The sequence below is a fragment of the Mirounga leonina genome, unplaced genomic scaffold (genome assembly GCF_011800145.1).
Source record: "Mirounga leonina isolate KUSES-001 unplaced genomic scaffold, KU_Mleo_1.0 Mir_170, whole genome shotgun sequence".
NCBI classification, from domain to species: Eukaryota; Metazoa; Chordata; class Mammalia; order Carnivora; family Phocidae; genus Mirounga; species Mirounga leonina.
In genome coordinates this window covers 19785539-19846486 of record NW_023270433.1, presented here as the reverse complement: position 1 = coordinate 19846486, position 60948 = coordinate 19785539, and the positions used below count along the sequence as shown (strand labels likewise).

At 54.9% G+C, this 60948-nt stretch overlaps 1 protein-coding gene across 4 annotated transcripts; it reads left to right on the top strand.

The window, feature by feature from the left end:
- Window positions 1-1979: 1979 nt before the first annotated feature.
- LOC118017781 (regulator of G-protein signaling 3-like) lies at window positions 1980-33511 on the top strand. Of its 4 annotated transcripts, XM_035015999.1 has the most exons (7): window positions 1980-2241; window positions 18027-18962; window positions 27055-27119; window positions 30431-30532; window positions 30879-30940; window positions 31563-31729; window positions 32548-33511. In XM_035015999.1, exons 2-7 carry the CDS (start codon window positions 18027-18029, stop codon window positions 32731-32733), a joined length of 1518 nt encoding a protein of 505 aa, XP_034871890.1. In that variant the 5' UTR covers window positions 1980-2241; the 3' UTR covers window positions 32734-33511. The 4 variants fall into 4 exon arrangements, with proteins under 4 accessions (XP_034871890.1, XP_034871889.1, XP_034871893.1 ...); XM_035015998.1 differs by lacking the exon at window positions 1980-2241 and having other exon boundaries at window positions 17806-18962; XM_035016002.1 differs by lacking the exons at window positions 1980-2241; window positions 18027-18962; window positions 27055-27119 and adding an exon at window positions 30121-30330.
- Window positions 33512-60948: the final 27437 nt, after the last annotated feature.

Below are 60948 nucleotides of genomic sequence, written 5' to 3'. Positions count from 1 at the left end.
CCACGCACCAGAAATGCCATCCTGGCAGTCAGCCCCACTGGAAATGGGTCAGCCCCATTAGAACTGAACTCTCTTGAGACTCACCTTCTTAGTTTCCCAGGATAAGGTGGACCCTGCTTCCCAGGAGCCTGCAGGATGACAGTCTTCCAGTCTGGTGCTGCCCCCAGCAACAAGACAAAGTATTGTTCGGAGTTTGTAAGTGACAGCTCAGATGAGGGCTGTTCCAGGTTGACCCTGATATAGGATGTTTTCTTCCACCTGCACACGAGCGTATGCTTGTACGTGTGAGATGAGACAGGCATGGAGTCAGAGACAGGGGCAGGGAGACGGGCAGCGAGAGGCCTCCAGAGACAGTGAGACTGACACAGGGAGAGTAAGAGGCAGAGGACAGCCCTTCAGCCCGAGGTGGGGTGAGGTGGGAAAGGGGCACGGGGGCTCCTTCTGCCCATAGTTTTTCCTATGTGACATCCCGGGGGGCCCACCACCCCGGTAGTAAGCAGTTTCAGGTTAGAGCTGCTGTCGGATGGGCACCCCTAGCCTGGGCCCCAGGCACAACCCAGGGCGCGTTGTCGATATCAGACAACCAACTGCAACAGCCCCAACATCAGACAGCTTGGCGGTGGCCAAGCAGTGTCCTGGTGGCAGGGCATGCAGGGGTAAGGAGCAGGCACCCTGGAGTTGGCCCCACTGGTCTTCAGTCCTGAAGCTAGCTGTGTGACTTTGGGCAACTTCCAAGCCCATTCTGTACCTGACATTCCCCATCTGTGAGTAGGGTGGTAATAGCCCCTGCCTCACAACGTGCTGGCGAGGATTAAGCGAATTAACGAAAGCCAAATTCTGGGAGTAATGCCTGGCATGGGATCATTGAATTCTCTGAATCCCACAGTTGGGCAGGTCAAGGGTTGTCAGCCCCATTTTACAGATGAGGAACCCAAGGCTCAGAGGTGGGCAGGGACTTGATCAGGGATACCCAGCCAACCAGTGCTGGAGCTGGAACTGGAACTGGGGGCTCCTGCCTCCCAGTGCAGGGCTCTTTCCTCTGAGCGCCCCCATCCCTCTGTTAGGGATGTCTCTTTCACTTGTGGCCCTAACTCTTGAGCTGTTGTACTGTGCTCCTCCCAGCCATCGCACTGTGGGGGAGGAAGCCCCACGCTCTCTGTCCATCGGATGCCCCGGAGTTTGACAACGCACGAGTGCTAAGCTCCGGCTACACTGGATGGTGCTGTTGTGCGCTGAGCATAGCCGGCCGCTGCCCCATCCCAGCTCCCCCATCCCGAGGCGGTGACATTCTCAGAGTCCGCCGCACGTTGGCTGCAGGACCCTGGGTTAAATTGCAGCCGCCCACAGGGATGTGAGCAGCGTGGGGGTGGGGGCGTGCCGGGAAGCCCGCGTGACGGGCTCCATCCTGCCGGGAACGGCAGCCAGTGGCTTTGCACTGCCCCTGCGGGGGGAGCCCTCAGCATGGCTGTGGGGTGCACCCGGCTCGGGGATCCCAGTGCCAGGGGCCGCCACCCTCAGCGATGGCTGCCTCTTCCTCCAGAGCGGCCCTTGGGGGGCCTGCCCAGGCCCCGGGGACGGGCACAGGGGAGCCAGGGCCAGTGCGTGCCTGCGTGTGAGTGTGAGCATGTAACCAAGCGGCCGAGAGAACCGGGGCTCCTTGCAGGCTGAAGGACTGGCTGCCGGCAGAGGACGAGGACGCTTCCTGAGACCTCCCGCTCTCCTCCTCCTCCCTGGATGAAAGTGACTTGGGAAATCAGAGTTTTCTTTGATGGAAGAAAGAAAGGCAGAGCAGCGGCTGCCAGCTGGACAGGGTGTGTGTTTGGAAAGGAGGAAGAGGAGGAGGAAGAGGAGGAGGGCAAGGAGGAGGAGGAGGAGGAAGAGGAGGAGGGGCGAGTGATGCAAGGGTTTTGAAAACGCTACCTAGATGTGGGAGGTGGAACCTGGTCATTTGGTTCTGCTTTTGCCAGCAGGTATCGCTGCCCTGGGGAACTTGGGTAAGTCCATAAATAGCTCTGCTGACACAAAGAAGCTCTGTCTGGGGCAGGCGGCCGCTTGACACGGGCGGCCGGGCGGCCAGGAGCTGCCACAGCCACGGCCACCCGCCCGCCCACCCGCCCTCCCACGGGAGGAGCCCAGCCGAGACTGAGACGGAGACCGAGACCGAGACCGGGACCAGGCTGGTGGGCTGGCTGGCAAGAGCAGCAGCCAGGAGTCTCCTGGGTCCCTGCTGGAGTGTGCTGGGTAGGTGCCTTGGTGGCAGGGTGGGTGTGCGGTAGGCGGGGGTGGGGGCACTTGTCCAGGCCACCCCAGGCCCCTGTCTCCATTGTTTCTTCCCCAGGGCAGCCATTGATAGGCATGTTGCAACTAAATCGTGTGTGTTATGCTCTGAGATAGCTCTGTATGTATGTGTGTGTGTGTGTGCGTCTGTCTGTCTGTCTGTCTGTCTTTCTCAGGGTGGGGACCCACAGGGCCGGGGGCATGTAAACCACTATGTGCTCTCCCCACTTCTAGGCTGGTCAGCTGGTTTTTCCTTCTGGGAGAAAGGAATGTTTGGTGACCACAAGTTGGGACACTGCATGGGGAGGGAGTGTCCAGCTAGCCGTGTTGGTGACCATGTCAGGGACGCTGACTGTACTCCAGCCACCAGGGATGGCCCCTCTTGCCTAGTTCGTGTCAGGGAAGGAGATGGTCTGGGGTGGGGGTGGGGTGGGGGGTGGGGAGGTGGGTCTCAGCGGGGGAGGGGGTTGCCTCTGATTCGAGAGACTTCTGCTGAAATGTCCGCAGAAAGCACAAGCGGGGATGCTCTGGCTCCTGAGCCCCTTGAGAAAGGTCCTCCTGCACCTGCTCCCCTGGCTCCAGCTGAGAACTGTAGGCAGGGGGGTAATTGTTAGGGACCTGCTCACCCCACAGAGCTAACCATGGTGAGGGGACAGAGGGCAATCCTTTTATCAACTTGGAAGCCCCACTTCTCTATTCTTGTCCTGAGGTGTCTGGGAAGAACCTTCGTGCCCTGGGACCTCAGCGTTGTGGAAGAGCCATGGTCCAGATTGGGAAGGGGCTGTGTCCACACGGCAGGCCTCTGGCCAGGACCAGGATGGAGGACTTCTGCTTCCTGGAGCAGTGAGGACAGGACACATGGGTGCCATTACCCTGCCTCAGCTCTGAATCTGGTACTCCTGGCTTGAGATGCCTGGTGGGGTACAGAGCCCCCAGGCCCCTCACTGAAAACTTTCCACATCTTGCTGCCCTCAGGCCTATGGCTGGGGGCTTCTATATGGCTCCTCCCTCGAGGTGGCTGGAGTGGGTATATCTCTTGGAAGGAAGGAGCTGTAGGGCCTGCCCACCGATACCTGTGGATCCCAGCCAACGTACTGAGGCCATAGTCAGAGTTTCCACCGGGGCCCCTTGAGTCCTCCGTCCCCAGCCAAGGGGCACCTCCCTTCTTCCCCAGCCCTAGCATGAGGCATGCCTTAGCCCAGGGCGGGCCCTTCAGGGAGCCAAGTTCCACAACAGGGCTTGCCTCAGGCCCAGCCTGGCATCTGAAGCAGCCAGGGGGATGGTGAAGATGGAGGCAGCTGAGGCAAGGGACCCCCTGTTGGGAAGTCTCCAGGGCCTTGAACCAGAAACGCTTGATGGGGCTGCTGATCCTAGGACTTGGTATCAGTGAGACCACCCCACCCCCCAGCGTACTTGCCTTTGCACACGTTTCCGCTGCCTGGAAAGCCCATTTCTTCTCTCCAGGTCTTCATCCTGGAGACCCTGAACTTCTACAGCTAGAGCAAATACTCCTGTGGGAACCTGTCTGTCCATTGGTGGTGGCACCCAGGGTGGTTACTTCATGTCTTATTTATGTGGGATCTGGGCCTTATTCATCTCTGGGTCCCAAAGGCCTAGCCTGGGATGCAGGGCATGGTGGGAAAGGGCTAGGATGGGCTTTCCTTGAGGACAAGCCCTGATGTCCAAGTCAGCTCTTTTCTGCCCATCTCCTAGCTCTACATGTCAGAGAGTGCTATTTTGCTCCCATAGGGCCAAGGGGTTGGGGGGTGGGATTTGACAGGAGGTGAAGCAAGGAGAATTTTAGCTTCAGCCTGTCTGAGGTCACGGGGGAGCCTACTTGGGTCATGTTGGGCTGGGTGGTGTTCACACCATGACCTGGGCCATCGAGGATGGAAGGGGCAGCCCTGGCTGCTTTGAATGCAGTGTGCATGGTCCTTTGCACAGACTGCAGTGGCTTAGAGCCCAGCTTGGGCCCCCTTGGGATACTGCCAACCATGGAGGTGGATCTGGGATTTTGTGGGAGGGTGGTCCTCAGCCAGTGGGCTGCCTGGCTTCCCCAGAAAAGGCACAGTTGAGGAGGGAGTACCTGTGCCCAGCTGGGTTCCTGGAGGCCCTTACAGCTTCTTCCCATTTACTTACCCAAGGCCCTGGAGATGGCTGAGTCCATTTGCCTTCTGGACAGATAGGGGAGTAAGGCAGGAGAGGAAGGACTTGCCTGAGGCTCAGTAGCCAAGTGGGGACGAGAACCCAGGTCTCCGGTTTCCCAGCCCAAATCTCTCTTTAACTGGATCACACCAACTGGATGACTCAGAATAAACCTAGCTTTCATCTTGATGTTCCCTCTTTTTTGGACTTCCCAGTGACATGTTCCTTTCTAGAACCCCCCGGCTTACCACCTAGAGCCTGTCTCTCCTCTGAAAAACTGTGTGCAGTACAGAAAGCCCTTGCTGGGCCAACAGGCCAGAGACTGAGGCACATTCTAGCTCCTACTCACTGGATGATCCCAGGCAAATATCCTTCCCCACCACCCCCCCACCCCCGGCTCAGTTTCCCCTTTGGAGCAACCAGGAACTGGACCAGGTCCCTTGTAGGGATCCAGTTCTTTGATTCTCTGTAGACTCTCTTCCTGGGTTCTGTGAGTCACAGGTCAGGGCGAGGGTCTGGCTCAGCAGGGAAGTAGCCCCTAACCTGTTACTCAGGCATTTTTGGCCAGAGGCCTTCTCCTGTAAGCTGGAGCCCAGGGCAGGGCTGGGAGCTTTGTTGTTGTTTGTGGAACCAGGCCGTTTCCAAGATGTCATTGCTCAGGGAAAACCGTCATTCCTCCCAGGGATAAACAAGGCTGCTTATGGCTCAGCCCGCTAAGCCCAGAGAGGCTGGTGCCACTCACAGCAGGCCAGGCTCAGCCCCAGGGAGCTGCCACCTTCCCCTGCACAGCCAGCTGCATCCAGGCATCTGGGATTGGGGTGGGGGTGGGGCAGGACTGGGGACAGGGGTGCTGGGGCTATGACCCGCCGGGGAGATCAGAGCCTCCAGGCACAGAGGAGAGGGCGGGGGGGGGGGGGTGTCCCAGGATTCCTTCTTTCTCTGGCAGTGGGCCTCCGTCACTGCTCCAGATGTGTGGATAGCTGCCAGGTGTGCTCTCTGTTCCAGATGGCCCAGGGCTTGTCCCCTCTCCCTGCCTGCCATGGGCCAGCCTGCTTGCACCTGGCACCGTAGATCAGGCTGCCGCCGAACTGTCAGCGGCTCCCAACTTAGAAAGGCCGGGGGTGTAGTAAGTTATTTTGAACTGGGCATGCTTTTCCCCATGTAGCCAGGGCTCTCTGTGGTGTCCTCAGTTACCTCTTGGTGGGGTTACCCTCGGGCTACTAGAACTCAGGCACTTGGGGCAGGGTGGCAGGGGGCGGGGCGGGGGTAGAGAAAGCCGGACAGAGCAAATGGCTGTCCACAACGTTGGGACAAAGGCTAGGGGCAGCCAGGGGGAGGGCCATGGAATGGAAGGGGGTGTGGCCGTGCAGCTCCTTAGGTCAGGGGTTGCAAGCGATGCTCATCCTGGACACGGAAACCTTCACTGCTCCGACCTCGATTCATGGTTTAAGAGCATCTCTGAACTTGCCCTCTCTGCCTGCCCCCCTCCCTCCCTTCCTTCCACAGGTGTAAAATACTGGCTGTGTACCACGCACTGGCCAGGTAGTGGAGGTATAGACATAAAGGGCCCGATCTTTAACCCGGGGCTAAAGACAGGCATGTGATGGATTGTAACAGCACAGCTCTGATGGGGAGACTCAGGGAGTGGCAACCCTGGGGAAGCTTCTAACCCAGCCTGGGAGATTAGAACGATACAGCTGATGAGTTTTCACAAAGTGAACAAACTCTCCAGGTCAAGAAATAGAACATTCGAGTACCCCGGAAATACCCCACACTCCCTTTGAGTCATCAGCGCCTTAGAAGTAACCCCTGTCCTGACTCCTCTCATTAATCAGTGTCTCCTGATTTTGAACTTGGTATACCTGGAATCACTGAGCATGTACTCCTTCACGCTGACTTCTCTGGGTCCACAGTTTGATGATGAGACTTGTCAACATTCCTGTATGAAGTGTTACTTTGTTCATTCTCACTACTGTCCTATTTCACTGTGTGAATATCCTGCAATTTACCCATTCTACTGTTGAACCTTTGGGTTGTTGCCAGCTGGAGGTTATCGTGGAGAGCACTGCTATGAATAGTCTCATGGAGTCTTTGCTGCACCGTATATACTTTTCTGTTGGGTAAATACGTAAGGTTTACAATTGCTGAGTCATAAAGTGGTATATAATTAGCTTTAGTAGATCCTATCATATAATTTTCCCAAGTGCGACACCAGGGCACTCTGTGCGAGCTGTGTATAAGAGCTTCTGTTACCCCACGTCCTCACCAACGTTATTGGTGTTAGATACTGCGATAACTAAATGTGGGTTTATTTTGCATTTCCTTGGTGACTAATAAGGTTCAGGACCTTTCCCTATGTTGATTGGCCACCTCTTAGTGAAGCGTCTCTTCCAGCTTCTTCCCTCCCAGCTTTCCCTTCGGTTGTCTGTCTTTTTCTTACTGGTTTGTGGGAGCTTAAGAAATATTCTGGATACGTTTTCACTGTGGAATATACACATTGCAAATATCTCCTCCCACCCTGTGTCTTGCCTTTTCCCTCTTTTGAGGAGGGTCTCTGAAGAATACAAGGTCTTAACGGAGCCCAACCTGTCAGTCTTTTTCGTTAAGGAGAGTGCTTACTGAATCCTGTTTCTTTGCCTGTTACAAAGTTGTGGATATGTTCTGTGTTATCTTCCAGAAGTTCCGTTGTTTTATGTTTCATATTTTGGTCTAAAATCCACTTGAAATAGATTCTTATGTATGGTGGATGTAGAAGTCAAGACTCATTTTCTCAGGGTGGTTATCCAATTAGTTTAAGAAAAAAACCCATCCTTTCTCACTGTTGGGGATCATCGTCTTTGTCAGAAATCAACGGGCAATACACATGGGGGTGATTTGAATTTGGAAGGATGAGTAGGAGTTTGCCCCATGGACAAGAGAGGGGAGGGTGTTCTAAGTAGGAAGTACAGTGAGCAGAGGTTTCGAGGTGCCTGAGAGTAGAGTGTGTTTGGGGAACTACAAATGATTTAGACCTGCTGGAGGGAAGGGAAGAGAAACGGCGTGGTGGGGAGATCAGTTGGCAGGGGCAGAACACACAGAGTAAGGAGGTGGAGCTATCCCAGAGGGAGAGAAGGGTTTTCAGTGGGAGAGGAATATAATCAGGTTCTTGTGAGGGAGATGAGACAAAGTCCCATGACAGGAGGAGGCAAGAGGATGGTTTTAGAGCAGACTGCAAACCCACATGACCCCAGCCTCAACATCACCCCCTAGCAGAGAGCATGTCTGCTTCAGGGGGGCAGTGGTGGATGTAGCAATGTGCCTGGGGCCTTGGAGGTGACCTTTGGCCACAGGGTGGTGGCTGAACCCAATGGCCAGATATCCATTCTAGTGTCCTGGAATGGAAGAGCCTCCCCCCTCAGCTCCCGACCCAGTGTCTCCAGCACTGCAGGCCCCGAAAGAAGAATATTTTAGGAACTGGGGCACACAGACAAAGGTTGGGGTCCCTGGAGAGGGGGTGCTTTCTGCTTCTCCTGCCCTCGATGTACCCACAAGGAGACCTGGCCATACCGTGGGCCTTGGTTCTTCCAGGCTGGCTGAGATTCAGAGCTGGGCAGACCCCCTCCAGAAGATGTGACCTAGAGAGGGAAGTAATTTGGCCCAGGCCACACAGGGAGCCAGACTGACCCAGCCTAGGGGAAACTGAGCACAAGCTCAGCTGCCTCTCCAGCCTCCGGGGCCTTTGGTATGGGCCTCAGTTTCCTCCCCTGAAATGTACAGATAATAGTACCCCCATCTTAAGGCTGTTGTCAGAATGTGCCAAGTAGCATCTCCCAGAGTGGGATGCAGGGAAGGGGACTGATGATGTTAACACTGTTGGTAGTAATAAGTATGATTACAGGAACTGGAAATGTTTATCGAGCACCCACTATGTGCCGGCCCCTTTATGTGGATTCTCTCCCAACAATGCTGTGATATAGGTACTAACTACTTATATCACCATTTACAGATGAGAGAATTGAACCTGGAACAGGGTAAGCAGCCTGCCCAGAGGTAAGGGCATCAGGCAAGAAAGTGGCAGAGGCAGGATTTGAACCTGAGTCTGTGTCTCCAGACCTCAGTTCTTCACCAGCATTCGGCTTCCCTCCACCACCCCTGGCTTTGAAGGCGCTCTCTGTTCTCTGAGCCTTAGATTTGGGGTTGGTCCCTGGTACCTGCTGTGAGAGAGAGGGGGAGCCAAGTGGTGAAGAGGAGGGGCACCCCAGCAGGCTGAGCACCACTGTGCACCAGGCCCTGCCTCCTGCCCTGTGGGGGGTGTCACATTGAGTCAGCCACAGGGTTAGGAAGTGAGATTCAACCCCAGGCCCTCCTGATTCCAAATCCTGGTCTCATGACCACCGTGCTATTTGTGCCCTTCCCTGGGGTCCTCCTAGCTTGGCAGAGCTTTTCTGTTCGATCAACCTGGCATAGGACATCACAGAGACATCACACGCTTCCGGCTTCTCCGCACATGAAGTGGGCCCTGGAGGGAGACAGGTTGGGAAGGTCACCAGCTGTATGGAATGCTGTACCACCCCACCCCCTCCAGGTGAGTCAGAGACCTGCCCCTCACTCTCCACCAGTTTGGGGTATGAGCAGGGCCCCTATGTCTGGAATGGCTCACCGTGCCTCACGGCGCCTGGCCCAGGTGGGTGCTGGGTGAGGTCTTTTGAAGGAAGGGAGGGAGGGGGGTGAGGAAAGGCAGTGAAGGGGCCGGAAAGGAGGTTGTGGGATAGTAGAAAGAGCAGGGCTTTGCAGCCAGGCCAACCATGTGACTCCTCTACTTACTTGCTTGGTGATCCTGCACGGCCCTGAACCTCCCTGAGTCCCAGTCCCAGCTTCCTTATTTGCCAACTGGGGCCGGTGGTACCGACCATACGGGGCTACAGGGGGTGAGCAAGTGTATGGAAAGCAACTGTCATGGTGCCTGGTATCTGGGAGACACTCAAGTCATGGTTTCTCTCTTCCTCTCTCCCCCCATCATTATCACTGCTCTCTGTTTCCATCATCTCTGGCTCCACCTTCCCTATATCTCTGCAGCATCACACAGACACGGCTCTCGGGGTAAAGTCCAAATTCCTGAACATACCCATGCTTCTGCTCGCGGAACCACCTGCACTTCCTTGAAGGTTCCATGCTGTCTCTGGCTTTGGCCTGGGTCCTCTCCCATCCCTGTCCCCATGACCTCCTCCAAGAGCCATCCCCTTCTTTCCTGCTGCCTCTGTAGCCCCCTAGGGAAGGGGGAGTGTAATGGGTGGTAGGAGAGTGACATGGGCCTCTCACCTGGTTCTCTGCCCCATAGGCCAGCACCTTCAGGGAAGGGAAGGTGTCTTGCCACTGTTTGCCCTGCACAGGCCCTGGCACGTGGCTGGGGCTCTGTCGGTATTCGCTGAGTAACTCTGGGGGTTGGCGGGGGAAGTAAGTGAGCCAGGGACACAATCCTGATGAGCCAAAGCAGGGCCTGCCCAGAGCCATGAGAGCAGGGCAGGCCGGACATTGGCAGGAGAGCAGAGAGCCCTCTAGCCAGGGCATCCCAGGGAGCGTTTAACTGGGCTCTGGGGGATGGGCAGGAGATGGACTTAAGAGGTAGAGACAATAGGGAAGTGAGACAGTGCGTGGATCAGGCAGAGAAAGGGGGTGCCAGGGGGGAAGGGGAATGGTGGCGGAGCCCGCAGGGGCTGGTTCTGAGCAGAGAGCCCAGAGGTGGGGCAGGAGAGGCTGCTGGGGCCTGGCATTCTCCTTCTGACGGAGGCTCCGGTCCCTATGGGGACAGGAAGCAGCTGGGACAGCCCTGCTCTCCACTTTCATGCTTTCAGAAGAGAAGAGAGCTGAGGTATGGAAGGGGTCTTGGGTTTGGGGGGCTCCCAATCCAGGTCCCCCCACCCACGCACATTGAAGCAGTGGCATCTGGGTCCCGAGAAGAGGGGCTTAGCCAGATGGTGATGGGGGAGCTTGGTCCTGGAAACTCTCACTTTGGGAGGTGCTTTCCCTGCCCGGTGAGAAGCTGGGCATCCAGTAAGCTCCAAAGGCCTGAGGACATGTCCTTCTGGCTTACCCAGGTGGCGATGCCAAGAGTAGGGAAGCCTCAAAGACGGGTGTCTTCACTTCTCCTTCCTTAAGCATTCTCCTTCCCTGTGTATTGGCTTTGTCCTGACGGTTTCTGACCTGGGAAAGCTACTTCTCTGTGTCTCAGTATTGCTTCCAGTCAGTGGGTCTGGTATGCTCCCTGTTGTGGTGCGTTGCCCTCCTGAGTCCCCGACAGACCCAGGAGGAGTCGTGGGATCTTTTAGGAATGGAGAATTTTCGGTCTGCGTTCAAATTCCTCTTTCCTTTCTCTCCTGCAGCTGGGCCTCTGTGAATAGGACGCATGAACGGGGAGCTGCCTCCAGTGAGCTTGCCTGCTCCTTGTCTGGGGACAAGGGGCTGCTGAGGTCAGGCCTCTTCTGCATGGGCTTCCCATGGTAGAGGGAGTGCTGTGTGTTGGAATTGGTCCTGCACTGGGTTCTGGTCTGCATGCATGTCCTGATTCTGTTGTATGACCTTGGGTACATCACCTCCCTTCTCTGGGCCTCACTCATCCTATCGGTTAACTGGGGCTGCTCCCCAGGATTATGTGGGGAGTTGGAAAAAAGTCAAGATGCCAGCCCTACTCTTAGGGAATCTTATCCAGTAAGGTCTGGAATTGGGCCTAGATATAGATATTTTTAAAATGCTCCACCGGTGATTCTGAAGTGTACCTCTCTTTTGAGAACCAATAGTCTGGATCAGTGATATTTTTAATGTGCAAATTAATCTCTTGGAATCTTGGTAAAATGCAGATTCTGATCCAGCACCTGTGGGTGGAAGACTAAGAGTCTATATCTCGTGTGGGCTTCCAGGAGCTGCTACCGCTGCTGTTTCAGGGGCCCCACTTTAGGTCCTAGATGGTCCTGTGAAGTTCACTGGATTGCCCGCTCATTCATTCATTCATTCATTCATTCATCCCTCATCAAACACTTGAGACGGAGAGTGGTGGAAGGTAAAGCCAAAGGGAGACAGAGCCCAGACCCGCTCAGGGCTACAGAATTTGGACTTCATCTGGAAGGCATTAGGGAGCCTTGTCAGGGCTTTAGGCAGAGGCGTGACAGGGTCAGATGTGCCTAAAGGGCTCCTCTGGCATGGCGACCAAAGGGGTCTGGGCTGCCGCTGCGAGGTCCTCATCAATTCCGGTGGGAGATGACCGTGTCTGAAGGGAGGTGGTGGTAGTGGAGATGGAGGGAGTGGAGAGGTGATTTTTTTTCTAAGTTAATCAACTTGGCTTTTGGAGCAGTTTCAGGGATTGAGAGGAAGGTATATGGAGTTCCCATATACTCCCTGTCCCCACTCTTGCATCCCCTACCCCAGGGGGATGATTCTGAAGATTTTCCAAGGGGCAATCAGGAGGTTTTGGTGACTGGCCGGAGTTGGTGGGGAGGGTGGTAGTGAAGGGACAGTGAGAGAGGATGATACCCGGGTCCCTGGTTTGGGCAGCTGATGATGGCATCCTGGATGGAGTGGACTCGCATGCAGCCTGGGAGCACTGGCGGGGTGTGCAGAGGGCAGTTTCTGTCTTTCTGCCTGGGCTCTAGCCACACAGGTGTCCTCCAATGCACCAGGGTGCTGGCCTCCCTGCCCACGCAGATCTGGGGCTCAGTGTCGTCGCAGAGTGGCCTTTCCCACCTGACATGCATTCTCTCCCGCCGCACCTTACGGTTTTCCTGTCCATCACCGGCCACACTTTGTATCCATTACGTGTTTCTGTGGGCGATGTCGTGGCTCGGGTCAGTCCTTCCTCTCTGGCCTCAAAGCCCCGCTCGGACAGGGATCGTGTCTTTCTCATTTCCTGTCGTACCCACAGAGCCTAGGACAGTGTTTGGGAGCAGCGCTGTTTCACGAGTGCTTGGTGAACCCTTGCCTCTGGGATCAAGACTCAGGAGACAGGTCGGGGCTGGCAGTGTGGGCTGGGCAGTGGCCAGGTGGCGCGGATGGTGACTGTAGCCCGGGGAGGGGATGGGTGCACCAGGGAGCGTGCAGGACTGAGACGGGCGGGGGTCTGGGACAGGTTCCCATGGACGGACCAAGAGGCCCAGGACCTGGTGGAAGAGGGGTCATCAGATTGGTGGTGGGGGGTGGGATCCAGGGAAGGAGATGTAGGAGTTGGGCCGTCCCACTGTGGTCGTGGCTGCCGTCCAGGTGCTCCGTCTGCCACAAGGTGCCCGGCTCCGGGTGCACGTCAGCTCAGCACTCCTCCCACCGAGCTGAGGAGCTGTCAGGAATCCCATGTTATGGCTGATGGAACTGGGGCTCAAAGAGGCTCTGCCTGAGGTCACCCAGCCAGTGAGTGAGGAGGGGGTCAGTCTCCAGAGCTCTCTCCACTGTAAGGTGCTGTCCCCATGCCCCGTGTTCTGTGTCAGACCTGTCATGCTGGGGACAGGGGAGGAGGAGAACAGCCTGGAGGCTCTGAGCTGGCAGGCAGAGGCAGAGTGGTGGCTCCAGCCTCTGGGTGTCAAGAAATCAGGCGGAGGAGCTGGACGAAGGCTGGGCTGGGGGAGCGAAGTGTTGGCCAGGCAGCTGAGGTTCCTGGAAGCCAGCCTCATGCTGGGGACCTGGAAGCCAGGGAGCTGCTTAGGAACCCAGAGTGTGCCAAACTTGAAGGAGCAACCCCATCTCGCAAGTCAAGCCTGGAGATCAGGCATTGGGCAGGAATTCTAATAGCCTCTCCCTTTCTCCAACCACGTTCCAGTTCGCAGAGCACTCTCCTGTCCTTTCTCAGACTTGGTCCCCTTAGCCCTCTGGAAGAGGGGTGGTGGTGGCAGGAAGTGTCCTCACTTCGTGTTCCATTTCACACAGGAACCCAGAAGTGACAGCCTGTCACACAGCTAGCAGATGATGGAGTCAGGATTCCAACGCAGGCCTTCTGGCTTTCTGTCCATGCTCTATCTGTAAAATCCTAGCTGTGTAAGGGCCACCCAGAGACAAAAGCAAACCCTAGTTCACACCCCCCACCCCCGCTCCAGGGCAGGAAGTGGTTTTTGAGGACAGATGCAGAGCCCAGCATCTGTGGTGGATGTGATGAGTCATCTCAGGGTGAGAGCTGCAGGTTGACTCTGAGGTCAGCAGACCTGCTCCACATTTAGTAGCTGTGTGACATTGGGCAAGTCACTTCCAGCAGCTCACTGCCACCCCCTACCCCAGCAGCAGGGCGGGGCCCAGGAGATGCTCTGGGAGTCCCACCTGCCACCCTTCCCGGCCTCTTGTGAGCCCTGGATTGGACTGGGGGCAGAATTTGATTAGCTCCTAAACAGCAGCTTCATGTAGAGGGCCTGGCTCATTTCCTGTGTGCTTCTAGCTGGCAAGACATGGACAGAATTAATCCTGGGCCAGCCAAGCCAGAGAAGTGCAGACTCCCCACAGGAAGGGGACCGCTGCTCAGAACACTCTGGACCCAAGGCCCTGGGCCAGCAGGCGGATCTCTCTGGGGCCCTGTGGCTGGATTCTTATCACCCCAACCTGTTGCAAAGCAGTCTAACTGGGTGTTGCCTGTTAGCTCCCTGTACCTCCTCTGTCAGAACATTCGCCGCAGGCCTTACTACCAATTGTCCAGCCTCTGTTTTTTTCCTGCTCAACGGAGGGCAGTTATTGTGTGTGACTTGTCCCCTTCTGTCCTTTCAGGGGCTCCTTCAGTGCCTGAGCGCACCGTTGCATGTTAGGACGCATGCGTGTCCCTGCAGTCCTCCCCCCACCGCCACCCCCTGCTCACACTGCCCAGAGCAGTTTTGACAGAGCAGGGCTCTGCATGGATCACTCTGTTCCTCATAGGACAATCCCACGCCTGGCATCCCTTGTGACATACTCTCGTCTTTATCTCTTTTCCTGTCCTAATTCCTTCACTGGCCACCCCTCCCCCCAGATTTCTGAGGTTTCCTGTATTTGCTCCAGAAGCCCCCTCCCCCCCAAGGCACTCCCAACCCCAGCTCGCCCAGGAACACTGGCCTGACCAAACCCGTGTGGGCACTCACACGAGCCCGATCCTGGAGCACAGGGAAGAACCAAAGAGCTCCGGCTGGTCCTCCTTTGCCAGTACCTGCCCTGTGTGTATGGGGCCCAGGTGAGGGGCCTCCGGCAGTGCTCAGCCTCCCCCCGCCCCCACCTTCCCTCTAGACTCCTGGGTCCACCATATTGTGTGGAAGGGCCCAATGAAGCCAGGAGGTACCGTTGGCCAGGAGACTTGAGGGCTGATTCTACATCAGCCTCCAGTTTCTTAGGTAACTCCCTTAGCTTCCGGGACCTCAGTTTCCCCATCTGTGAAATAAGACTGGACTAATGATAGCCACCATGTTACCAAACGCGTCGCCTGGGCCAGGCCCTGTGGGGAGCACTGAGAATGGTCCCCGTGAGTCCCTGGTGTGATAGGATGGCCCTGTTCCAGGTGAGGGGACAGGGACTGAGAGGTTGGGAGGCTGGCCAGAGTCACACAGCTGGAAAGCAATACCGCTGACATCTGAACACTGATCCCTGGGCCCTCTCAGAGCCCTTGGGTCCTGGGTGGTTTCTTGGCTGCCCCGGGGCGGGGGCCCTCCGGGGATGGTGGCACTTCCCCTCCTGGCTTTGTTTGGTTTGGCCTCAGTTTGGGGCAGGATTGGCAGAGGCAGGCTGACTTGCATTTCTGGTTTTGGGTCTGTGGCTGCACTTTTCCCGAGGAGGGTAGGCGGGCTCAGGCTCAGTCAGTGCTGGGACAGGCCCGGCCCCACCCCCACCCCCCAGGAAAGGGGAAATGTGGCCTGCTCCCCGCTCAGGGCCACTCCGTGCCAGGCCCCGAAGGCACCGGTTGCTGCTTCCTTCCATCTGTCCTTCCAGGTCGGGGGTCTGGCCAAGGGGGCGGGTGATTGAATGTGGGGCACCAGGGAGCTGGCTGTTTGTTTTCCTCGAGGAGCATGCTCCCTGGTGGGTGGGGGGAGGGGCGGAGGACTGGGCTGCTCTGGAATGAGATCAGAAGCAGGCCTGGGAAGAAGGAGCCAGAGGCCCTGCTCTCACCCCAGCCGAGCCCCGATTGGTGCTGGTGCTTTGGGGCATGTCTGTAGGTCACTGTCCAGGCTGGGCCTCAGCCTTGCTGTCTGTCCATCAGCAGGGGAGCTCTCTCTCTCCCTGGGAGCAGTCTGATGGGGCTAGAGCACAGACCTTGGTTTCTAGATGAGATTTCTGGAGAGGCCCGCCGTCACAATCACCAGCTTTGATTCTGGGTATTTGGCCAGAGCTTGCTTCCAGGGGTCCGTGGGAAGGATGGGCCACGGTTTGGGGTCTGTGACTTCAGCTCTTCCCTCTAGACCCATTGTTCCAGTCACTACAACTGCTACCACCACCAGCATCCTGTTCAAGAGTTTTATACTTTCGGGGCGCCTGGCTGGCTCAGTCAGGAGAATGTGCGCTTCTTGATCGTGAGTTCAAGCCCCGCCTTGGGCATAGAGCCTACTTAAAAAAGAAAAGAGCTTTATCCTTTCTATGTTTATTCTCCTGGCTTGTCACTTGTGTGTGTGGGTTATTTCATTCAATGGGTGGGGACCTTGAGACCCAGGGGGTTTAGCGACTGGCTTTCCCTGGCCCTGCTGTGTGATATGCCCTTGGCTCCTGACCCTCTCTGGGCCTCAGCCTCCCCCTCTGTGCACTGGGGATTTGGGATCAAGGATGTGTCAGGAGGGCGCCTGGGTGGCTCAGTTGGTTAAGTGACTGCCTTCAGCTCAGGTCATGATCCCAGGGTCCTGGGATCGAGCCCCGCATCGGGCTCCCTGCTCCGCGGGAAGCCTGCTTCTCCCTCTCCCACTCCCCCTGCTTGTGTTCCCTCTCTCGCTGTGTCTCTCTCTGTCAAATAAATAAATAAAATCTTTAAAAAAAAAAAAAAAGGATGTGTCAGGGCCTGAGGCTGAGGTGTGAGGGGTCTCTGGGTAGAGTCATTTCCCAGCTGCAGGTACGATTTATAGGGCAGGGAATCCCTGTGAGTGGACACCTGTCTTCAGCTGTGCCTGAGAACCGAACCCTGGCCAGATCATCCTAGAGTCCTCTAAGGCCCACTCCGCTGCCTTGCTCAGTCATCTTCTCCATCGGGGGGGCGCTCCCCTTTCACTTTCATGCTCCCGGCCTGTGGCCCTTACCCACACTGTGCTTTCATATCCGCTCTGGTGCCCCCAGATGCCAGTGGGACCCCTGCCACGTGTGGGCAGCACTCTGTGGCTGCCTTGAGCCACGGCTGGGCCACAGGCTGGAGCGTCACCGTCACGGCCTCCCCAGGCCTGAAAAGACTTCTTAGCTTTGGGCACAGCCTCTCAGTCCTGGGCAGCTGTGCGGTAGTGGAAAAGTCACTGCTCTTTGTGCTCAGCATGGTCATCCATCAAATGGATGTTATAATGGTCTCTACAACGAGAGCTCTTAACCTATGTTCTGGGAGCACTTACCTCTCCGGATCTCAGCCAGTGTCCGCGTGTGTGCACGGCCAGTGGACGCGCACATTCCTGTATATCTGTAGAGTCCCCAGGGACGTGTGGCCACTTTCCCCTTCTAGGTGGCCATGGCCTCTTGATGGGTGAAACCCAGACCCCAGATAGTTCTCGCGCCAGCATTCCGAGTCCTTGGGTGTGATGAGGGGCCCGGCCCAGGCCTGAGACCTGCTTCCCCCCCGTGCGGTTGCAGTCCCGTGGATACTCCTGACCCTTCTCTGAGCCCCAGTCTTCCTGTGAGCAAGCTGGCTTTCAGACTTCATCAAGGGCACTATTTTTTTCCCTTTGCAAATGAAATCTGTAGGAATCCAGCAAAAATGCCGAGGGTTTGAGGGTTGTGTGTCAGGCAGGAAAAGCTTTCTTTTTCTGTGTGGAGCTCCTGAGGTTCCTCCAAACACAGTTTAAAAACCACTGGGTGGATGATCCCTTAGGGAGGTCCCCATGTGCCCGTGACATCTGTGTCGTCCAAGGGTGGGCAATATTTTGAAGTTCTGGTTTCATTCCAGTTTGCTAGTTTCAAAGAGATACTTAAATATTCAGAGCAAGTTCTTGTTTGAATGGGATTTTTTTAAAACTTTGGTTCAGGTAGAAGATACCCTTTGGCCAGGTCCAAGGTTCTATCACTTTGTGATTGCTCTGGCTTGGGACTTGGCTTGGTTCTGGTCCATGAAGGAGGAGCCTGCGTGGCCCCTCCTTTACTCGGAGACACCATGACACTTCCCTCAGAGGGCCGTCAGGAAGATCGCCCAAGAGGAGTGTTTAATCTGGCACGGCCCCGGCCGGCAATAGGATCCAGATAATGGCGGTTACCCCTCCTTCCTCCCCTAAATGACCAGCCACGCTTTTGATGGAGCAAACAGAAGATTCAAGCAAGAAGACAAGGATGGGAACCCATGTGCAGCGAAGCCAAAGGGGCTTTCTGTTTCCAATTCTCACTTTAGCTTTCAGACTGCGGGCTGTCAGGTGTGCGGTTCTGGCCATTGCCTGATTTATTTCAGTCTCTGTGAGGTTGGCTCGTGTACATTGCCTGGCATCTCAGAGCTTTCTGTTCTGAACCTTTCTTGTTTGCTTCTTGTTTCCCAGATGTTTGAGCCAGAGGCAGATGAGAAGCGAGAGATGCCCTTGGAGGAAGGGAAGGGGCTGGGTGCTGAGGACCCCCCACCCAGCAAGGACCCCTCTCCAGGCCAGGAGCCTCCTTCAGGACAAGACTTGTCACCCAACAAGGACCCCTCTCCTGGCCAGGAAGCTTCTCCTGGCCAAGAGTCACCGTCCAGCAAAGACTCACCTTCCTGCAAGGAACCTCCTCCAGGCCCAGAGCCCCAGCCAAACAAGGACTCCCCACCATGCCAGGAACCCCCTGCAGCCCCGGCCCTCCCTCCCTGCCAGGAACTTCCTCCTAGGCAAGAGCCCCCTCCCAGCCAAGACCTCCCTGTCATCCAGGACACCCCTGCTCAGGAGCTTGCGCCCTGTCAAGACCTGCCCCCCGGCCAGGTCCCCCAGCCAGCTAAGGAGACTGCAAGCTCTGGGGACCCCCCAGCAGCCACCAGGGACCCGCCTGTGGCCTCCAGGCCAACCTTTGTGATCCCCGAGGTCCGGCTGGACAGTGCTTACAGCCAGAAGGCCGGGGCAGAGGGGGGCAGCCTGGCCGATGAGGAGGACGAGGAAGAGGCTGAGGAGGGCGAGGAGGGAGAGGAAGAAGAGGAGGAGGACACGAGTGATGACAACTATGGAGAGCGCCGTGAGGCCAAGCGCAGCAGCATGATCGAGGCGGGCCAGGCTGAGGGCGGCCTCTCCCTGCGGGTGCAGAACTCCCTGCGGCGGCGGACACACAGCGAGGGAAGCCTGCTGCAGGAAGCCCGCGGGCCCTGCTTTGCCTCCGACACCACCTTGCACTGCTCGGACGGGGAGGGCACCACGTCCGCCTGGGCCATGCCTTCGCCCCGCACCCTCAAGAAGGAACTGGGCCGCAACGGTGGCTCCATGCACCACCTTTCCCTCTTTTTCACGGGACACAGGAAGGTAAGAAGGCCGAGGGTGGGTGGGAGTGGGTAATAAACGGGGTGGTACGGAGCGGGGAGGTGGGTCCAGGAGCTGCAGGGGACGAGCAACGCAGTCCCACCCCAGCGCCTCTCTAAGCCTTCCAGGGAGCCTTCTACCCATTTGACAGAGGATACAGCTGAGGCACGGAGGGACTGAGAAGGCCACGCCTGCACTTAAGGCCGTGACTCTGACTCCAGATGCTGTGTTCTTACAGCTCCTTTGGACTGGGGGTCCCCACCGAAGTAGAGCAGGTGTGGCCTCCCCCAGGACATCGTGCGTTTGGATCCAGAAGGTCTGAGACATTCGCTAGAGGACTGTCTCCTGTAGTAGAACAATTGAGGCTCAGTCCAGGCCTAGCCAGACTAGAAATCCATCAGCCAGCAACGATAGCACACATCTACCCTGTGTTGGCATTATGCTATGCAATTTATTTTTTGTTGTTTTTTTATTTTTTGAGAGAGAGAGAGAGAGTGAGTGCACGACTGGGGGGCAGGGGCAGAGGGAGAGGGAAAGAGAGAATCTTAAGCAGGCTCCACGCCCAGCACAGAGCCCCAAGCAGGGCTCGATCTCATGAGATCATGACCTGAGCCAAAACCGAGAGTTTGATGCTTAACCGACTGAGCCCTCAGGCGCCCCAGTTCTAAGCAATGTAGCTGACTGCACCAGTGCTCATGACAGCCTCATGAAGGAGATGCTGTTGAAGCTCCCTCCAGAGGAGGAGACCGAGGCACTCAGGGGTTATCTCACTTACCCCAGGCCACACGGTTTATAAATGTCTGCCCCAGAATTAGATTCTGGCTCCAGGGCTGGAGTGCGTCCCTACCATGCCGCAAATATTTATAAATAGATGAATAAGTGTTTATTGATTTCCTGCCGTGTGCCAGGCCCTGTGCCCTGTGCCAGTGAGGGGCCGCAGGAATGTGCGAGGCTGCTCTCAGCCTGTGAGCAATGAGCTATCTGTGGGGGTGCAGAAGCTGCCCCCGCAGTGAAAAGACTGCATCACGTCCTCGAAGCCCACTAGCCAGCTCGAGCCTGGGCTTGGTCTCTCACTTACTGTGTGGCCTTGGGTGAGCCACTCAGCTCCTCTGAGCCTTAGTGTCCTTCCGTGAAAAGCAGAGACGAATTACACTCATGTCGCCGGGTGGTTGAGGATGAACCCGAAGAGCCTGTTGCCTGGTGACCTTTTAGTGCAGGAACCGGTAGATGCTTTTGAGATGCTAGCAGCCAGCGCGGTGCGAGGTGTTGTTATGACAATGTTGTGAGGCCAGGTGCGTGGGGGGGGCGGGGGCAGGGACCTGGGAGTTCATGGAGGAAAGACCTCAGGGCCTTAGGCCATCAGGGAAAAGCTTCTGGAGCAAGATGCCCTTTGGCTTGGCCTTGAGGATTGAGCAGGTTTAGAATGAAGAGAGGATGAGACAGGCATTCTGGGCAGTGTCTGTAGAAGCCAGTTTGGCTAGAGCGGGGGATTTCTAAAATGCAGGGATGGCAGACGCATGGTACTCACGCTGCCCTTCCTGCCTCCACGCCCAGGGCAGACATGACTAATGGATTCCAGCTCATTTCCCCACTGAGTTGGGCCATGGTTTTGGAAGCCTTCTTCGCCTCAGGCACTAGTGAGAAGGCTGACTTCACACTTGGGAGGACACTGCTACAACGTGGTTGGACTGGAAGGGCAGGCTGGGACCCCCCCCCCCCCCCGCCCCGAAAAGCCCTTAAACTTCGGGCGCCGGAAATTGGAACCAAATCCCAAAGGAACTGGGACTGGACTCCGTTTCCTCATCCACAGACACGTGTGGTTCTAACTTTGATGTGCTCAGAAGGAGGTTATTCATACATAGATTTCTAAGTCTCCAGCCCCAGGCTCCTGGAATCAGAATTTCCAGCATATGGTACCCAGACTCTGCATTTTAGACAAGCCCCCCAGGGGCTGTGCTGTTCCTCGTAGTTGGAATATCACCATCTTTGGCCATTTCTTGATGCAGCTAGAGAGAGTCTAGAACTCTGCCCTACCCGGGTGAGGCCTCAGGCTCACTCAGACCAGGCCTGGCCACTCCTCTCCGGTGGGCACCGAGATCCCCGGGCTCACTACCCTGTTTCCACACCCCCTTCCCAAGACCCTCCCAAGTTCTGTTCTGTATGTAAATACAAATATCTATATACAGATACAGCCACCCACCTACACGCACATCCTTCTAGTCCCCCCCAGCCAGCTGATCCGAGCTCCTATTTTGGGGCAGATACTCCTGCGCAGGAGTCCGGCAGGCCTGGACCAGCTCTTGTCATGCTTCAGCTTCCTCCTTTGGGAGCCCAGGGTTTTCACGGGTATCCCCCACCCTCTCCTGGCCTCTTGTTTCCTTTCTTGGGCTTGAGCGACAGAGTTGGCAGGGGCCTCAGAGGCTGTGCTCCCACAGTTTCCACGGACCCGGCTGCTAGTCCATCATCATGTGTATCCTGCTCACTGCAGCCAGCCAGCTTCGCTAAGAACCCTGCCCTGGAGGTTGAGGCTGGGCAAGCCCCTGGTCCCGCGCCATCCCTCACTGCCAGTGGGCCTGGGGCAAGTCCCTGCCCTTTCTCTGAGCCTCAGTTTCTTCATCAGCGAAACGGGCATGGTAATAATACCTCCTTTGTAGGACTGCGGGGAAGATAAAGTAGCCCAGCGTGGGTGGAGTGTTTCGGGCAGTTGCCGGTACTCAGCACTCGGTGGGTGCTCCATAAATGGGCATCATGTTGATGACGACGAGGAGGAGGAGAGCAGTGGCAAACGTGGTGGCCGTTATGCCAACATTCACAAAGTGCCCCCAGCTCCCTTTCCTGGCCTGCATGACACTGCTGCAGGGTGGGACTCCTTGTCCTCGTCCTCCAGCAGGGAGCCTGAGGCTGAGCGGGAAGTGTTTTGTCCCAGGCCACACAGCGAGCGCTGCTAGAGCCGGGCCGTGGCCTCACCCTGCGCAGTCCTCCCTGGCTCGACTCCAGACCCTGCTCACCTCACCTCAGGCTGGTGAGGGACAGAGTGTGGGGGGCTGGCAGCGGGCAGGGGCGGCGGTGGGTTCCCCCGTGACTTCCATCTTCCTGGCTTGGGCCTGGCATGGGCCTGGCTTTCTTGGGAGGGTCAGCTGCTGCCTCCAGGCCACTGTTTCCAGGCTATGCCAGGCAGGAGCTGAAGAGGAGAGTTCAAATCTCAGCTCTGCCTCCTCCTTCCTGGTCCCGAGACCCTGGCCAAGTTAGGTCTTTCTTTGAGCTTTCGTTTTCTCTTATAAAGTGGGAGTGCTAAGTCTTCCTTGGAGGTATCCCAGGGATTCGAGAAGATTGCACTATGTGGAAAGCTCTACGCCCATGGCAGGGATCCTGTCATGATGTGAAACCCAGGAGGGCCAGACAGAGCTGGTGTGGCCCCGGGGCTGTATGGCTAAGCTGAGGCTGCCCGGAGGGCATGCTGCCTGTCACAGGGGTGACCCTTACTTGTCACCCTTTGCCCTCTTGGGCGCTGAGTGATTTCTTTCTACTGGGAGTAGGAGTATCTGAACCAGACAGATCTGAGAGACGGCCCACTCGTCATGGTCATTTTACAGATGGGCTGCTGGAGGTCCAGAGAGGAGAAGACCTCCCCACCAAGGTTAACCCCCCCCCGGGCCATCCCCTGCGCCTGGCTCCCGGTGCCGAGTTGAGTGGTCTCACAGTGCCCTCTGCTGCCAGACCCCTGCCTTGCTGGCTGCCCCCTGGTGGCCCCGCAGGCAGAACCACGGGCCTGCATCTGCCCTTTTCCTGGGAGCCTGCGAAGCCCTGAGCGAATCTGTGTCTGGGCCCAGGGTTGCTGCCCTTCACTTCCGCCTCAGCCTGGCCTGGCGTGGCCCAGGGTCGTGGTCGTTCTTTGACAGTGAGGAGACAGAGGCTGCGGCCCCTCCCAGGCCATGCTTCCTTCTCCCCCGCCCCCTGCGGGGACTGGCTTGGGCAGAGGCTGTCTGCCACGCCAAGCTTCCCGCCTAGGCAGGAGGTCAGACCAGAGGGCCTCTTAAGATGCCTTCCAGCTCCAAGATGTGGCAGTACTCTCGAGCCTCCTGTTTACAAGGCGCTTAAAGAAAAATTATTTCCTGTGTCCAAACAAATATGTGTAGCGTTCAGATCCAGTGTTTCCACAAGGTTGTATGGGGCCCGCCAGGCTGGGCCAGGTCAGAGGGGGACAGGGTGTGGGGCGCTGGCGCCAGCATGTCCGGGTAGCCCCAGAAGTTGGGTCCAGACCAGCGAGAGGAACCAGGTGAAGCCCCTGCTCACAAGAGCCCTCAGTCGTGGGTGGGCTCTGGGGCCAGGCCTGAAATTCGCTGCCACTTGGCAGCTTGTGCCTCAGTTTCCTCCGCTGTGGACTGGGGCAGGTGACAACAAATCGTTCTCAGAAGGGTCGTGAAGATGGAACGAGGTAAAAACATGAAAGCCCTTCACTGCAGACCTGGCACGTAGTGAGTGCTCAGCGAACACTCGCGATAACCCCCACAGCCGGCAGCAGTGGGGCGCTGGGCGTACAGGTACCGAACTAGGCTCTTCCTGCGTGTTCGCTTAGTTAATCCGCACCACGCCCCGATGAGGCAGGTCCGGTCATTATCCCCACTTTACAGCTACAGAGACCGAGGCACCGGGAGAGGTTGTAACTCGGCTAAAGCCAATTAGCTCCTAAGTCACTGAGGTAGGATCCCAATCCAGGCAATTTAGAATCGACACCCTTAACCACAACTATTATTATAGTGATAATTACAGTAAGAATTATAGTTATTATTCCAAGGGGTGGGGAGCTCCCAGTGCCTGGAGTGGCCGGGCGGGCCCCAGGGATTCCTGCCTGGTGGCTCTGGGCCCCCCTCCGTTTCCCTTCCAGCAGGGAGGGCCCTGGGGAGGAGCAAGGCAGTGGGGAGCAGAGGGGAAGGAGAGGCCTTTTGTGTGCTGGGTACCGGGCAGGACCTCCTGAAGAGGGGAGCCTTGGGGGCCACTGTGGGGCTGGGAATCAGAACCCTGACTTTCTGGCTCAGTTTCTTCTCTGTCTAGCCTGCAGCCACCCCCACGTAGTGCCTGGGTGTCCCCAGCTGCTCTGCGGGTCACTGCCCAGGCACTGGGCTATCAGGCCGATTGGTGTGGGTTGGTCCCTGCCAAAGATGACCCCCTCCCAGCAGTGGAAGGAAGAGCCCATTTCCCAGCAGTGCAGAGGCTGAGGGGTGCGGGCGGGGCGGGAGTGGCCCCCAGGCCCATTGTGTGGGCTCGATAAAGTACGGAAGCTGAGGTTAGAATGGGAGGAAGCCCAGCGCCCGTGGCCCTTTCCCACGGGTGGGGGCTCCAGGCACTGCCTAGCCTGGCCAGTGTGACTGCAGCCGGTGTGTGCGACGGGCCCAGCTTGGGGAGCCCGGGGGAGACTCACTGAGCAATGACCCCGGGCAGCCCTGGTTACAGAGGGCCCCAGCGTTGGGCCACAGGGGCTGAGGCTTGATCGTGGTGACTCTTCCAACTGCCAGGGGGCCGTCACCCCACCTGTGCTGTAGCCAACGAAGCTGAAGCTGAGAGGCTAAGAAACTCTGCCAGAGTCAGGACAAATAGGATCAGTACCTGCTTCCCGCAAACCCGAGCTCTGGAATCACACACCGTAGATGGGTGTGTGCCTGTGTATGCACGTATACACGCGTGTTTACAACCCTGGCGGGGCAGTCTTCTCAGGAAGGAGGTGGCACTTCCCCCGAGACTTTTACTGAAAACATTCAGAATGTGCCCCATCCTTACATTTGAATAGCAGCATCCTCTAGTGGAGAAACACGGGCCTTAAATGCACACAGACCTAGATTCCCGCAGTCACTTCAACTCTGGGTATCTTTGGGCAAGTGGCTTAACTTCTCTGAACCTCTGTTTGCTTTATGGACTTACTCTGAAGATTAATGAGATAGTATCTGGATAATGCCCATTCCGGGGTCTGGTCTATAGTATGAATTCATCCATCCGTCCGTCTGTCCGTTCATCCATTCATCCGTCCATCCGTCCATCCATGGGTGTGTATTCCACTGAGGCTAGTAGCTCCCCCTGTTGGCTATATCTGGAATAAGGCCACTTTTCTTTACAGAATTAAGAGCGCTTTAAGAATTGGCCCATCTTTATTTTACAAATGAGGAAATTGAGGCCCAGGGTGGGACTCATGAGGAATTAGAGCTGAGATGCACACTGGGTGGCATTCTGTCTTGTCTTGGGACATAACGTCCATGCCCAGCCTACTCTGAGCTCTAGCTCCTCTCCCATCCTCAGAGCATTTCCTGGGCTCCTGCCCCAGGGTGGCACTGTTGGGGCCTTGGGTTTCTTCTGGAAGAAGATGGACAAGCGCCAGCAGGGCAAGGGAAACAGGACAGCCCTGAGATGGTGGGAATCTGGAGTGGTCTGGAGAAGAGGAGTGGCAGACTGAGGGGGAAGAGGAGAGAGGCATTCCAGGAAGAGGACACAGCACAGGCAAAGGGGAGGGGAGAGAGGGGTGGGAGAGGTGCAGTCTGTGGGCCGCAGTGGAGCGGAGGGGGTGGGGGATACAGCTGCAAGCTGGGATTCAGGCAGTGAGGGCCTCAAGACTCATTGTTTCCAGTCTGCTTTCCCTCTCTTGATGCATTCATTCATTCGACAAATATTTGTTGAGCTCCTAATCGTGAGGTGCTCACCCCGTGAGGGTGACCCAGGCAGACAGAGGCCTCGCTCATGAGAACTCACAGCCAAGGGGTTCCTGGGTGGCTCAGTCGTTAAGCGTCTGCCTTCGGCTCAGGTCGTGGTCCCAGGGTCCTGGGATCGAGCCCCGCATCGGGCTCCCTGCTCCGCGGGAAGCCTGCTTCTCCCTCTCCCACTCCCCCTGCTTGTGTTCCCTCTCTCACTGTGTCTCTGTCAAATAAATAAAATCTTTAAAAAAAAAAAAAGAAGAACTCACAGCCAAGCAGAGGGGACAGATTTAGAAAAAGCCCTTTTGAATGTGGCGGGAACCTCAAAAGCGGTGAAGGGGGCACAGCCTTGGTCTTGGGGTCTGGGAGTGCTCCCTAGGTGAGGAGGCATTTAAGTGGCTTACCCGAGGTCTGCTCTTTCCTGAGGCTGGGTCTTGGGAGTAAAGGGAGATGGGAGGGTCACAAAAGCATCCCCCGTGGAAGGTGTAGCCCAGGTAAAGGCCTGAGGTGAGGGGGCAGTTCATGCAAAGACATTCCATTTGTCTGGAGGGCAGGGTCAAGGAGGGAGCTGGACCGGAGAGATAACTGAAGGACTGTAACTGATGTTCAAATGCAACTTCCTGCCCAGCTCCTAAGATGGCAGACCCTGTATATCATGTCACAGAGTTTGGATGTTACCCTGGGGGCACTGGGGAGCCATGGAAGGCTTTAAGGCAGGAGAGCTTCTCTCAGGCTTGTGCGACAATTCACTGTCCACCCTGCTGACCAATCCCAGGTCTCTGCCAAACCTCAGAAGCCCGAGTTAGTCATTAGGATCTTGATTTTTTTTTTTCAAAGATTTTATTTATTTATTTGTCAAAGAGAGACAGAGAGCGAGCACAAGCAGGGGGAGGGGCAGGCAGAGGCAGAGGGAGGAGCAGGCTCCCTGCTGAACAAGCAGCCCGATGCGGGACTCGATCCCAGGACCCTGGGATCATGACCTGAGCCGAAGGCAGACGCTTCACCGACTGAGCCACTCAGGCATCCCAGGATCTCGATTTTGAAATTAAGAAATCGAGGCTCACCGAGGGACCATGACTGGCAGAATCCCACTGCAGAAGCCCTCCTGTAGCCCTGCTCTCCAGTCTGCTGTCTCTGGTTCTGCCATCAGTGCTGTGTCTTCGGCTTCTCCCTCGCAAACCGGGCTCCTAGTTGCACCGGGAGGAGACCCCTTTGGCTGGAGGATCTGCCAAGCTGGCCACACTTCATGGACAGACTGTTCCCAGTAATGGGCCTCCCTGTCCCTCACCTGAGGGGTAGGAGCTTTGCAGGAGAGGGGTGGGACAGTTTGCAGGCGCCGTTGGATCCCTGAGCCTCTCTTTGCTCAGGCAGCAAGCAGCCTTTGGATGCCCCGACTATAACGTGTCTTTCTTCCACAGATGAGTGGGGCTGACACGGCTGGGGATGATGATGAAGCCTCTCGGAAGAGAAAGAGCAAAAACCTGTACGTTGGAAAGATCCCTGGTCCTCAACCTTGCAGTTAGGGAGGCTCCCCAACCCCCTCTTCTTCCTCTGTCCTCGGGCTTGTCTCTCCTCCAGGGGGACAGGTGGGGAGGAGGGGCTGTGGCCAGTCCTGCCCTAGACAGACACCAGCGAACAACAAGATCTTAAGACTTGCTGGTGGCCCCAGTGTGGGGTCGCTAGGGTCCTGAGCGTCCGACACTGCCCTCAGCATTCATGCAGAGTGAGGCAACATGCTGATTCAGTACTGGAAGCCCCAGGGAACCAAGCAGAGGCAACCAGCTGGGTTGTCCTGGCCCGGGCCCAGCCTCTAAGCCAAGCAGTGGCTGAGTGACCTTGACAAGTGCTTTGCTCCCTGAGAAAGGACACGGGATTCCCCCTTTCTCCTCTTGAGCTCTTGAAGACTAGCAGTCTTTGGCGTTGCCAGGAGGTGGCGCTGCTGGTCCAGGTAGCGTGTCCCATACTCCCCAGCCTTTCGGGCCAGGCTCTGGGGCCTTACACATCCGTTTGGAGGTTTGGAGGTGCCAGTTAAATGAACAGGGTGTGTGTGGGTTCCCCTTAGGCTCCTTGTACACCTGGGCCCAAGGACCTGGAGACTAGGGGCGGGATGGAGAGGAGGTGGTGGGGCACACGGTGGCCCCCAGAGGGAGTCCTCCTCCCCTCCAGCTTGTGTAGTGCCCACCATTATTTACCAGTTGGGCCTGGGCGGGGAGGACAGGGTCTTCCCAGATGCCTCCTATAGCCGTTTTCCTGGCCTCTACTTTGGCTAGCGTCCACTACTCTAGAAACTCTTTCTCCCCCAGCTCCTCGGGCCTCTCCAGGTTCCTGTGGCAACTGTAGGCTCCTCTCACTCTGCAGCCAGGAGCAATCCCGCCTTCTAGGGCAGGTAACAGGCATCAAAAATAGCCCTTTGGTCCAGGTATCACCAAAGCTGCTGGGGTGTTGCTCCCAGGGGTACAGCAGTGGCAGGCCGTGGAGGGTGGGCATCTGGGGATGCTGGGGCTGTCCTGGGCCGGTCCTAACTCTAGCCTCCCTTCAGGGTGGGTGCTGCCTTTTGAATGTCTGAAGCTCACATTCTTAAAAGCTTCATCGAGGACTCTTAGAATCTGGGATAACAATAAAAATAACTAATCTTTATTGTGCCAGGCACTGTTCTGTGCGCATTCCATATATTATCTAATTTAATCTTTACCATTGTTTTTATTTTACATTTCCTTTTTCTTCTTACATACCCTATTTGACCAATGAGTAAACTGAAACAAAAAGAAGGTACTTGTCTCCAGTCCCACAGCAAGTGTGTGGCCGAGTGGGGATCGGATACCTGGTGTGCTGGCTCTAATATTATAAATATAAATACATATATATATTATTTTTTTTTCTTCAGAGCCTGTTATATTGAAGCTCAGTGTAGAGTGTTCTGAAGGAGGTTCACAGCAGCCCTGCTGTGTAGCCTTTGAGACCCTAGTGATGAGAGTCCATTCCCCAGAGGCCACCCATTCCATTTCTTCATGGCTCTGACTGAAGGAAAAGTGCTCCTTTAGCTTCCTCTTGTGGGTCCCTGTTTTGCCTTCTGGACCCACGTGGGAACACTCGGGGCCCGTCTGAGCTCTGCCATCCTGTCAGACAGACCACTACGTCCCAGGAAGTCAAATGCTGGCACCCTAGTCACCCCTGGGGTGGCATTCTGAGGGCCCCAGTCCTCACCCAGAAGACTGCCAATCCCTGGACTCCTTGGCCTTAGTTCCTTGGCTTGGACTTTCTAGAGCAGGGTCCCCATCCCTGGGCAGCTGCCGCAGACCCTCCGGACACAGTGGGCCGCCACTCCCTTCTCTCTCTCTCCTGAGCACTTCTGCCCCAGGCAATGTGCTAAAACTTTATGCGCATTTTCTCCTTGCTTCTCACAACAACCCCAGCAGATGGTAGGTACTATTATCATCCCTGTTTGATGGATGGGAAAATTTGACGTTCTGAGAGGTGAGCTGACTTGACCAAGAGCACACAGTTGGCAACTGCTGGAGCTGGGATTTGAACCCAAGGCTGTGCGGTTGCAGAGCTTCACACTTAACCTCCACGGGGCACCGCCTCCCTCACCGACTCACCCAGGGTGTCCCGGGGGTCTTAATGCCGCTTTAAGCTCCAGTAACTTCAGAAGTATAAATACTACAAACTTAACAAACACCCATTTGAAAGTTGAATCATTTAAATTTCTTCTACACTTCGTTAGCTTTGTGATTTTGCCAACGCATTTTTTAACTTTTGGTTTCAGTCAGCATTTTTTTTATCGTTGATCAGCAGAACAGAGACCAAAACTTAAAATTAAAAAAAAAAAAAAAGTATCGTTCAAAAATCACAACACTCAATGTGCATTAAAAAATTACGTAATTAAAATTCCAAATGACATTTTGGGAAGTTTATAGGACTTGTGCTCCTGAAGTTATTCGAGCTTGAAACTGTACTCAGACTTGTGGGACATCCTCTTGCACATTCCTGGATGCTTGTATCCAAAGCCAGTGACTGAGGCCGAGGCCGGCTGCCAGGAGCTATCCCGGAGGTGCCCAGGGTAGGGGGTCCAGCGACAGGGGGGGCAAACGTGAGCATGGGGCATTTAACCCCTTTCTTGCCAGCAGCTTTGGCCAGTCCCCAAATCGGCTGCCTCCTGGGGGAGTGGCAAGGCTAAAAATGCTTCCTGGCTAAAAATAGCCAGGCCTGCCACCCTGGTGGGCAGAGCACTCCCCCCTCCCTCCCAGCAATTTGCTGCCTTGTTTTCTCCTTCCCCCGGCGCTGCCACGGCAACGGGGAGGCCGGTCACAAAGAACTCGGTCGGGCCCTCGGGCCCCAGAGGCCGGCCCTTGCAGACACATGCCCCTTTCACGGGCTCCCTCTCGGGGTTGGCCGGGAGGGATTTTTTTTTTTTTTTCCGCTCCCTGTGCTGGTCCCTCCCATTTCCTGGCTCCTCCTGTCTGAGTCCCAGCCCGGCCTGTGCCTGGGAGCCCCAGTCATCCGGCTGGGATCCCGGCGAACGAACACTTGGCTGCAGCCCGCGCCGCCCCGGGACGCAGGGAGGGGAAGAAGGAACCTGGGGGCTGCTCCCTGCAGACCGTCCCGGGCCCCAAGGTGGGGGGCCCTACAGAGATGCTCCGAGGCATGTACCTCACGCGCAACGGGAACCTACAGAGGCGGCACACGATGAAGGAGTAGGTGCCTCTGCCCCCCGGCGCGCACCCTTCCCACCCTGAGTGTGCAGGGGCCGAGCGCGCCAGGCTGACTGACCCCCTTCTCTGCTTCTGCCCCCAGAGCCAAGGACATGAAGAACAAGCTGGGCATCTTCAGGCGGAGGAACGAGTCCCCCGGGGCCCAACCAGCGGGCAAGGCAGACAAAATGGTGAAGTCATTCAAGTAGGTCCTCTCTGCACCCCGGGGCCCCTCGGGCGCTCGCTGGTCCCCAGGGGAGCAGGGCTGGCGGTGGGGTCAGATGGAAAGGGGTTTTTGGGCTTGATCCAGCTCTGAGTTGGACGGCGGCTGTCTTTGAGGGAGCCTGGTACCTGGCAAGCCCTCACGGGGGACAGACTCTCTGGGAAGGCCGGCCGGGCAGGGGCAGAGGCGATGGGGCCCAAAGAGAGGGGCTGGGCTCCCCAGCTGGGCTCGGCCGCTGCCCAGGCCAAGGGCAGCTAACAGAGACCGCCCCCCCCCCACTTCCCCGAACCTCACGGTGCCTCACTCTGCCCCTTCCCTCGCCCCTCAGGCCCACCTCAGAGGAAGCCCTCAAGTGGGGCGAGTCCTTGGAGAAGCTGCTGCTTCACAAATGTAAGTGGGGGCCAGCTGGCCTGCTCCCCTCCCTGCGTGATCTCCCCCCCTTCCCGTTCCTGCTCGCCCAGGCCCAGAGCGTGTGTCTGCTCCCAGAGAGGTGGCCTTTCCCTCGTTCCTGGGTCCCGTCGGGTGTCCCTGCCGTTGGGAGAGGCCGAGGCCCTTGCGCTGGCCTTGGAGCTGGCTTCGGCCAGGCCCTCCCTGTCCGGGGCAGCCGGCAGTGCCTGCAAGAGGCCCGGGGCCTGTGTGCTCACACCCAGATTCCCAGAATAACAATAAACATTTCCACGTACCGAGGGCTTCCACTGGGCCACATGTGCTCCGCATCTCGTGGGCAGGATCCCCTCCGATCCTCACAGGGCTCCAGGAGATAGACTCATGACCCCCATTTTACAGATGAGGGAACTGAGGCACAGACGGCAGAGACGTGGCCAAGGCCCACAGAGAGGCAGTGGCAGGGGTGGGTCCACATCCCAGGGGCTCCTGGCTCTTTGAAGTGGTTATCTTACTAAGCTCCCAACATCTGCACCCTCAAAGGCCCCTGGAGGGGAGGCTGGGGGGTCCAGAAGGCAGAAGGGGCTCGTTCTGCCTCTCACCCCGGGGCCTGGGCTTCTCGTCACAGATGGCTTAGCAGTGTTCCAGGCCTTCCTTCGCACCGAGTTTAGTGAGGAGAACCTGGAATTCTGGCTGGCATGTGAGGACTTCAAGAAGGTCAAGTCACAGTCCAAGATGGCGGCCAAGGCCAAGAAGATCTTCGCTGAGTACATTGCAATCCAGGCGTGCAAGGAGGTAAGGCCTCAGGCTGGGCCCTCGGGTGCCCCAGCCCCATCCCCATCCCCAGTGGCCTCTCAGTGATCACAGGTACCTGGCTGCCTCAGCAAGGAGCTCAGGAAGGGGAGAGGCCAGAGTGACTCTTGGGGACCATGTGTCCAGGGTAGAGAGGAAGCAAGCTGGGGCCCTGGGAGGAACAGAGTTCTGTCGGTACCAGAAATGGGCACTGTCGAGGCACTGTGTGCCGGGCATACGCCAAGCCCTTTATGGATGCACTCTTTGATTTGATCCTCATGACAACCTGTAAAATGGGTTTAATATTATCATCATTTGAAAAATGAGGAGACAGTCTCAGAGAGCCTAGCTCGGAGTCGCTACCATCTAGTGAGTGCTTACTGAGGGCCAGGCACTGTATGCAGACTCGCAGTGGGTGATCTGTTGATTGACTCCATATCTCTTTACCATGGATGACCTTGTTTCGTCTTTGGCACTCTGAGGAGTGTACCATCCTTCCTTGCCTGCAGATAAGACAAGGGGGCCTCAGAGCACTTAGGTGATCTGCTCAGGGTCACATGCCTAGCTACGGCACTGCTGGAATTCCAACCAGGCAGTCTGACCTCAGAGGTGGTATGTCCAGGCCCTATAAACTACCCGCCTTAGAGTGAGTGACCGAGCCAGGACTTGAATCGCTGCCCCGAGGGTCTGCACTCTGAGACTTAAGACATGGAACAGAGGGGCTTGGAGGTGAAGGGCGGGGGGGGTCCCATTCCTGGCCCCCGTGCCCAGGGTCAGCCCCGTGCCAGTGGACCTGGCCATACTGCCCTCCGCCCCCACAGGTCAACCTGGACTCCTACACACGGGAACACACCAAGGACAACCTGCAGAGTGTCACCCGCGGCTGCTTCGATCTGGCGCAGAAGCGCATCTTCGGGCTCATGGAAAAGGACTCCTACCCACGCTTCCTCCGCTCTGACCTCTACCTGGACCTCATTAACCAGAAGAAGATGAGTCCCCCACTTTAGGGGCTGGCTGGGTAGAGCTCCGTGTTCACACCAGGCGGGCTGGGCCCCCTTCCCACCTGCCTCTCTCCCTCTGCGACGGAGGGGGCAAGCAAGCCCCCGGAGCCTGCGTCTCCGGACAGACAGACGGACATTCGGATGAGAGGCCTGGACCAAGGGAGGCCCAGGCCACTGGAGGAGTAGAAGGACTGGCCCCGTTGGGTCCACACTGCCCCGGTACGAGGGGGCCCGAGGGCCCTGGCAGGTCAGGGGCCCTGGCTGAGCCAGATCCGGAGCTGCTGTTCCGTGCTGCGTGGGCTCAGCATTGACCAAGTTCCTGAAAGAACTGGCTGATGGGGCAGGGGGCCTAGCCGTGGGCTCCAGGGCTCTCCAGGGGGGGCCGCTGGGACTCGCAGCTCAGACCCCATGCCTTGAGTTTTATTTATTTAAACAGTAGTCGGATGCTTGGCACGTTGTCCTGTAATAGGAAATTTTTGCCTCATCGGTTTTCCTAATTTACAAGTGCAATATTTTAACCAACGCCTTGTGAAAAAGCCACCTCACCGAGAGGGTGGACACCACTTCCCAGTTTCAGGGGATTTGCTGGTCCCAGGCACCGTGGCAGGCAGCTGGGCCTTCCAGACTGATGAGGCCTGGAGGGGCAGGTGCTGCCGTGTGACCTCGCACAGGAATCCCGCACTCCCCAAGGGAGGTGTCCCTCAGGGGCTCTGGGAAAGCATGGCACCCTCAGACCACACAGCAGCCGAGTTCTGGAACAAATAAAAGGCCTGTGTTATTTCTTGTTCTTGCCCCTTTCTGTTTGTTTCTGGGTTTGAGCTTTCCCAAGGTGGACTGGGGCTGGGGCTGGGGGTCAATCCGGCGGCTTCTCCTCTCTTGCCATCACCCGCCTCCCATCCCAGAGCCACACACATGATCTTCCGGGCTCGTGGCTCCCTGACAGGCTGTTTCCCTGTGCTAGGCACTCTGCCGTGCTCATTCCATGTAATTACCTCTCCCCTTCTCCACCAGCCTGGGAGGTGGGGGGTTATGCCCGTTTCACAGATGGGGAGAGTGAAGCACAGACAGGGTGGGTGACTCGTCCAAGGTCATACGGCTGGCAAGTGGCAGAGACAGGGTTCTGCCTAAGCCCTGCTGGCTACCAAGTCTGTGCTCTGGATTGCTGTCCCCTGCTTGCCACAGGACAGAGTTCTAGCTTGGCCACCAGCTGGCTACATTCCTCTGCCCACCACACCCTGAGATTCCAGTGGAACTTTCAGGTGGCACAGGGCTGGTTGGTGGAGGTGGACAAGGCTAGCCTCTCAGGCTGCAGATGGGCCGGCCCGTGGATGCCATTAGGACAGAGGTAAGAGCTGGGCAGGTGACAAGAAGTAGGGCTTACAGAGACCCCTTCTGTGTCCCAGAGGAAGGCTTCCCACTCCGTGCCTAACTGGAGACGCAAATTTAGGCAAGGCCTGGAGGCCCCAAACCACTTGCCTGGAGGAGGTAGAAGAGAGCCTGGAACCCAGGCCAAGCTGACGCCAAAGCTGGCCCCCGCTGCCCCCACATACAGCCTGCCAGGGTCTGGGGGGCACTGCCCGGAGTGGGGCCTGGCCCAGCTGGGCTGACTTCCATGCAGCCGGAGGGAATTGGTGCAGGAGGGGCTGGGCCCCATCTCCCTGGATCTTGTTCCCTGCCTGGGGTCCTGGGTTCAGGTCTGCCCACCATGACTTGGAAACACAAAGGACATGGGGCTTTGTAGCCACTCTCCTCTGTGCCTCCCCTTGCTGTTTGCCCTGGAGGCCTAACCTAAGGCCAGGCATACAGTAGGTGCTCAGTACATGTTCCAGCCTTTTTTTCTAGCACTGGGAGTATGAGCTCTTCCAGGAGTGGAGCTGGGTCTGGCACTGGACCCGGCCTGAGCCTTGTTGGGCCTTGTAATCAGTGAAGGACTTGCCTGCCCCGGAGCCCCCAGAGCCTCAATGAGGCTGGAAGGACAGCGAGGGGCAGAGATGTGCCCCTAAACAGAGCAAGGCCACCTCACAGGTGTCATCCAGGCCTGAGATTTGGGGACCTGACAGCTTGGGAAAACAGGCCCGGAGGGGACCACAGTACCACTCCTGTTCCTTCCAAAATGGCTAGTGGCCGAGCTGACAGCGGAGCTCAGGACTTGAGTCCCAGCCCAGCCCGGCCTCTCTGTGGTGTCTTCCCCTTGGAGGAGACACTGTGGGCCTGAAGAGACTCACCTTCCCCTTTCTTCAGGGTCCAGGGATTTAGCTTAGGGCCAAGCCCTCCACCTTCCCACCCCCAAGTTGCCATGGAAACAGAAGTCCCGTAGAGCAAAGTCAGACAGATGGAATTCCCATTTCCGAAGGCCCCGCTGCCTGGTTTCCATTACTCACACGGGGTCTCTTGCTTGGCCCAGAGCAGCTGTGGTTGTGCTGAGCATCCAGAGAGCGGGCTGGAGAGGTGCCTGGGTCCTCCTGCCCTGGGCCCTGCCTGGGCTCCCTGGGGACCATCACCTTTACAGTGTCCGGGCTGCTCCCTATTTATTTTTATTTTTATTTTTTAAGATTTTATTTATTTATTTGACAGAGAGAGACACAGCGAGAGAGGGAACACAAGCAGGGGGAGCGGGAGAGGGAGAAGCAGGCTTCCCGCGGAGCAGGGAGCCCGACGTGGGGCTCGATCCCAGGACCCTGGGATCATGACCTGAGCCAAAGGCAGACACTTAATGACTGAGCCACCCAGGCGCCCCCCCGCCTTTTTTTTAAAACATGCGAGGAAGGAGCAGGCCCCTTGCTCTCTGTCTGGCAATCCCAGGCTGGTCAGTGTGGGATATGAGGGCTGTGAGGTCCTCATGTCCAGGTCCCTTCCCATTCCGCAGATGGGAAGACTGAGGCGGCGGGAGAGAAGCAGCACTGCATAGAGGCGAAAGGCCTGGGCCCTGGCTCCATTGCTTACTACTAGCTCTAAATCTCTGAAAAAATCACGTCACCTCTCTTTGCCTCAGTTTTGTCATCTGTAAATAGTGCATACTGGCACCTTTCCCAGGGCTTTGGTGACTAAGTGAGGTGGTGCTGGCAGCTTAGTGACATCATCACTCAGGGTCACGGGGAGGTGGAAAGCTCGTGCTCAAGTGGTCCAGGCCCTGGGCTCTCCCGTGATCAGAGTGGACAGGGAGCCTCCAGTCTCAGTCCCCAGATTGCCGTCCTTCCAGGAACATTCAGCTAGAGGACAAAGCCAGCCTATTCCAGGGAGTGTCAGAAACAGCCTGTCCTTGCACCACTGCCCAGTCAGCCTGGTTGGGAGCCGCTGGGGTCAGCTTGCAAATAGGCTGTGAAGGGTGGAAAGGGGAAAGGGCACGGTTGGATGCCAGTGGGAGGGGACTCAGCGTTGGCCTGCCTGTGACAAACTCGTCCGACTCCTTTCGGGCCGGTCAGCTCCCTCACGCTCTTGGCCTCTTGGCCCAGCTTGGGGCAGATAGGGCCTCCGAGACTCTCCAGCCTGGAAGAGACCACCTGGTCTAAACTGCTATCTCATGCTTGCATCCCTTCTTGGGTTCCTGCTTGCATCTCTCCTGTGACAGGGAGCTCATTACCTCACAAGGCAGCTCAGAAGGGCCTGGGAGCATCTGGGGGTTCTAAAATTCTTTCCCTGTGAAGTCAGGATCCTGGGGTGGAGTGGGGTGAGAGGGGCAGGTCAGCAGTAACCCCTATGAGTCTCCCACCTGGATAGCCTCCTCCAGGCTCCCTGATTCTCTGGTTTCACTCCTCTCTGCTCCCCCCACCTTCACCAAACTCCTCTGCGCTCCCCACCCCTATGTCTCTGCCTTTCTCCTCTGCTCCCTTTGCCTACTGTCTCCTCCCTAGGTCCCTCTGCCATCCTACTCTAGAAAGTCTCCCCGATTCACCCCTCTGCTGCATCCTCTCCCTCAGTGCTCTCCAGCCCTCAGGCAACAGACCCTGGGCTGCAGACAAATGCTCTTGTGCTCTTGTTTTGCTCACCATCGGCAACATCTGTGAAACATCTGGCTCTGCCTATCCTCTCCCTGGCAGGGCCAGGCAGGAGGAAAGGGGGTACCCTGGGTCCCTGCCGCCAGGGTGCCCCTTCCTTGGGTCGGAGGAGACAGTGGGGGTGAGGAAGAGGTTCGGGGCTGGTCCAGGCCTGCTCAGCACGGATGAGAGTGGGGCTTGGGGGAGGGCAGTGTCAGCTGCAGATAAAAAAATCGTATCTCCGGCCACACGAGGCACACACCAAGGGCATCCCATGCCTTATCTCCATCAGTCCTCACGTCAGGCTCGGAGAGGTGCTGAGTATTGTTTTTCCTTTACCAGTGAGGAAGTTCACATTCAGGGAAAGTGGAAAAGTATGCTGTAGCTGAGCAGAGACTGCGAGCCCAATCCCTAACGTCCAGGCAGCCTCACCTCCAGCCGGTCAGAGGGAATTGGCGGAGAGCACAGGTTCTCCTGGCCTTCAGGACGAGCTTGTCTAAGGAAGGTCATGAGCTTCAGCGTGTGGGGATGTCTGGTCCTGGGCTGACTCTCAGTTCTCAGTAGAGCTTTTGATAAATTGCCTTACTTTTCCCAGCCTCGATCATGTCACCTATAAAATGGGAATAATAAGTCCACCTGACGGGTCTCACGTGGACTCAGTGAGATAAAGAACAGGTGTAAACCCTCAGCACAGGGCCAGCCACAGAGTGGGTGCCCCACGGAGGGGCAGACAGAGGGCTACCACTGAGCATCAAGAGGTGAGTTCAGGCCAAGCGAGCAGCTGCGCAGGAGGAAGCCGCCACCACAGCGGCTCCATGGCCAGTTTCTAAGACAAGGTCACCAGTGATCAAGGACAAGGGCGGGGCCCCAGGGTGGTGGGATTGGGCCCCAGGCTTCAGTGGGCTCCGCAGGGTCCCGCATGCTGTCTCAGGGACTACCGAATAGCATCCCTGCTGGCAGGAGGTGCCTTGCCCTCAGATCTGTCCCAAACCTGCGTGTGATCTTGTGTGAGGCCCCTCCCCTCTCTTGTTGATTTCTTCTGGAAAACAAGGAGGACCAAGCTTTCTGTCTGTCTGAGGACCTTCCGAGGGGGCAGATGGTGCTTTGTGTGATGTGAGGGGCTGGGATCCAGGCCAGGTGTATCTGCCTATGAATGTGTGTGTGTGTGCGCGTGCGTGTGTGTCGTTAGGACTGAAAACAGAGTTTTAGCTACCTCCCCAGACGACCGGAGGGGCCTCAGGACGCTGCCGTCCGTGTCCTCTAGCCGGGCTGAGCCGAGGAAGGATGTGCTCGTTATTCACATACCCGTTCCCTCCAGGTAAAACCCGCACCTCCCCTACCTCTGCTACACACACAGCCCCCGAGCCCAGCCAGAGAACCTTCCAGCAGCCGAGCCAGTGTGCAAAGGCAAAGCTGACAGTCCCCGGACTTGCGGGAAGGAAACCCGCCCCCACCGTCTGCTTCTGCTGCCAATTTGTGGTAAGTCCCTTCCCTCACTGGGCCTCACTTGGCCCATCTGAAAAATGGGTGGGGGGCGTTCCAAGGTCTCTCGAGGAGCCGTCTGACTCTGACCTTAGGTTGCATTCATTTCTCCCTCTGAAGTGCTCTTGCAGCTTGCTCCCCGGAATCCGTCCATATTGCAAGGCAGTGGAGAATGGTGACGAGGAGCATGGGCTTCCAGGCTCGGACGCTTACTCACTGTGTGACCGTGGACAAGTCACTTCATCTTTCCGAGCCACTGTGTCCTCATCGAGAAAGAGGGGGTAAAAATAGTTCCCACTAGTAGGGTTGTTGTGGAGGCTGAAAGCAGGTTGTGAGCTCCCTGCTTACCATCCTCCTGGTCCGTGTTCAGGTCCTCCAATGCACCACACTCCACCCCTGGGCTCAGATCTGCTCTGGGCAGAAGGATCAGCCTCTCCCCAGGGAAAGGTCTCACCGAAATGGAAGTGGTTTGGGTTTTCTTTTTCATTTTTCATTTTGAAATAATTATATGTTCACAGGAAACTGCCAAGAAATGTCCCATGTCCCCTTCACCTAGTTTCCCCCTGTAGCTACATCTCCCATAGTTATAGTACAATCTCAAAACCAAATTCGGACATTGGTACAGTGTGTGTTTCTGTTATTTTGTCACATGTGTTGATTATGGAACCACTATGGAAATGGAAACACAGAACCGTGTCACCACAAAGATCTCCCTGGATACTCTTTTATAGTCACACCCATCCCCGACCCCCCATCCCTAACCCCTGGAAACCACTCATCTGCTCTCCAGCTCTATAATTTTGTCATTTTAAGAATGTTATATAAATGGAAGCATGCACTATGTGACCTTTCGAGATTGTCTTTCTGCACGCATCATAATGCCCTTGAGATCCGTCCAAGTTGCTGTGTGTACCAATAGTTCGATCCTGTTTATTGTTGAGTAGTGTTCTGTGGTATGGATGTACCACATCTGGTTTCACCATTCACTTATTTTTTTGTTTTTTTGTTTTTTTTAGATTTTATTTATTTATTCGTCAAAGAGAGAGAGAGCACAAGCAGGGGGGAGGAGTAGAGGGAGAAGCAGACTCCCCGCCGAGCAAAGAGCCCGATGCAGGACTTGATCCCAGGCCCCTGGGATCATGACCTGAGCCAAGGCAGATGCTTCACCGACTGAGCCACCCAGGCGTCCCAACCATTCACTTATTGACGGACCCAGTTTCCATATGAAGCTGCTACGGGCAGTTGTGCAGAGAATTTTTTGTGGACACAAGTTTTCATTTGTCTGGGATAAATGTCCGGGAGTGCAATTGCTCGGTCGTATGGTAAGTATAGGTTCAATTTGTAAGAAACTGCCACACTGTCTTCCCTGAGTAGCTGCACAGTGAGAGATCGAGTTTCTCTGCTTCCTTGCCAGCATTTAATGTTGCCCCTATGTTTTTTACTGTAGCTGTTCCAATAATTGTGGGGTGCAATCTCAGGATTTCATTTGTGTTTCCCCGATGACTGATACTGGGCATCTTCTTGTGTACTTATCCTCCATCTGTATATCCTCTTTGGTGAAATGTCACTTCACGTTTCCGGCTCATTTTCTAGTTAGAGTGTTTGCTTTTTTACCATTTTGAGTTTGAGAGCACTTTATATATTCTGTGAATGAATCCGTTGTCACGTATGTGATTTGCAAATCATTTCTCTGGGTTTGCAACTTGTCTTTCCATGCTCCTAACGCATCTTTTGCAAAGCAAAAGTTTTTAAATGTTGACCAAGTTCAATTTATCACTTTTTTCTTTTTAGTTTTTTTAAAGTTTTTAATTGTATTTTTAAGTAATCTCTACACCCATCATGGGGCTCAAACTCACAACCCTGAGATCAAGTCACATGCTTCTCCGACTGAGCCAGCCAGGTGCCCCCTTTGTTCCTTTCGTTTCCTTTTGTTTCCTTTCCTTTCCTTTCTCTTTTCTGTCCTTTTCTCTTTATTTTGTTGTGGTGGTTATGCTTTTCCTGCTTTTTTTCTTTTAGATCATGTTTTGGGTGTTATGTCTCAAAACTTTTCACCAATCCCTTGGTCGAAAGATTTTCTCCTACACATTTCATAGTTTTATGTTTTAATCTATAGTCCCCCGTTAATTCTTGTGGAAGATGTGAAGTTGAAATTGAGATTCTTGGTTTGTTTTTTGTTTTGTTTTGGGTTTTTTTGGGGGGGGCACAAGGATGTCCATTTGCTTTAGCACCATTTGTTGAAAAGACTATCCTTCACCTATAAAATTGTTTTTTAAAAAAACCCAGCTTTACTGAGATGTAACTGCACATCATGTAATCTACCTATTTAAAGTGTACAACTCAATGGTTTTTAGTATTTTCACAGAGCTGTACAACCATCACCACAATCAATTTTAGAACATTTTCATCACCCCCTAAAAAATCTCCATACCTATTAGTGGTCACTCCCTTCTCTACATCCCTACCTTCCCGGCTTTGGGCAACCACTAATCTGCTTTCTGTCTCTACAATTTGCCTATTCTGGACATTTCATGCAAATGAAATCATACGATATGTGGTCTTTTCTGTCTGGCTTCTTTGACTTAGCATAACATTTTCAAGGTCTGTCATGTGATACTGTGGATCAGTCCTTCCTTTTTTTTGTACTGCTTGGTAATATTCCATTGTATCGATCCTATGTACCATGTAATAGATCACACTGTATTTACCCATTCATCAGTTGATGGGCCTTTGAGTCGTTTCCGCTTTTTGGTTATTATGAATAGTGCTGCTATGAACATCCATGTGCAAGGTTTTGGGTGGACATACGTTTTCAGTTCTCTTGTGTGTATATGTAGGTTTAGTCGTAAACAAACCCTATATGCTTAAACTTTGGAGGAACTGCGTTTCAAGCTTCACCATGTACTTTCCCACCAGCAGTATGTGAGGCCTCCAATCTCTCCACATTTTTACTAAACCCTTGTTATAATGTCTTTTTTATTTCAGCCATCCTCATGGGTGTAAGGTGTTATCATTGAATTGCTTTTGCGCTTTTGCAAAAATCGGTTGGCTATACTTCTAGGGGTCTATTTCTCGCTTCTCTATTCTGTTCTGTTGATCAGTGTTTCTGTCCTTCCACCAATGCTGTAGGGTCTTGATTACTGTAGCTACATAATTAAGTCTTGAATTAAGTAGACCGATTTTCCTATTTTGTTCTTTTTTTTTTTTTCCAAATTGTTCTACCTCTTCTAGTTCCTTTGCCTTTCTATATAAATTTTAGGATAATCTTGCCTCGTCTACAAAAAGTCTTCCTGAGATCTTGATAGTAATTGTGTTAAACCTGTATTTCAATTTGTGGAGAACTGGTATCTTTACGATGTGGAATATTCCAATTCACAAGCCTGCCATGTCTCGCCATTTATTTAGATCTGTTTTGATTTCTTTCATCAGCATACTGTCGTTCCCAGCATACAAGTCCCATTTTGTTAGATTTAAACCCAAGTATTCCATTCTTTTTTTAGTGATTGTAAAGAATATGAGTTTCAGTTTCCATGTTCATTGCTTGCACATTGGAAGGCAGTGGATTTTTGTACATTGACCTTGTAGCTTGTGACCTTGCTGAGTTCAGTAGTTCTGGGAGGTTTTTTTGCAGATGCCTTAGAGTTTTCTGCACAAACAATCATGTCATCTGCAAATAGATAGTTTTATTTTTTCTTTCCTGATCCGTATGTCATTTACTTACCTTTCTAGTCTTGTTGGGTTTCAGTCTTTCACCAGTAGGAATGATATGAGCAGTCGGTGTTTTCTAAATGCTATTTACTAAGCTATTTTATTTATGTAGCGTGTTTATATATTTATATTTACATATGTTTATAGAGGACGTTTGTTTATATGTGAATTGCTCTCTATTCCTAATCTTCTGAAAAGTTTTTCCCTGAGTGGGTGTTGAATTCTGTTAAAAACTTTTTTTTTGTGCATCAATTGGTATGATGATAGGACTTTTCTTGGTAAGCCTGTGAATATGGTGGATTACACTGACTGATTTTTCAAGTATCAAACCAGTCTTGCCTCCCTGAAATAAACTTCATTTGGTAATGGTATTTGATTTCTTAATATGTTGCTGAATTCTCTTTGCTAATATTTTGTTAAGGATTTGTGCTTCATCTACAGAACTATTGGTCTGTGGTTTTTCTTTTTTGTACTGTCTTTGGTTTTGGTATCAAGGTAATACCGGATTCCTAAAAGGAATTGGGAAGTGCTCCCTCGTCTTTTGTTTTCTGGGACAGATTGTATAGAATGGGTGTTTTTCTTTCAGATGCAAGTGTACATTAAGCCTCTGTTTGAAACTTGTCTGCTGTTGTCCTATTGGCCAAGATTAGTCACCTGGCTGTGCCCCACGGGGAGGGTGGGAAGGATGGTCCACCTCCAGCAGGCGGAGCTGGGAACTCACACGGCAAACCGAGTGCGTGCTGGGAGGGGTGAAGAACTGGGACCAATGGGGCAATCACAGAGGAGCTCACCTTTGGGGTATATTTCACCCAGCGAAGCTCTTCACTCCAGGCTGTAAGCACTCACAGGCCAGCGCATGCGGGTCCTTACTGGAATCCACATCTGCCTGACTGGACCCTCCCACCAGGGGCTTCTGGATGGGTCTGTGTGATATAGGTACTCTCAACTTAAGCACAGCTTATTAATCAAACCCCCAATGTGGAAATGACAGAAGACCTTGCTTACAGAATAATCAGTTATCAAATTCCCAGACTGTAAGTGAGCTCCGAAAACAGGATTTAATCTACTCAGTTTATTCCCATTTTTCTTTCTTTCTTTCTTTTTTTTTTAAGATTTTATTTATTTGAGAGAGAGTGCGCACCAGCAGGCAGAGGGGCAGAGGCAGAGGGAGAAGCAGACTCCCTGCTGAGCAGGGAGCCCAATGCGGGGCTCGATCCCGGGACCTCGAGATCATGACCTGAGCCAAAGGCAGACGCTCAACTGATTGAGCCACCCAGATGCCCCATTCCCAGTTTTTCAACTGTTTACTGTTTCATTCACCAGCCTTTGTGTTAGTGAGTACTGTGTTTGCGTCCGTGGGGAATGCAGAGAAGAATGAAATCTGGTCCCTGCAGACATTTACAGCCTCATTACTGGCACACCCATCTCTGCCCTGTACCCCCCCCCACACCCCAGGTGCACCCCAGGACCTTTGCACATGTTGTTCTCATGGCTTTCCTGCCTCCTCTTTACCTGGCCATCTCCTTCTTAACCTTCAAAACTCAGCTCAGAGGGTATGTCCTCCAGGGACCCTTTGCCGACGTCCCAAGTCAGGAGAACGCTTCTCTGAGCTGCCCCAGTGCCACTCACTGCTTCTTTTCTGAACTGTGAGCCCCTCAAAGGCTGGAACGGAGTGGCTGTCTGGGTCCCCGGCACCCAGCCCAGGGTTCAGCACCAAGCAGGAGCTTCAAGGCTGACTGCTGAAAGCCTGAATGTCCAGAAGCTGACTGTGGTGATCACAGCCCCACAGGCAGATCCTCTGGGGTCCACCTCATGTGTCTCTGGGGAGCAGCGCCCTCTCACGCCTGGAGGGGGGTGCCAAGGGCACCTTTCTGTCCTCCTCAGCCCTGGGCTTCTCCTTCAGGACTGCTCCACCATATTCACCCGGAAGTGAGCGTGACCACAGACCCGCCCCAGCCAAGGCATGGCCTGGAAGGTCAGGAAAGCCTTGCCTGGCATTCTGGGCCCTGCTCCACGGAGCCTGAGCTGCCCTTCAAGGCTCCCTTCCCACAGCCTCTCACTGTTCTGCCTGGCCTCGTCTCTCCTCCCTTTGCTTCTGCTGTTCCCGCCACCTGGAGTGCCTTTCCCTATTTCTCTTTGCTTTGTCAGTCATGGCCTGTTTTTCCAGGGTTTTCCTCGGAACCAGCCACAGTCCGCACCAAGGGCCTGCCCTCAGGGAATTATAACTGGTCTCAATTTTCCACTAAATATTTTGCGGGTGTGAGTTTGGACTCTCCCCTGAGGGTGATCTGGGAGCTGGCCAAGCTGGACTTGGCCCAGAGTAGTGGCCAGGAAGAGTGGGGCCGCTCCTGACCCCTGCAGTGAGATAAGCAGCTGGACCCCAACACTCCGGTGGGACTATTTTCAGCGGCTGGTTCCCGGCAGGCCGGGCCTGCTCTGGGCCTGGAGGGAGAACAATGGGCCATTGAGCCTTATCCAGCCCTGTGCCCTGTGAGGCCCGTTGGAGGGCAAGTGACAGTGTGTGTGCTGGGGACAGGGGGGCAGTGCTCGAGGCCCGGAGGACAGAAGTTGCCTGCCCCCCATGCCGACCAGCCCACAGGCAGGAAGAGATTCTATTGAGAGCTCTTTGTCAGACTTCCTGTGGGGCCAGGTGCTGGGCCAGCTGAGCCGCTCCAGAAGACTGTTCTCAGCGGCCGCGGCACGAACACTTCTTAAGCCCTTTCTGCGGGCCAGACCCCGGGCTAAGCACCACACGTGCCGTCTCGTCTTTGTCAGCCTCATTGTACAGATGTGGAAACTGAGGCCCCGGCTCACACAGCGAGCAAGAGGCGTAGACGGGACTTGGACCCAGGTCCTCTCTGTCTCCATCCGGTGGGCGGGACACTGCAGGGCTCTCCGGCCCCTGCCTCCCCCTCTCAGGTCCTCCCTGGGACTTGTGGGCTTTGGTCTCTCCTTCCTCCCGGCTTTGACTCCATGAACCACCTTGGGCACATCACTTGCCTTCTCTGGGCCTCAGTTTACTCATCTGTGCACTTTCGGGGTTGTTGGGGTGGAACCAGGGGCCAAGGGGGATGATGCTCCAGAGATGGGGAGGGGTCGTGCATGGTGGGGCCTCTCTCCTTCCCAGCTTTCGATGATTTAAAGAGCCAGGAACCGAAGTGCTGTTCATCCCGGAAGCTGTTCAGCCAGGAAATGCTCCTCAGAGTTCTGGGGGTGTGGTGGCTTGGCAGCTCTGAAGGATGGGAAGGGCAGCTCTGTCCAGTGCCCGCAGGCGATTCAGTCTGGAAGGGGCGGCAGGCCCACCAGTCGGTGACGGCAGTGCCCTGAGACCCATGTATGAAAACAGCAGCGCTAGGCGAGCCTCCTTGGGGCCATAGCTGAGCGCCACAGACCCACTGGCCGAGACAACAGAGACGATTTCCTCCCTGTGCTGGGGGCTGGGAGTCCCAGGTTGAGTTGTGAACAGTTGTTTCTCCTGAGCCCTCTCTCCTTGGCTTGCAGATGGTCGCCTTCTCCCCGGGTCTCCACATCATGGCCCTCTGTGCGAGTCTCTGTCAAAATCTCCTCTTCAGATAAGGACACCAGTCCCACTGGATTCCGACCACTCTATTGACTTCATTTTGACTTAATCACCTCTTCGAAGGCCCCTATCTTGCCTACAGTCATATTCTGGGGGCCTGGGGTTAGGACACAATTCAGCCCAGAACAATGGCTCTTTAAAATAACAGACAACAGCTGCTCTGCCTACTGGCACAGAGTGAATCTGTCTCCGGTGAGGCCCCTCCAGGGGTCTCCAAGTCTCCCAGGAGCCAGCCAGAGGGAGGTCTCCCACCGAACAGGAGAAGGGGGAGGGGCTCCGAGGGGGCGGGGTTTCCAGAACACTCTCAGGAGGGCAGGTCCCTCCGCCGTCCCAGCTGGTTAGAGATTCTCTGGGGTCAGGGATGCCTGACGAACTCCCGGGAGCTGCGCTGCCCCTGAATGGCAGCTTGTCGTGGGCGCTGGAATCGCTCTCCGCAGTCTCCACGAACGCCAGTGAACTCCGCTATCCAAAGTAACTCTGCATTGCAAGGCCTTTGGGATAAGGTGGGGGGTGCGGTGTTTCCAGACTGGAGCCCAGTGGGCCGCTGGGACGGAGGGCAGCTGTAGGGGCAGAGAGCAAGGAGGACCAATGAGGACATAAGCCTGCCGAAATCCACATGAACCTCGGGGAGGATATGCCAGGCCGCAGGGTGGGGACTGGAGTACTCTTATCACACAGGACAGGGGGATATGGGGACACCAGGCAGTTCTCCTTGGGAAGAAGGCACCTACACTGGCTTGGAGTGGTGGGCATCAGGGAAGGCTTCCTGGAGGAAGTGAAGACTAAGGTGGGTCTTTTTTTTTATTTGAGGGAGAGAAAGAGCGCGTGCGCACGTGCGAGAGCGTAAGCGCGGTGGGAGGGGCAGAGAAAGAGGGAGAGAGAATGCCAAGCAGACTCTGCGCTGAGTGTGGGGCTCAACACCGGGCTTGATCCCACGACCCGGAGATCACGACCCCAGCCAAAACCAAGAGTCCGACGCTTAGCCAACTGCACCACCCGGGGACCCCAAGACTAAGGTGAGTCTTGAGATGTGCATCGGAGATTGCCAGAGGAGGGCAAAGGCATCCGCCTGTTGTCTGCAGAGGCTGAATCCCACCTTGCTGAGCTGTCTCCCATGTGCCAGGCCCCCAGCTAAGTGCTTCCCATAGGTAATGAAAGCAAGTGGCCACGAGGGACTGGCTGGTGTGATAGGTTCAAGGTGAGAAGGTGCAGGAGAGAGGAGGAGGGGTGTTGGCCTGACCTAGGGGGGTGTTGAGATGTGACTGAAGGCTTTACTGCAGTGGGGAGGCAGGAGAGGCTTTACGCAGGGGTGGTCAAGTGACGTGATCCCAGGGAGGGAAATGCCCAATGGCCTTTGACGAGCCCTCAGTGCCTGGTGTCGGGGTACACGTGGAGTGGTGAATAGGACCAGGGAGCTCGGTGTCAGGCAGCCCAGAGGTCGCAGAGGGCCACTCCAGGCTCGGCAGTTGGGGTGGTTCCTGGATGGCATCTTGATGAATGGCCTGCCTATTCCAAGAAGGGCTTGATGGTGGCTTTCCAAGAATTGCTGTTTCTTTCTCCCATGCAGCTCCTGCTCGGGCCAGGAGGGGAGGGGCCCTCAAGCCAGTCGAGCCCTGCTTGTAACTCTCGCTGACCTGGGCGGCCGGGGCCGGGAACAGGACACGCGTCAGTCAAGTGCCTCCCCGGTGCCTGGCCTGGGCCACGTGCCTCACACACCCACACGTGCTTCCCCAACTGTCCCAGAAGGCAGATCCTGTATCCCTACCTTACCAGGAAACCAGGCCTCAGGGAGGGAGAAGGACTTGCCCAAGGCCCCTGGGCTCTGTAGAAAGGCCTTGACTCTGGGTCTTTCTTTCCAAAAAGCCCATCTCCACGTACACAATATATATGCACATACTCCACCACGCATGTCATACACATGGGCCATATTCATACATTATCAGACACAGATTTATACACACACACAGATGCCTACAGAACTCTAGGATATTTAGTATCTTTTTTTTTTAAAGATTTTTATTTTATTTTTATTTATTTGAGAGAGAGAATGAGAGACAGCACAAGAGGGAAGAGGGTCAGAGGGAGAAGCAGACCCCTGTATTTAGCATCTTTTAAAAAACAAATTATTTACATGAGAGAGAGAGAGAGCACGTGCACGCACAAGCAGGGGGAGGGGCAGAGGGAGAGGAAGAAGCAGGCTCCCCGCTGCGCAGGGAGCCCAACCAGGACCCCGGGGATCACGACCTGAGCCGAAGGCAGATGCTTAACCAACTGAGCCACCCAGGCAGCCCCATTTAGCATCTTTTGATTGAGAAAATAACAAAAGCTTCAGGGGTTCGGTGATGCTCAAAAATGATTTGGCATTTCATTCATCCCCAGAGTGTCTTTGGACAAGTGGAAACCAGCCATTCAAAGCTACACCAAACACATTGTTTATTCTGGTCCCAGACAGTGCCCAGATCGTATGGATCCAGGCACCCCAGTGGGGATGCTGCACATGCCAGAGCTCCGGGATGCCACGGTGGGGACCCCTGGTTCGAGCCACCCTTCAGTCTCTCCCTTCCAGGGAGACTTTGGGCTCCAAGTCTCTTGCTCCTCCACTGTCCTCATCCTGTGCATGGCTTCTCTCCACATCCCAGGCCCGAGGCTGTGTGCGTGCATGTGTGTATCTGTGTGTGTGTGTGTGTGTGTTGGGGGAGGGAGGCGGGCATCGTGCCGGGCAGCCTTCACCCTGCCACATCTATGAGCTCATGAACCACTATCCCCAGGATCCTCCTGCAGAGAAACTTCCTGGTCAGCTCCACCCAGAAGGGAGAGCAGATGGAAAATTGGAGCAAGCCCTCCTCTTGGGTCAGGGAAGAAAATATTCTTTTTCCCCCTTCTCTCTAAAAATATGCTCAGACCTTTTTTGAGCCTTGATGCAATAAAAACCAGCTGTGGCTTAGAACAGCCCCCGCAGCTTTTGCCCAGGGAGAAGGAAAACACAAACAGCCGTTGGAGGCGGGGTCCATGCCTGTGTCTGGGCGCCGGGCCCAGCCTCCAGCCACCTCTACCCTGGAGTTGTGTCCCAAGTGGGGACCCAAGAGTCCCTGCTCGTTTGTCCTGCTGTGGGCTCAGGGCACCAGGGGTCACTTAGCCCTTCTTTCAATTCTTGGTGCAAGGATGACAAGATGGCAAGAGGCAGGTGTCATCTGTGACTTGGATTCTGCCCCCAGGTACTCCTCTACTGAGGGACACAGATGGGTACTCGAGATGCCCAGAGCCAAACTAAAGGAGTCCTCTGGTGGCCTAGGGGAGGCAGAGGTCATGTCTGATATGGGGAACAGGAAGGCTTCCTGCAAAATGGGACCGTGAGATTTGTCCCTTTCTCTGGAAGATCCGTTCCGGGCCGGCTCATGAGGCCCTGATGACAGATGGGGAAGGGACAGCCCTCTGTCACCCAGCACACCAACAGCCAGTAGGGTGGGCACCCAGGCTCTGGAGGAGGGGCTGGTTTCCCAATACAACTCTGTCCCCAGAAAGCTGTCGCCCCCATCAGCCGTGCGCTGCAGGTGAGAAGCCCATGAGGCCTGTTCCTCCCTCCTGGGGACGGGACTTCCAAGTGATGCTTAATGGGGACACTCATGTCATCCTGTCTCATTCCCCCATGGAACCTGTGAGGATGGGTTTGTCACCCTTTCACAGAAGACAAAACTGAGGCCCGAGGGGTGAATCGTCTTTCCCCAAGACCTACAGCAGTTACAGAGGAGAGCTGGGATCCGAGCCTTGTGTGCCAGCCTGGGGCCGCTCTGCCTCGGGATCCTGTCCTTCCTGCCACCCCCTGCCCCCTCTAACCATCGTGGGATCCCAGGCCCTGCAGGCCACACAGTGGGGGTTCAGGGAATGTTTGCGGGATGGCTGGATGGCCTGGGGAGAAAATCCAGGCTGGGCCAGAGCCTCCTCAGCCAAAGTCCTTCCCTGGCCTGGAGAGACGCCTCCCCTTCGGGCAACCCCAATGCAATGGCCCTTCGCTCCTCTCCAGGTTCCATGAGCCACCGAGGGAGGCCTGGCTGCCTGAAGGCTGCTCCCCCATCCCCCACAGTGCCCAGCCCAGCAAGGTGAGTGGACACCAGCGCAGACACTGGGAGGTAAATGGAGGTGATGGTCAGTAGTGACCTTAAGGGTACTGGGGCTACCAGGAGTGGTTGGGGGCCCCTGAAAAAGTAGAAGGGGGTCCCCCAGGGGCAGATGAGCTAAAAGTCATTATGGGGTGAGTGTGTGTGCGTGTGCGTCCGTGCACGCTCGCGCCCACTGCAGCCCATGCTGCATCTTGGGCCAACTCTCCCATTGGCCCTAGATGTCCCTCAGTGTTTGCTGGAGCCTCTGAGTGGTGCCAGCAGCGACAGCCCCTAGAAGCAGGTGCCTCCTGGCATTGTGGCGAGTCTGCCATCTTCCTGACTCAGGGATCCTCACAGTCTTGCTCCCAAAACTCCCAGCCACCCTGCAATCCCCGCTTTTCTCTGCCTCAGCCTGGACCCCTCCCACCTGCCGAGAGCTTTCCTGTCTTACTTTAGATTTCATCCTGACACCCCTCTCACTTCCTCTGGAGCTTCCCGGAGATCCAGGGCAATTGGAGAAGTGATGATGATGTAAGAATAATATGATGATCGTAAAGCCAGTGATGTTCTTGGTGCATTTTATCAAGCAGTAAGTACTGGTAGCCGTGCTAAATGCTTTGCGTTCATTCTTGCTTTCGATCCGCACAATAAGCCTGAGAAGTGGTTAATGGTGCAGACTCCTAAAAGAAACACAAGGCCTGATGAAAGAGTGGATTCAGTGGGTGTCAAACTTGAGTCACTGGGGGCATCAGAACCCTGGTGCTCATGTCCTGCCCCCAGGGGTTGTGATTTCATCGGTCTGGGGTGTTCGCCTGGGGTTTTGAAATTTTTAAAGGATTCCAGAAGATTCTAGTGTATTGACAAGTTTGGGCACTGTGGGCTTTCGTGAAAAGTGTAATAAAGGGATTTAAAAAAAAGAGCTTTACTGAGGTATTGTTAACATACAGTCAACTGCATTTACTTAAACTATATAATTTGATGAGGTTTTTGTTCACCATCTTAATCATTTTTAAGTGTTATGGTTCAGTAGTGTTGAGTCTATTCACATTGTTGTGCAGTGGATCTCCAGAACTTCTTATCTTGCAAAACTGAAACTGTGTACCCATTAAGCAACGACTCCCCATCTCCCCCTCCTCCCTCCCCAGCAACCATCCCTCTACTTTCTGTCTCTGTGACTTTGCCTACTCTAGGTGCCTCATGTAAGTGGAATTCAGACAGTATTTATCTTCTTGTGATTGGCTTATTTCACTTAGCAGAGTGTCCTCAGGGTCCATCCATGTTGTAGCAGGTGTCCGAATATCCTTCCTTTTTAAGACTGGATCATATTCCATTGTAGGTGTGAACCACATCATGCTCATTTGTTCATCCATTTGGGGATGCTTGGGTTGCTTCCATGGCTTCCTGGCTCTTGTAAATAATGCTACTATGAACACGGGCGTACAAATATCTCTTTGATACCTTGCTTTCAAGACCTGGAGGTGGGATGGCTGGATCATAGGGTAGTTCTATTTTTAATTTTTTGAGGAACCTCCATACTGTTTTCCACAGTGGCTGCACCATCACACGTTCTCCCCCCCTGCCCCCCCCCCCCCCCAGGGCACAAGGCTTCCAGCTTCTCTCCATCCTCGCAGGCACTTGGTATTTCCTGTTTGTTTTGTTTTGTTGATAATGGCCTTTCATAGGAGATGCCACCTGACTGTGGTTTCGAGTTGCATTCTCTAATGTGTAGTGACATGAAACATCTTTTTGTGTGCTTGTTGGGCATTTCTCTATCATCTTGGGAGATCAATGAAAGGATTTTTCACTGAAGTGTGGTGAGGGGTTAAGGACCCAATAGGGGATGAGGACGCCCCAGAGACCAGTGCCAGCAGGAAGCTGTAAGCACTTGTTGGCAAGAGGTGGGCACAGCACTGTCAGAACCCACCAGAACAGGAGGTGTGGAATAGGGGCTGCCCGACAGGAGAGGTGACCCCCAGAACTATGGCCCAGCAGAGGGCGTATGGAAACTCCCTGACCTCTCTCTCCTCCTGGCACCCTCCAACCTCCAGCCTGGGTGAGGTCAGTCTCCTGGGGAGCAGGGCAGGGAGAGGTGAATCGGGGGCAAGGGGCAGGGCAAACAAAATAACCCCTGAAAGAGGTGTCTGTCACTAACTCCATTTTTTAGTTGAGGAAACGGAGTCAAATTCCGCACAGCTGGGAGGTCATCAGACCAAGATTTGAACACTGGTCTAGGTGATGCCAGCCTGAATATTCTAGCGATGGGCTGTGCTGTCTCCTGGTGGTGGGCGATGCTCATGCAGCGTGGGAGGGGGCTCCTTCAGCCACGGTGGCAGCCCCTCCCTTGAACTTGGCCAGGCTGATCTGCCTCCTTCTCCCTCCTTCCTCTTGCACTGAGAAAGTCATCAGGTTGAATGGCAAATTTTGTTCTTGATGGGGCTGGGGGCAGGGGAGGGACCTGTCACTCACTGAAGACATCCAGCTCTGTTGAGCTCTGCCCCTATGGGAGGTCCAACCTTGGCTGCTTCTTATCTGCTCCTGGGGCCACCAAATCCTAGAGCTGAGAGAGACTCCACAGGTTCTCTGGACCAAGCTTCTCATTGTTCAGAAGGAGAGATGGAGGCCTGTCTCCCAGCTGGGACTAGCCCCCCAGCCTCCTGCCTGTCATCCCAGGGGTCCTCCAGTGTAGCCGGGCCTGCTCTGCGCACCAGAGGCAGCCGTGACTGGGCCGTCACCTCCTGGGAGCCCACAGGCCCAAAGATGCTGGATCGTGGATTAGTCTCATGCATCCACTGAAGCAGGCCCCCAGCACTCTACTGGTTCAGGATGCTCTTCCAAACTCCAGACCAGGAAAAAAAAAAACAACTGGGTTGGTGAGTGAGACATGCAACCAGCCCTCTGGGAAGAGAGTCTGTTTTCAAGCTCTTTGGTGGCACCAGTGACCTCTGTGTGGCTCAGTTGGGCAGAGTGGCCGCTTTTCTCGCCTTCCATCCCCCAACCCTGCATGCCCTGTGCCTGGAGGGCCTCCCTGTGTCCACCTGCAGCCCAGAGGCCCTCCAAGACTTAACCTGGAAGAGTCACAGGGTCTTGGGCTCTCCCCAGGGGAAGATGTCCATCCCCCAGGTCTAGCGCCTCCCTGTGGAGATGGGGGCGCTGCAGTGCGGAGAAGTTGAGTGACTTGCCCTGGGCTGTCCTGAGATGCACACAGGTGCTGGATGTTGGCGCTGTCTGGGCTTGGTACGCTCAGCCCTCTCTTCCCACCCGTTCCCTGGAGTTCTGCTCAGCAACCACCCGCTTGCATTTTTGCAAAGTGATATCATCTGCAGATAATGGTTTTTCCGTTCCTGGTGGAGCAGGAGTTCCAGATATTGTGCTGTGGGGGAGGGGTTCGCGAGAGCTGGTTATCCACCCCCTTAGACATGGGGGGGGACTGGGTAGACACCCCCCACGAACACTCTGACAGACACATCTAAGGTGCAGAAGGCTGAGCTTCTGGAGCCATGAATGAGCAAAACCGCAAGGGTCCCCAGAGAGAAGCCTCTCCACCTCTTCTTTACGCAGTTGGGAGTCTGAGGCTCAGAGAGGGCAGGGCCTGGCCCAAGCTCACACAGGATTTAGAGGAAAAACACTGGACTCACACCCCAACTCCTGACACTCTGGGCCAATAGCCCATAGTTCAAGGTCTCCCAGTCTCAGCACTGTTGACATTTTGGGTGAGGGGGGCTTTGTTGTGGGGGCGGTCCTGTGCAATGTAGAATGTGTAGTGGGCCTCTCCCCGGCCTCTACCCACTAGATGACAGGAGCACCTCCCCTGAGTTGTGACAACCAACAAACAGATCCAGCTATTGCCAGATGTCCCCTCCCACCCCAGGAGAGAGCAAAACCGTCCGTCCTCCCTTGAGAACCAGTTCTGTAGTTGTGGAACCCGGCCGCAATCGCATATTCTACCACCCTCCATTTTTAGACTTTTTTGCAATAGGAGAGGCTGGGAAAAGTTCCTTTTGTCCCCAGGAAGAAAGTAGCCCTCCACCTCCTGAGCCCTTTAGCCACTGCTGTGGGCAGGAGAGGGTTCTGGAATCTGAAGCTCACGGGTGCTTTGTCTGAGGACGCGACTCCATGTCAGACACCCTCAGGATGTGAAGGCGGCCCTGGAGGGGGCCGTGAGGGGCTGGCCAGGGTCCAGGACCTCCTCCTGGCTAGGAACACTGCTTCCTCTGACCACTTTTCTTGGAGCAAAACTGCCTTTTTATTTTCTTGGGGAAATAAAAATAAATGCTGGTTCTTGTAATCCCATCCCCAATCCCATCTGGAAAAGCCAGGCTCACAGAGCTTGGCTGCCCAAGCTCCAAGGGGCTGTGTCTGGCAGAACCTGGAGTCACGATGGGAGCCTGAACATCAGAACAGGCTCGGCTGACATTTCCTTTCCTGTTACAAGGTTCCTTGGAATGTTAGCAGCCCCGGGAGGCAGTTCGTGGGCAGGCGGAATTTGGTGGAAAGGAGCCCTGGACAGGCCAGAGGCCAGCTCAGCTTCTGACTTGCTGTGTGACTTCAAGCCATTGCTCTAACCCTTTCCGGGCCTCAATTTCCCCATCTGTGAAGTGGGAGGAGCAGGGTTTCTCAACATGTGGTCCACGGATCACAGGATCAGAATCCCTTAAGGAATGTATTTAAAATGCATATTCCTGATTCCTCCCTCAGATGTCCTACAGCTTTGAATGAGCTTCCAAGTGATTTTAATGCGCTTAATTTGGGGGCCTGAAGAACCCCACATTTCCTCCTCCAGGTCTCAAGTTTGAACACACTAGAGTTCTGCAGGGTCTCCTTTCCCCCTCTAATCACCAAGTGTGAGGGTCTCAGCGGAGGGGAGGGGTACAGTTATGTGGTGGGTCGGGACTGGGCATTGCTCCTGAAAATTATCTGCTTTCAAGCTCTTGGCAGGGTCCCCAAGGTTCTCAATCCAACTGAAGTCACTGGTAAAGCACTTTATTCCTCCAATGATGAAACTCGAGCTGCTAGTTATAGAGTTTGGTTTCAAAATTGTGCCATTTATTATTTTTGTTGGAATGGCTTGTAAACCCTTGTATAGTCATACATCATTTATAACTGCATTATTCCACAAGAATGCATTTTCCAGATGAGGTCTATTCCTTCTGTGAAAAACTAAGAAAAAAAAAATCTTTCTTTTTATATTAAATGGAAGTCTTTCAGTATGTGTTACCTATTTATATCACCTGAAATGGAGGTCAGGGAACATAATTTTACTCCTGGATGCCCAAGGACTGTCATTGTGAGCTTCAGCTCTTGTATGCACAATGCTTTTAGGGACTCCTGAACTGTGTGGTCACTGTGCCTGAGCACTACATACAGCCCCCCCCCCAAGATGCTAAATCTTGTGTTTGCTTTTAAACGTTTTGTTTTGCTTTTATTATTTTATTTTGAAATATTTCTGCCTCACAGCACGTGGGCAATTACTTCTTACCACTATCATGACGACGCCCTCTAGTGGAAAACCGGTAACCCACACACGTTAGAATTCTTTGTAGCCTAAGAGTTAATAAGCAACAGATGAGAAGATTCTCTGATGAGCTGAGGGCATTGACTTTTTACTTTTATTTTGGCAGCTAGGAATAGAGGATAGCTTTTGTCTTTCTAATTTTTTTTTTAAAGATTTTATTTATTTATTTGAGAGAGAGAGAATGAGAGGGAGGAGGGTCAGAGGGAGAAGCAGACTCCCTGCCGAGCAGGGAGCCCGATGTGGGACTCGATCCCGGGACTCCAGGATCATGACCTGAGCCGAAGGCAGTCTTGTCTTTCTAATTTTAAGCCCAGTCCCAAAGGCCTCTGATCATCTTCTGGATAAATGAGAAATTAGTGCAGATACCATTTTCCACTAAGTAATTTACATTCCAGGTGGATTTGTTTTGCTTCTGAATTAGAGATGCTTTCATTTCCTCCTCATCCACACCCTGTTCTTGGAGAAACTGCTCCATCTCTAGCCCATGACACAAGACCCAGCTCATTGGCCTCCTGATCTCACACGGGCCAATCAGATTCTCTAGCCAGGAAATTTGCAACTGGGACTCAGAACTGGAAAAAGTCACCCATGGGGAGCTGAACTTGCAGGCCCTGTGACTCAGGGGCTGAGACCGCCATGGGGAGCTGCCCTCATGGGTCATGGGCAAGCCCAGAGCCTGAAGCTAGGCTGTGGAATCCCTTGAGCAGAGATGCAGGGCAGGGGGTGTGGTGGTGATGGTGATGGGGGGAGGGGCAACACAAGTGTCCCAAGTCCCAAGCTTGCCCTAATCAATTCACAGAAAATTGGGGCCATGAAAGCCCCAAAAGAGCCCTGGCTCTTTTCTCTATATTTGGGAGACTGAGACCCTGGGAGGGGCAGAGACAGACCCAAGGTCACCCAGAGGGTATGTGGGGATGTGGCTAAGCTGGACCTGAACTCTGCCATGCTTGTTCTGCTTCCTATTCGGGCAACTGGCTGAGAGGCTGGCAGGCCATGTTTCCTCTCTCTTCTGCCACAATCTCATCAGCTGGGAATCTGAGGACTAGGCAGGTGCCTGCATGGCATGATTTTCTCCAAATGTCTCCCCCAAAGCTGGTCACAGTGTCTACAATTCCACCATCTTCTATTTCCAGAAGTAGCCCTGGGCAGGTGAATACTGTTGTCTTGTTCACAAGAAAGATTGGTTAATGGTTTGAAAAGCCCAAGATAAGGAAATCCACCTCTATTGACTCCCCAGGCAATTTATACATGCCACACAGTCTTATGAAGATATCCCAATCCCTCCCATTTTACAGGAGGAAACTGAATGTCAGAGAGGGGAGGTGACTTGCCCAAGGTCACACAGCAAGTCAGGAGCTGGGCTCAGATCTGCTTCCAGAGCCTAGGCTCCTTACTCTGAAGAGCCTTAGTGCTGAGTTCTGGAGCCAGGGATAGGCCGAGGAGGTGGGCAGTTACAAGATGAACGGGTCCCATGGAATCATTCAGAGAGGAGAGTCCTGGCCTGAGCATCATAGCCAACTGGCTCCATAGCCTTGGACTCCTTTCTGGGCCTCCATGTCCTTACTTCCAAAGGAAAGTGGGACCGGATGTTCACTGCAATCCCAGAGAACTCTGTGGGCTGAGAGTGGGGCCAGGCTCTGGAGCCTGGAACAGGAGAACCTAGTGGCCGTAGCTGACTGTCCACCTGTGGTCCAGATTCTAAGTGACCAGACAAGCTGGAAGGTTCTGGAGCTGACTGTCCTGCTCCACCCGCTGCTACTTGTGGGCTCAAGTATGTTACATGAATGGCTCCAGCCTTAATTTCCTCATCTATAAAATGGGAATGATAATGATAATATCTATCTCATCGTAAGGATTAAGTAAGTTAATACATGTAAAGTCAGAACAGCGCCTGACACGAGCGACTACCCCATGTGCTAACGACAGCTCCCAGCCCCACGCCCCGTGGTACCCCGCTCGGGTGAGGAGGTTTCAGCTTCCAATGCTGCTGACCATCTACCTTTTCCCAGATGTGGTGGCAGCGCTGAGATCCCGCAGCTGGTCCCCGTGGGCCTGTTTGCTGGGCAGAGTGAGTCCATGATCGCTCAGACATGACACATGGCCTGGCCGCCCCCCCAGGGACAGCAGGCGGCCAGTTCTGAGCTAAAAATACCACTTTCATGAATGGAGCCAGGGAGGGCCATTCAGGGACCCACAATTAGTGTTTGTGTTAAAACCGAGCCCCTGGCTCTCCACCCCTGGGCCTCAGCACCGCCCCTTCTGTGTGTTGCTTGCTGGAGGGGAGACTTGCTCAGGGTTGGGGGGATTGTGTGCCTTGAAGGGGGACCCGAGGGGAGGGGTGGAGTGCACTGATGGTTCCTTTAACAAGCAAGGAGCCCAATTCCCCTACAGCTTTGTGAGGTAAGATTGAAAATCCCCTTTTACGTGGAGGAAATGGAAGTTTCCAGAGTTCACAGCCAAGGGGTATATAATCAAATTTGGGCTCTGGATCTGTGTCTTCTCCCCAAATCTCTTCCCTTTCCCTGCTGTTGCCATGCGACAGCCCCTTGGGGAGGTCCTGACGGACAGCTTTTCTTCTCTCCCTGAGACCTAGAGGTGTGGTCATGTCCTGAGGATCAGGGACAAAAATGAGGCTTCAGCTTAGGGAGCTGCCGAACCAGAGCTGAAGTTGAGTTGGAGATGCCCCGATAGGGCATGAGGTGGAGGACTGGGCTTGGGGTGGGCAGACAGAGCGACGGGTCCAAGCCAGCAGGAGGTCAAGGTGGGCAATAATCTTGGGGTGCCCAGCAGCCTACTGCTAACTAGACCCTCCAAGAATCTTCCTCCTGTGGCAGGAGCCAGGGACTGACATCCTTGGGATGGGACCTGGGTGCAGCCGCAGGGTGGCAGGCAGTAAGTGGTAGGCCAGGACCTCAGATCCGCCCCCCAAAAAAGGAGTCAAGCCAGGCCATGCCCCTGCACTGCTAAGATCCCTTTCTGGGTTCCTTACTGCATGAGCATCTGAGGGCAGAGCACTGGAATAAATGAGGAGGTGGGACTTGGGGTCCCAGGGCCCCAGACAACACTGTCCTTTCCTAGAGAAGGATTAGGGGCCCCAATGGGGCAGGAAGAGCAGCAAGGGCTCAGTGGGACATGGAGAAGAACCAAGGCCCCGCTCATGCTGCTCAGGAGTCATGGAGACCCCTCTGAACTCCGAAAACACCACCTCCTCCGCGGACCCTCAGGGATAGCCATGAACCAAAGGGATGGCCATCCCTGCTGGCTGGAGAAAGAGCAGGAGGTAAAGATGGTGGCCCTACCTTCAAGTTCGTCAGGCCAGATCCCGCATGAGCCCAAAGTGGGTTTTGGGGGGCTTTCAGAATTTGGGAAGTTGAGGCCTTTGGAACTTTGAGAATCTTGGAAATGTGAGAGCTTTGGGGATCTTCAGAAGTCTTGAAATCTCAGAAATTTTCTAACCTTAATGTTAAATGTTAAAATCCGGAGCACTTTTGGAATCTTGGACTCTTCTGAACATTCTGGGATGTTGAGGGATTTATTTATTTATTTATTTATTTTTAAAAGATTTTATTTATTTATTTATTAGAGAGCAAGCGAGAGAGAAACAGCATGAGAGAGGAGAGGATCAGAGGGAGAAGCAGGCTCCCTGCTGAGCTGGGAGCCCGATGTGGGACTCGATCCCAGGACCCTGGGATCATGACCTGAGCTGAAGGCAGTTGCTTAACCAGCTGAGCCACCCAGGCGCCCTGGGATGTTGAGGGATTTAAACTGAGGGCCCTTTCGATCTTAGCGTGGAAGATGCCCTTTCGGTGTAGAGATGGACATTCACCAGCAGACATGGCCTCTCTCCTCCCACCAGCACTTGGGGCCAGTATTTCAAATATCCTGACCTTATGCGATTTTTCATTCCAGATTTTAAAAACAAAACTGCAGTGATCATCTTAAATTTTGTAATGCGGTGCTTCTTAAAAACTGATGATGATATTTGTTGGCTTATTGGATTTTTAAGATTCCAGGGCTTTTTTTTTTTTTTTTTTTTTTAAAACGACGATTTTTGCCTCTCATGTCCTGGACTCGCCACATATTCTCGCTGGGATGGGACGGAGAAGTCAGCTACTTTCACAGACGGGGAAACTGTAGGGAGAGGGCGCAGGATCCATTCAGGGTCCCACTGTGATGCAGAGTCAGATCTGGGCTTTCTGGCTCCTGGGACTGAGCGGGCGCCAACTGCTTTCCCTGTACACCCCCCCCCCCACCGCCAACACCCCTGTTCTCAGTAGCTGCTCCATCGCTCAGGCTGAGGGCTTCCAATGCCTTTCCACAGAGCTTTCTCCCGCTTCCAAGCTCCCCCTCTGCAAAATGGGGCCGCAGATTCTTGAGCCAGGCCCAGGCTCCTGTGCCTGGAACATGAGACGCGGGTAAGGAGCGGGGATACTGCGCGTCACTCCCAGCACGCGGGATGCACGGGGAAGCTAGGAAGACGGCAGCTCGGCTACAGCAGGGCCGGGGCCGCAGGGCTGGCGAGCTCGGTGGAGAACTGGAGAGCCGATCAGATCCGGGTACTCTGTCTTCTCCGGGATCCTTCTCTAACGTCAGCCCAGCGTCCTGCACCTGCCACCGTCGCCTCCTGCCTCCTGGCCTCTCCGAGCTGTCTCAGGGTTTCTGTTGCTTCGTGGCCTCTGCCTGCCCCTGGTTTCTGCTGCGCACAGCTCCTCTGAGCTCAAGCCCTCTGCAGCCCTGTGGCTTCCCTTTGCCTCCCTGCGTGTATCTCTCAGCCCCGGCTCTCACTCCCAATTTACACTCAGTGTCCCCCGAAGAGAGGACTTGGTTGGCTTGGAAGTCCCCGACCCGGACAAGCCATGGATTAAAGGAACTCCTATACACGGGCTCTGAATCTTTCACACCAACAGGATGTCCAACAGTTCGATCGCGACACTAACCCCCGGGGTTAGTGCAGACCCCACAGGTTTGGGGCTCGGTCCCGCAAGACTGTCTCCACTTCAGATGCCAGTCCCAAGTCCCAGGGACCATCAGTACTCCTGACCAACGGGCTATGAATTCAGGGGTTCCCACATCCCCCTCTTGAGGTTCCATAATTTGCCAGAACAACTCACAAAACTCAGGAACATGCTTTACTTAGTATTACAGGTTTATTAGAGCAGATGGAACTCACAAGCAGGCATTGGGAAGAGATCGATGCCTAGGATGAAATATAGCAGTTGGTGGGTGGGATGGCACAGTTTCCTGCCCTTTCCAGGCCTGCCACTCTCCCCCGGCAAGTTCATAGTCACCAACCCGGAAGCTCTCCGGACCCTGTTTCGGGGTTGTTAGAGAAGTTAAGTAGGCCTGGTAGATTTAATCGCTGGCCATTGGTGATTGAATTCCATCCCCAGCCTCTTTCCCCTCCCAGGAGGTTGGAGGGGCCGTGGGGACAGCCAGCCCCCATCCTGAACCGATCCAGGGGCCCCCTGCAAGGTGTCTCATTAGCATAGAAAAGACAGTCAACTCCAAGGGATTTAGGACCTCTGTATGAGGAACCAGGAACAAAGACCACTTCTCAGGCCACCAGCCAACTTCAAGATCAGCTGCTCTTAGGTCAAACACCCACTTTGGTCCAGGCAGCTCTGGCCCCGGGGGAGGATCATGCAGTATGCTGTTGGTGGCCGCATGCAAGCCGCTCAGATGGGGCGAGGACACAGCCGGTGATGGAAGTGGCTGGGCACCTGGGAGTCACTGATTGGTACAGGGACATCTAGGAGAAGAATCCCTGCGTTTAAGTGTGCTGTCTTCAGAAATCCTCTCTCCCCCACTCCTTCCTTCTTGTCACCTCTCTTTTGCCTTTTTTTTTTTTTTTGAGAGAGAGAGCAAGTGCAT

What these genes read in the sequence shown, in the direction of transcription:
- LOC118017781 (XM_035015999.1), top strand. Translation starts at nt 18,027, where the DNA reads ATGTTTGAGCCAGAGGCAGATGAGAAGCGAGAGATGCCCTTGGAGGAA. An exon ending in TTTTCACGGGACACAGGAAG is followed by an intron (nt 18,963 to 27,054) that starts GTAAGAAGGCCG and finishes TTTCTTCCACAG; the next exon opens with ATGAGTGGGGCTGACACGGC. An exon ending in AAAATGGTGAAGTCATTCAA is followed by an intron (nt 30,533 to 30,878) that starts GTAGGTCCTCTC and finishes CTCGCCCCTCAG; the next exon opens with GCCCACCTCAGAGGAAGCCC.